The 51,872-nt window shown below is 37.9% G+C and overlaps 1 protein-coding gene across 6 annotated transcripts; it reads left to right on the top strand.

Annotated features, from left to right (window-relative positions):
• Nucleotides 1-244: 244 nt before the first annotated feature.
• Nucleotides 245-48,079, top strand: SLC9B2 (solute carrier family 9 member B2). 6 transcript variants are annotated; one of them, XM_081240599.1, is made up of 13 exons: nt 245-666; nt 9,676-9,698; nt 13,246-13,374; nt 14,035-14,212; nt 19,251-19,421; nt 24,643-24,785; nt 25,623-25,750; nt 26,965-27,140; nt 30,667-30,773; nt 33,322-33,471; nt 41,285-41,393; nt 44,650-44,786; nt 47,720-48,079. In XM_081240599.1, exons 3-13 carry the CDS (start codon nt 13,285-13,287, stop codon nt 47,939-47,941), a joined length of 1,611 nt encoding a protein of 536 aa, XP_081096725.1. In that variant the 5' UTR covers nt 245-666; nt 9,676-9,698; nt 13,246-13,284; the 3' UTR covers nt 47,942-48,079. The 6 variants fall into 6 exon arrangements, with proteins under 6 accessions (XP_081096725.1, XP_081096726.1, XP_081096721.1 ...); XM_081240600.1 differs by having other exon boundaries at nt 9,676-9,759; nt 41,330-41,393; XM_081240595.1 differs by having other exon boundaries at nt 9,676-9,759.
• The last annotated feature ends 3,793 nt before the right edge of the window (nt 48,080-51,872 follow it).

The following is a 51,872-nucleotide window of genomic DNA, read 5'->3' as shown; positions in this document are numbered from 1 at the left end:
GAGAGGTCTTCCCGCCCCACCTGAGAAGACACGTCTAAAAAGCACAACTAAAAAGGTGGAGTGAAAAACCAAAATGTAGAAGGGAACGATAAAGCCAGCAATTTGCTGCCCGGGCCGCACTCCTTGCTTCGCAAGAGGCACTGCTGCGCGTCCTCGCCCAGGAGCTCGTCATCGCTGGCTGAGACGGCGCCAGGGTCGGCGCGCGCTGGGCAACTATCCCGGTAGCTTCCCGGGGAGACAATCTCGTCCGGTCTCCAGGGGCCGACGAGGCCGCCCACCGCGCGGCGCCGCCCCGAGGTCCCGGGAAGTGGACCCGCGGTTCTCCGGGCCCCAATTCAAGCCGCGCGCCCGCCCTCTGAGGCCCCAAACCCGCGGAGAGCGCGTGGGGTGGCCGCTATGGGGTCCCAGCGCGCCCGGGCTCCCTGAGCGGTCCACACAAACCGCACCCGGCCGCCTTCCCGGAACCGCCCACGCCGCGGGCAAGGCGGGGCCGCGGACACCCGGCGGCGCGCCCAACGCCCCGCTATCTGCAATAATTGCAGCCTCCGCCGCCGCCTGGAGCGATGCGCCACCCGGAAACCGGTTCCCCCGGGCTCTACCGCAGGCCTTTGAGCCCCTTTTCGCATCCATGGGGCTGAGCCGGCTGCCTGAGCCCGAGAGCGTTAGGTGAGTAGCCCCTGGAGAGCACTGAGCGTAAATTAAACCGGCGGCCGTGGCGGCAATCCTCTAGTGCCGGGCCAGAGGCTGGGAGCTAGCGCCCAGCGCCTTCTGGTTGTACGCAGAGTGGTGGGTGGGTGTGGATGTGTGTGTGTCTCCTGTCGTTAGTTGTTATTGGAGTAGGTTTTTCTTGTTCGTTTTGTTTTAGTTCTCAAATCCATCATACGTTGCTGCTACTGTGGCCTGGGTTAGCACCCCTCATGTGCAAAGACTCATCACTTCCTCCTGATTGGGGAATATAAATAAGCCCCTGCTCAAAGCGCACGCTGAGTCTGTGGCTTTATTTTACTTACCAGTCATCAGCTTGTTATGTCAGCCTTGTTATCTCACCCTGGATTCTGGTGTGTTTTGTTGCCCAAAAGATCAATAGCAGGAAGACACCACTAACTTTAGCCTTCCATCAAGATATCCAGGACGGGCTTCCCTGGTGGCGCAGTGGTTGAGAATCTGCCTGCCCATGCAGGGGACACGGGTTCGAGCCCTGGTCTGAGAAGATATCACATGCCACATGCCACGGAGCAACTAGGCCCGTGAGCCACAACTACTGAGCCTGCGCGTCTGGAGCCTGTGCTCCACAACAAGAGAGGCCGCAATAGTGAGAGGCCCGCGCACCATGATGAAGAGTGGCCCCGGCTTGCCGCAACTAGAGAAAGCCCTCGCACAGAAACGAAGACCCAACACAGCCAAAAAGTTAATTAATTAATTAATTTTAAAAAAGAAAGAAATCCAGGACACCAGTGGCTAGAGACAGAGCAGGTGCTTTACTTTGCCAGATCTACCTCTGAAAGGCTAAAACCCCCTTTCCCCATTCGTCTATAGTGGGCCCTCCACCTGATATTATTGCTGCTATACAGTATCTCATGAAATTCTGGTTTACTGTTTCTCTCTAAGTCAAGAGTGAAACATTTCAATTCAGCAAATACCTGTACATCTTCTGTGGGCCAAGCAGACCTGGGGACAGGAGTTACAAATAAGAATGGAATACAATTCAGGAGCTCAAAATCCAATGGATCAGAATATACCTAACGATTAATTAGGTAGTGTGATTTACCCTATACTAATGATGTGAGCAAAATGACCGGTTCACATATTCTCTAGCATATTAAGGTCTTTAGAATTACAGTCCTATTGACTAGATTTTTGCCTTTTTAGGGTTTCCATAGAAGGCATGATAGAATAAGTAGGGAAAATCAGTGATGTAGGTCTGAATCCTGGGGCCTACACAGAAAGTTGCTGTGCTGGATATGGAAGTTTGGCACTCACACTCATTCCTACCTGTGACTAGTGTGCCTTCTTGTACAGGAGGAACAGGAAAGCTAAAAACAGTTCCCAGACTCCCTTCCAGTTAGAGTTCTGGGTGTAAATAAGAGTTCTGGATGACTTGCCGGAGATTTCAAAGGCAGAGATAAGGCAGAAGCCTCCCTGCTCCTCCCTGATGATTTTGGCTGTTTTCTGTTAGCATGGAAGGTGCACAAGGTGCCAGTGTCCAGGCTCTAGAACTGTGGGTGTTGGGAGGGACTTACAGCAACCAGACTCAGCATGCCATGTTGAGTCACCAGCCCTCTGGCTGTCAAGAGGCAGCTGAGGGAGGTAGTCAACATACTCTGAGTTCCCTGTCCAGACAGCTTCCAGATCCCAGCTTCTCAGGGTCACAGGTACAGTATGTTCTTGAACTCCTTGGTTCCTGTAGGCCTCCTGATTGTGGCAAAACTAGTATATTCCCTGGTGGCTCGTCTAGTAGTGTTCTAGAAGTCATTCCTAGAGGCCCAGCCAAAACCCTGCACTTGTAGCCCTTTCAACAACCTCTAGCCTTGCAACAATTCACTTAATTCTCTGTATAAAATCTCTTTCTGCTTAAACTATTGGGCATGGTGTCTGTTTTCTGCATTGACTCTGAGTAATATGTTTGCTGCATAGCCTCTAAAAGTCACCTAATCTCTTCAGTTTCTTTAGATGGGAAAAGAAACCATGAGATTAGATCCAGGGCCTGGCAGTGATTTGAATGCCTTCATTTGGGCTCTGCCCTCTCTAGTTGCTACAGACTCCTACATTTGAGTTGGCCTCTGAAGGTACTTGAGTTTGTTACCCATACACTAGATTATCTCTGAAGTCTCTTGCTCTACAAGCATAATGTAAAACATTTCTTCATTTAAAACATTCTCAGAGTATATCACAAGAGATTGTTGACTGTCTGGTTCATGACTAACTGTTCACGGGTCCTGTTGATAATTGGGAAGCCACTGACTCTTGGTTGGCACACAGACCCTAATGATAGAACAGATTTTTCCTCTGGGGAAAAGGAATTTACATCTTTTTCACACAAAGCCTAGGAAACTAGTATGTGGGGAGATGGAGCTCCCTGTATATGCACTTGTGTAACGAGGGAGCATTCTTTGTAGTCTTGGGTCATACAGGCTAAGGAAAGTGAAATGATGATAAGTTCGAAAGAGTTTTGAAGGCCTTATAAAGTTATTAAGTATACCTTGCCAATACAGTAAAAGATCTTTATGTGTTTTTTTTAGGAATCTAGTATTTATGTTTCTGTGGTTCATAAGGAGGGATGAAAGATTTGAGCTTACCAGTGTCCCTTATCTGTGCTCTTCAGTACAGTACATGTATGCTTCTTTCTCAAGGAAAATCTCATGAAAGGAAGATAAAGCACTGAGGGACTTTTTTTTTTTTTTTTTTTTTTTTTTGCCGTATGCGGGCCTCTCACTGTTGTGGCCTCTCCTGTCGCGGAGCACAGGCTCCGGACGCGCAGGCTCAGCGGCCATGGCTCACGGGCCCAGCCGCTCCGCGGCATGTGGGATCTTCCCGGACCGGGACACGAACCCGTGTCCCCTGCATCGGCAGGCGGACTCTCAACCACTGCGCCACTAGGGAAGCCCACACTGAGGGACTTTTTTGGGACTCCTTGATGTACTTAGTACTAGTTTAAGGTTTTCTGTGATGTAGGCATTATCACCATTTTGCGGTTGAAGAAAATTGTCCAGACTGGCTAAGTAACTTGCCCCAAATAGCCCAGTTAGGAGGCAATGACACGAGAAGGATTTACACTCAGGGTTTTCATGTCCTTTTTCCTCTGACCGCTCCACATAGCTTGCATATGATGCTCATTATGATCTCATTGACATGGATGTGCACAAAATTCCCTACCTGCACTTTCCTTTTTACCCCTTACCCTTTAATCATGTGGTTCCTCTGCCTGTAATGGTCTTTATTTTCTTTTCGAGACTAAGTCACCTTTCAAGGCTTGACTCAAGTATCAGCCACGTAAGGCATTATCTCCTCTCCCCTGTTTAACTCTATGCCTGCACTTCTGACATTATAATTAAATTACCTTAAGGTGGCACTAGCTGCTGTAACAGATAATCTCTGAAACCTCAGTAACTTAAAACAGTAGAACCTTATTTCTCATTCATATAAAGTCCAACCAGGTGTTCAGCTGGTGGCCTTCTCCTCAGTGATTCAGGAACACTAACTCTTTTTATATTATGGTTTTGCCATCCCCTAAGACCTTGGAGTCCTTAGTTTCCGGGCAATGGACAGGAAAAGAGAGAGCATAATGTAAAACATGGGAGCTTTCTTACAGCAGTGGAAGTACAACACATCATTTATGCCTATATCCCTTTGCCAGACTCAGGGACTTGCCACACTGACCTGCAAGGGAAGCTGGGAATGTCAACTATCTGTGTGTCTAGGCAGCAGAGGAAACTGGTTTGGTGAACACATAGCAATCTCTGTCCCTTTCTTAAAGAGCAGAGACTGCATCTCAGTCATCTTTCTGTCTCTTGTGTTTACACACCATAGAAACCCAGTAAAAGGCTGATGAACTTCAATGATTGTGAAAAGATGGGGTTGCTTATCTCATGTGCCTTAAATTGAAACTTAACCACACTTTATTATGGTTACCTAGGGAATGATCTGTCATACTCTGACTAGGTCGCAACCTTTGACTATAGGAACTGTGTCAGATTGTTCACATTCAAATCCCTAACACAAGGGCTAGAACATGGTAAGAGCTTAATAGAGGTTTGTTGAATGAATGAGTCCTTAGAGAGAAAAAAGAGGGACAGAGTTAGTCTACATGGAGTTAGGAAATACTAACTGAGATGGTGACATTTGGGTTAGATCTTGAATGACTCGTAGAACTTTACCAAATAGAGAAGTAAAACATGTAATCCCAGGCAGTGATGGTAGTTGTGTTTTGTTGTTCTTGTAGTTTTGTTTCATGAGTAGAAAGTAACAAAACAATCATATGTTTATAAGCCCAACTTTTAAAAATTCAATATTCAAATATTACAACCAAACTTCAGGGATAGGGCAGAAAAAATATATAACCTTACAAGGTATGCAATCTCTAAAGACTAAAAGAATGGTGCTAAAAACCTTGGCACTGATTTTTAGCTGCTCAAATGTTCTTTTCTGGACATTTTTGAGAAATTTCGATACGAAGGCAGTGTTCTATCAATATCTGTTCATCCTCTGTGAAGGTTTTGCCCCATGTCAAGAAGCTAGGGAGACGTGTAAGCCAAAGCTTCCTCATCACTGCTCCTTATCAGAGCTTCTCAAAGACGGCTCTGCATCAGAGTCACCTGTTGTATTGGTTAGGATGCTTTTGGCTATAAGTAACAGGATATTCAGCCAAAATTGCCTTCAAAAATACAAGCCTCTTTTCTCATACGACGAAATATCTAAGGTAAGTAGATCCAAGGTTTGTTCAGTAGCACGTTGATATCAAGGTCCAGGTTGCTTTCCATTAGCTAATCTTGACTTTTTCTTCATGGATAAATGATGGCTGCTAGAATTCCAAGAAACACAGTCCCCATCCACAGCTTCACCCTCCCCTGCTAACACACGCACACACACACACACACAAAGACAAAAGGAGAAGAGGGTTCTCCTCTTGCCTCTCTCTCTTTATATTAGGAAGGAAAATCTTACCCAGTTGTCCGCAGTAGCCTTGCCCGCAAATTTCATTGGCAAGAAATGAATCATGCTCATCCTTAAACCAACAGCTGGCAAAGAGGAATGATGTTACAGAGATTGACTTAGACCAGTCATGATTTATTCCTAGGGCTGGTGAAGGGACCCACTGGCATACCTGAGCAGTGGCTCTTAGGTAGGTAATAAGTCACATTGCCACACTTGGGGAGATTCAGTCTCTGGAGATTCTGATTTTAGTAAGCCTAAAAGTAATATTTTAAACTTTCAATTAAACATATTTGCTTTTGGGTGGGGGGGAGAGATATTTTACAAAGAGAAGCAAGTATTGGGTCCCTTCTTACCTAGGGATAATTTCCTTTTATTCCTATCTTATTGCATAGTGTTTTACTTCATGAGTGATTCAGTCAAATCACTATATTAATTCACCAAATAGAATAGTGGTTGTTTTCTTTTGATAATTTGATTGCATGCAGTTGGAACACTTAATACTTTCCAATAAGGTAGTTCTCATTCAAGGAGACATTCTTAGTCATTTCAGTAATTAATTATTGAGGAAATTTTAAGCCCTACTCTTCACTTAATCTGAATTCCTCACTGATGGAATAGGGCTTCTTTTGGGAAATGAGTATTAGATCAGAGTTGATTAGCAGAATCCAGAAATTGGAAAGTTTCAATATGTTCTACATAGAAATACCGTATGGTATGGAAACCCTACACTTTTAACACATAAATGGATGAACACCAAAGATAGGAGATTTTTATTATAATTGTTATAGAGTACTTAATGAACAATCATGGAGATGCTTTTTCAAATGCATGAATACAGTGCATAGAGTACTCCAGCAATATATGTAAATTCTCAGTACAGTCAACCCATTAAATGTCAGCCCGTCCTACCAAAGACAGAAAATAACAAGAACAACCAGTCTTTATCCATGTAATGATCTTTCAGCAGTAATTCAGTTGATAGCAGTAAGTGTATTTTACTTGCCCAAGAGCCTGTGGACATTTGCAAGTTGATAATTCTTTCATTTCCTCTAGAATATTACAGAAAGCACTTTTAAACACTTAGATTAATAAGATAACCTGAAAAAGAGAAGGCTGATTTAACAAACCTCTTTCTATATATGAAAGCATATTTATGGAAGTTGTTTTCAAAGTGTGCTTCACTTGCCAGGAGGAACAGGGGTGAGTGGACAGGGTTTCTGCAGCTCCACCTTTATCTGTCCCATTTGTTGGATTTCAGGATAAGGTTTCATTTAACAGAAGATTTCTGGCTTAAAAAAATATTTGAAAATTGCTCTAGGAGCTTCTAGGCAGTTCCCCCATCTTCTTTGAAAACCACAAAAACAAAAAAATGACTTAAATTGTGAGAGGTGGAATTAAGTTACCTAAAATCAAATTACCAGAGTCTATGAAAAATATTATTACCAAGGAAAGCTGTGTCATTTTCTTTTCTCTAAAGCTCTAAGAATTGCGTAAATTCTTTTTAAATGTATTTTAAATTGCATTTAAAAATCTTTTTTTTAATTTATTTATTTTATTTATTTATTTTTGGCTGCGTCGGGTCTTCTTTGTTGCACACAGGCTTTCTGTAGTTGTGGTGAGTTACTCTTTGTTGCGGTGTGAGGGCTTCTCATTGCGGTGGCTTCTCTTGTTGCAGAGCATGGACTCTAGGCATGCGGGCTTCAGTAGTTGTGACACACGGGCTTAGATGCTCCACGGCATGTGGGATCTTCCTGGACCAGGGCTCGAACCTGTGTCCCCTGCATTGGCAGATGGATTCTTAACCACGGCATCACCAGGGAAGCCCCTGAAAATCTTCTTATTGTAAAAATACTAACAATAAAGAAACAGAGAGAATAAAAATAAAATTCCAACAACTCCATTTCCCTCCCCAAAGGCAACTAATGTTAACAGACTTTTTCCTCTTTATTTACATATATATACGTACCAGAACTGCTCATATTCTTGATCTATTATTCTTGATCTGCAGTTTTCTCTCAAGTTTAGAGGAAAGACAAAGCAGACTGTTCCTTTGAAGTCCACAGCTCTATGATTTTGGTGGCATATGTGCCTAATACTGTAAAATAAAGCTCAAATTAAATCAAGATAGTTTCTAAGTATGTGTATCAGTCCTGTAGGAAATTCCGTATACTGGGAATGCTAAAGAGAGGCATGATTGGCCAATAGCCTTTGCATTTGTTTTTAGAAAATACTTGACCTACTAACTTATAAGCAAGTGGGCAGTCACAACAGTCTTAACAGCCATGTCCGTGGGCTTATGTCAAGCCTCATTCTTCTATTGAAATCTGTACTTGAGTCAGAGAACTTTGATTAAACTCACATTATTTACTGAATTTATGAAGTCTACCAAATTTCACCATTTGAAAAAAATACATTTTTTTCTAATATGGTTTACAGGTTGGGTATCAGTCTGAATAAAGCAATATCCTGATTGAGAGGCAGGAAAAAAAACTTGAAAAAACTTGGTTCTGTGTATAGGCCCTTTTACTGTTTATTTAAAATGTACCTTGCCTTCCTAGTTCTCAGTATAATTTTCTGATATACAAAAATCTCTCAAACCATCTAAGTTTAACTGGATTTTTTTTTTTTTTTTTTTTTTTTTTTTTCTTTTTGTGGTATGCGGGCCTCTCACTGTTGTGGCCTCTCCCGTTGCGGAGCACAGGCTCCGGACGCGCAGGCCCAGAGGCCATGGCTCACGGGCCCAGCCGCTCCGCGGCATATGGGATCCTCCCAGACCGGGGCACGAACCCGTATCCCCTGCATCGGCAGGCGGACTCTCAACCACTGCGCCACCAGGGAGGCCCTAACTGGATTTTTTTAAATGAAAAGCTTCTTAATTCTTAGAATCTTAAGTCATATTTAAGTGGCAAGTTGTCACCTAGCCAGTTAACTGATAATTCAGAATATGTTAACAATATTTGTCAAGAGAATAGAATAAAAGTTCTTATTTCATTCATTTTGTTACCAATGTTGTGCAACTTAAATGGATTAGTAAGAATTTTTTGTTTGTAATAAACTCTATAACATTGATAACAATGGAAAAAAGTAGAGCTGAACAAAAGATAGAAAATTTTAATATTTATATTTGCTTGTGGAATGTGTTTTCAAACTTATAATTAACTATGGGTATATACAAGTAGAATTTTAAACAAAATATAACAAAAATGTAAAATTATAATGCAGTGACTTGATAGAAAGGACATGAAGTCAAAGATATAGGTTAAAGAACTATACCATTTCACAAAATTTATAGTTTTACTATGGGGCTTGGCTGATATTGGCTGTGTTCACTGAGAAAAGTTATTTAGCTTCTCTAAGTTTTAGTTTTCTTATTTAAATATGAAAGAGATTGGACAAGGTAATTTCTAAAGGCCTTTCCAACTTTTATTATTCCATTAAACTATGAGTGACTTTTAGCTGCTTAGAAGCCATCTAGTTTCTCCATATTTCCTCACTTTTTAACTTTTCCATCTCAGACACCTAGCATCTCACATCGATTCTTAACTCTGTTGAACCTTTACTGGACCCAAAGACTTTTAAAGACTTCCACGAACACAATAAAGAAATTAATTAGGGTCCATTAACTATAGTATATCATTTAACTAGCATTGTTGAAAAACAAAGCATTTCACTTAATTTTATTGGTAACTGACACCTATTTTACTGAATGCAACATTTTTGTTTAACATTCGCTTTAAAGAAAAGCTCTAAAAATTTGCCAACACAGAATGCTAGGTTTGAATATTTATGAACCATCCAGGCAATTTGAAAAGAATTAAAGTGCTCTTGTTAAAGAGTATAGTTTTTGAGTTCACATTTTGATGCATATATAAATAAACAAATTCTAGAGAAAAAAAAAAGAGAAGCTCTAAACTGTACTGTATATTTTAATGCCTTTTAAAACAAAATATTTCCACCTAATTTTTTTCTTTTCATTTTCTTAAAGATGTAGAATCACCTTTCTAAACATCTGTTATTATACAGGGCCTCCTTCAAGACCAATTCAGGTATGAAAATTCTTACTAAGGATTTATTTGGTGGCAAGTGACAGAAACCCAACTCAAACTGGTAAGAAATTTATTGGCTCACCTAACTGAAAAGGAGCTGCTTTCAGCGGTACCAGCAATGTGATTATTAATTTAGAGCTTTCTCTTTCTGTCTTTCCATATTAAGACTCTGCTTGTTCTGTGGTTAGTTACCTCATTCTTTAGAAGGCTTTTCTTGTATGTTACAATGATTGTCAACAGCAAGTCTGGGCTTAGCAACCCCGACAGAAAGAAAACTCTTTCTTAATGGTTCCAGTAAACACCCTAAACCTGACTCTCATTGGCCAGCTGTGGGTCACATGGCATCTGTGGGTCACATGCTCATGCCTGAACTGGTCAAGGTGACCAGGGAAGGAGTTCCCTCGCTGGCCAAGCGTGTCCTCATCTCTGGAGCATTGGTGGAGCATGGGGATTAGAGAGAGAAGGATAAGAGTCTCACATGAGCCATATGTATGGGGAATAGAGGAGGCATGGATTCCACAAAAGAAAATTAGTGTGCTATCACCAAAACAAAAGGGGGAGAATGATGCTTGGCCGGCCAAAACTATAAATATCCCCTATGAAAAAGACATTTATTCCCACATTTTGTAGCATTAGATTGCAATCTTTTCCATGTCTTTCATTGTCAGCTGTCACTCACGCTGCTCTCAATTTGTCTCTATCACAATCTCTTCCTACATTTTAATGTGTAACATCATAAGAGGGTTTGGAAGTCAGATGAGCAAAATCATTAGAATTGTTTTCAAAATAAGAGTTATGCTCTCTGAGAACTTGAGAGCCTCTCTATGAGTAAGGAGTATAAACTTTCTACTTTTTTAATGGACTTCATGATGTTTCTTACAGTCCTTATCCTTAAAAAGCTCATTTTTCCATATTTTCTGATTTCTTTACCTTCTTCTGCCTTCTTAATGGGGGATATACTATTGTAAATTTGTAAATATTGTACATTTCAAGACCCAGTAACTATGAACAATAAATGCTATGAACATGGTTGCTTTAAGTTACATTTTTGTGATTTTTCTAAATTTAAGTTGGGTTTTGAAATGAGACCGGTGGTTTAAGTATTCTTTTGGAAATGGAAACATAGCAGAGTATAAACAAACAGAGCTGACCAGTTGTAAGTTGTTTTACTGGACTTATTAAAATACTGGTATTTCATTTTACCGTTTCTCTCTGCAATACCTCTCTGATCTCAAATAGTACTTTGGTATCCATGGTGGAGACTATGGGAGAATAAGGACATTTTTTTAAACACAAAACTATATGAATTTTCGAAAATAGCATATATTGTGCAACATGCCCAATTTTTATTTTTTATGTTAAAAAGGACTAGAGTAACATTAATAAAATGAATTCTCAAATTCATTTTAGCCAGTAGTGTTACGTCGCCTAATCAAGAAGTTTGCCTTGAAAGAAAGAGGTTAAAATCATGATCAAAGGAAATGAATAGAATTATGTAGTAAATTCTTCAAGACTGGGGAGAACTTGTCCTGCTTTAAGAGGAAAAGCAAAAAGAATCTCAGAGATTTATGATAATTAGGGAGGAGGAGTATGAGTGGCTAATAACCAACACTAGTGAATGCCTACCATATCCATGGTTGGACCTACTCTTGTCTCCATTGTACAGATGGAGAATTACTTACAAACAGCCTAAGAAATTTGGTATATGATGGAGCTGGACTTTAGACCCAGGTTTGTCCAAATCCAGAGCCAATAGACTTTGTCACCTACTATATTAGGGGGTCAGTCTCTACAGAGGGTGAAGGCCAAGTGCCATGGTTTGGGATACAATGTCCAAACTCTCCAGCCTCGTCTCTCATTATCCATAGCCTCCCACCACAGGCTCTAACAGAGTTTTCCCTTGCACCGCACTGGCTTTCATGCCTCGATGCCTTTAAGACAAGGGTTCTCTGAACCCAGCATTTTCCAGTCAAAATGGCATTCTTTTTCATGAGTCTAAAGTTTGAAGTATTTAAATTTTAAAAACTATATATACATTACATAAACACATATACATATGTAATGTATCATTCTATATACTTGTATTTATTTTATATAATATATAATAAAAATCAAACTAAAGGCTTTTTGAGATGCCACCCTGGCCAACAATGTATTCTTCAAGGAAGAAAAATGATGATGGTGGTGGTGGAAAGGATATCATTTTCATTGAAATTTTAAATGCAAGCATCTTGGCATTTTGTTAAACAGAAAATGATGCCTTGAGGCAGGGGTCCTAGCTAATTTATCCCTGTCTTTATGGTTTAGCATAGTGCCTGGCACATATTAGGCACTCAAATGTGTATTGAATTAGATTTTCCCTTCTCTCACATAATTTTCTCTTTGGTTCTGCCAACGCTTATAGTTTGTACCTCTATTATAATACTCATCGTACTTGTTGCATTAGGAATAAGTTTGGTTACTAATAAAAAGAAAACTTGGCTAATAGTGTTTTATACAATTACTCCAAAGCTTGGCAGTCCAAGACTGACGCAGCAACTCATGATGTCGTCAAGGAACCAGCTCCTCCTCCTTTCTTGTCTACTGTCCTTGTATAGGGGTTTTTATTTTCATGGTTAAAAGATGACTGTTGGCCCTCCAGGAGGTATATCTACAATCTAGGAAGGAGAAAGAAACGTGAGAGGGCAAAGAGTAAACAGTGTGATCCTTGAAAGGTCTTGCCTTATTGTTTGGGAGTGAAAGCCCTCCCCAGGGACTCCCACTTATATCTCATTACATAGAACTATGACACATGGCCACCTCTAGCTGCAGAAGTAGCTAAGAATTGGAATATTTGGCTTTTCAGCCCATATAGCATGGGAAGCCAAGGGAGAAGAGATTCAAGTGGGTGTTTAGGAAGGCAACCTACAGGTCTGCCCTGCAGGTTTTTTAGTTACTTCATACAAATGTATTTTTCTTGGTGTATGGTAAGTCTGTAGAGAACAAAGGATGTGCTTTGGTAATCTTTGAATTACCCACAGTGACTACCAAGAGTCTCTCACAGCACTTATCACAGTGGCTAAGACATTGTGGCTGCTCCATCATTGTTGTTATATTTTTTTTTTAGCTTCAATTTTGAAATAAGAACTAGTCAGGAATTAGTGACTCTGGTTTCTCTGAATATGATGGAATCCATAGATTTCTCTTTGGTGACTCATTTCCTCATATCAACATTGGAAAATTACCTGGGGCTTTCCTGCTTCAAGTTGGCCCATTAGAGAGGACAATTTAACAGTAATATTGCTGGGATTATTTGCAGTATAACTCAGAAAACAGGGTGGGAAGGAAATCATATAAAAATATGGTAAACGAGGGCTTTTTCAAGAAAGGTAAAAAGGTAGGTAAGAATTAGGATTATATATTGTAATCAAAGAAAAGATTAACAATTGAAAATTAAGAACAGTCTAATTTAAAATATTTTAGCCACTAAGGGGAAAAATAAGTACAATTCATTCATTTAAATCTCAAATTGCTGTTCTATATCTATACTCTTTCTCCTTCAAAACAGATCCTGTTCTTCCCTCTATCATATTCTTAATTATAAATCATGGAGAATCAAGATAAAACAATTAAGCATGAAGATTCAGAACCATCCACAGAGGTGAATCACACAGCCTCCAGGTGTCAAGTAATACAGGTATGATCAAATGTAGAACATCCCAACCATTTCCTTAAGGAGGGGACTACATCTCCAAATATATGACAGAATTGTGTTCTCTTCATTCTCTATCACTCAATTAACAATTCTCCCCATTCTTAAATCCCCAAACTGGTGTAGTAGGTATGACTGCCAGTTTTCCTAGATAGTCATTAGCAGCTGGCCCTACATGGAGAGCCTGTGAAGTGCTTTGTGTTCCCAGCCTAAGCCCTAGAATGATTCTGGTTTCTTCCCTCTTTATTGCTTAAATTAAAGTAAATGAATGAATGTGAATTTGTTTTTGCCACAGATGATTATCTCTTTCTGAATCACTCTGACATATTTACCAACTATGGCCTTGAATCATATTTTAAATAGGCTAATTTTTAAACCCAGTATTGAAAATCATAATGAAATTTTATGTGACTCAAGCATTTATAATGCTACAAATAGTGACTCAATGGTAAATACTCCTCACATAGTTCATTCTTATTCTGAGCATTCTCCAATTAGCTAGTAATAAAGCTGTGCTTTTCCTCTGTAAAGTGTTAGCCTTGATTCTAGCAACAGAAATTTGATTTGTGATGTGATGGCTCAGTAACTATAAAAATGTACAGCAAATATATAGTTTTAAGGATTTTTTAATTGCTTTAAACACAGGAGGAAACAGTTATGAACCCCAGAGGTACAGATGGAAATGAACCAACAGAAGGAAGTAACCTACTGAATAGCAATGAAAAAATGCAAGAAACACCAACTGAACCAAATCATTTGCAAAGACTAAGACAGACATTTGCTTGCCCTCCACGTGGTTTACTGGATAGAGTAATAACAAATGGTATGTAAATGATAAGGATGAATTCAGAACAAGAGGGTAAAAGATGAAGTTATTATAATGAGAGATTCCTAAGTAATATGGTTTAAAGGACAAAAAGACGTTTACTTCTCTCTCACATAAAAACTACAAGGTGAACAATTCATAACAGTATGTAGCTCTGCTCCATAGTCATTCAGGGTCCCAGGCTGACAGGGCTCCACCATTTTCAACTCAGGGCTACCAAGAGCAGTGTTGTCACCACCATTCCCGCTAGCAGGAAGAGGGAGAGAGCAGAGGTCAAGGGCATTTTCCTTTTCTGTATCTGAGTAATTTCATAGGATTACGTTAGCCCTCCAATGAGAAAAATGACTGAGAAATTACTTATAAACAGAAAAGCACCAAATAAATGTTGGTTGTTATTACTGTTAAGTCATGCCACTAATGTTTGAGCAAACACAGCTCAATTTATACTTCCAAACAAATCCATCATTTTGTAAGTAAAGATCCTGGTTTCCAATTCAACTTATTGCTGCTATTACTTAAAATTGGGGGGTTAAGGAGAGGGAATTTATCTCTGCACTATTTTGATGTGTTAGGGTTGGGATATATTTGTCTTTTAGGAATGGATTTGGTCTTTGGAGGCATCCCAACATTATTCTGATATCAATTTGATGAATAAATGGACGTTCAATTTCAGTAATGTTGTTTTTGTTCAAAAAGGAAGTGTGTGTGTGCATGTATATTGGAGGATGTGTAATACAGTAAGAAAAAGGAGAAGGGGGTTGAAACTTCTCTATAAAGGCAAATTTAAAGACAGTTTCAAAAATTGTGTTGAGGAATGACAGCATCATTAAATATATGGCCTCCCCCAGTAAATATGTTGAAGAATGTAACATGTTTGATCTAGAAGTTATATTTACTGAAAAATCAGGCTCACTTCTTTATACATATAATTCATTTGTGAGCTCTGAAAAACATTTTTATCATTCGCCACTGGGACAATGGAAGCCAAGTATGATACGTTACATTATACTTCAGGCTCTAGATATGTTTTGAATGAAATTAGGTAAGTTTCTAAACCAGCATGAGAAAAAAATCTCAAACTTTACTTAAAACATGTAGAGAAAACCAGGTTCTAGAATATACACTAGTTGAGAAGGCAACAGATAATTTAATACCTTTTCTGTTCTTTTTATTTTTTTTAAACTTTCACCGTTCAAGTTATGGCACACTTCTCGTTAAAACATGTACACTACAGTGGATATGGATTGCATTAAGGAAAGGGGTATAAAACAATGATGTGATTTGGAGACTAGTTTTATAAAATTCTATAATCATTGTCCTTAAAGCTGCCTGAGAAATGGGGACTCACGATACATAAACACCTCTCACTTGTTTTCTTATACTTCCGTTTCTGAGGCTTACAAGACTGCTTTTTTTCCCTGTACTGTTTCCTGTGACCATTCATCATGCAAAGTATTCTTCTTAAGAAGTAAATCTTACATGTGAAAATATTATTTTTCAAAATTGTAGATAAGAAATAAATTATTAATTGAATTAAACATGATTTAGAGAAACCTTATACATGTACACTCACTATGTATTCAGAATTTCATTTTGAGTATGAGAAGGGAAAAGGAAAGTTAGAGGTTTTTTTAAAAAAGTAGTATAAATGTATGGGCACCAAGGGGGGAAAGTGGCAGGGGTGGGGTGGGGGTGGGATGAACTGGGAGATTGGGATTGACATATATACACTAATATGTATAAAATAGATACCTACTGTATAAAAAAATAAATACAATTTTTTTAAAAAAGTAATGTTGAAGTGGAAAACCCTTAATTCTACCTTTCTGAATTAGTATAAAACTAGGTTTATGCTGTGATAAGATACAAGTTAGTAGCTGGCAATTCCTGATTTCCCATTATATTTCAGCCCCTGTTAGAAATTTCAGCCCCTATAGCCAATTGGGAAATACTGAAGACCCCTTTGTTATTTTGTTGTAATACCATCATAAGCCTAGAAAATCTGGAACAATTCTGTAAGGGTTTAAAAAATGGGACATTGGATGTGATCTCTAGCAATATGTAGAGGAGACACAATGAATAATCCTTTCACTTATGCCAGTGAAAACATCTGAAAATAGTTTAAGACTTTTTAAATATACCTTTTATCTGTCAAGAAAACAGGAAGTCATCGGACACCAAAAACAAAGTGTAAGTAGGAGAGAGAAATAAACACTCAAGCTGGCCTTTTCTCCAGAGGCTTCTGCAAAATACCAGTGAACTTGAGATTTATTCTGAGAACCATGAGAGTATAGGAGGCTTTGCTAGAGCTGCCCAGGTTGGGAGAAGTATCATAGGAGAAGTCATTCTCCCTCACCCACACAAAGTTGGAACGCAATGTGATGGTGGATTTGAGGTAAACCTGCCCTGCAGAGGGGCCCAGTAACTAAACCTGTCTGTCTAAACTGTGGTGCTAGCTGGAGGAGGGGAGAGTCTCCACTAAAAATGGGTAACCTCATTCTGATTTGTGCTCCAAATTCACAGAAAAATAACTCAAACTGAAAATATATCTAAAAGTGGTCCCAGTTTGTAAGCGTCTAAACACATGGTAGAAGCAAATTTAGATCCTATCTGGAAAAACTCAGACTCAACCTAAGGCTCCAGAAATTCCCAGAGATACAGTTGCAAGGAAGAGCTCACTGTTGCAAGAAAACAAACAAAAAATCACAAATAAATGCACAAGGAAACATTTCAACATTTTCCATTATCAGAAAATAGAATATAAAACATTTTTGGTATCTATAAAGAAGCTAAAGAGGAAATAGCAAGTATGAGTACAAAACAACTCTTTATAAAAATGAAAAGATTTTAGTAAGAACCAAACTGAAGTTCTAGAGATGAAAAATAAAGTACAGTAATTGAAATTTAAAACAGTGAATAGACAACAGAGTAAGTGGAAAGAAAATTGGTAAACTAGCAAATAGATCTGAAGAGATTATGTACAATGCAATACACAAAGACAAAGATGGGAAATATGAAACTAGGGTTAGCAACGCGGAGAGGAGAGTGTGACTGTTTAATCATAGTTCCAGAAAAAAAAAAAAAGAATAGGAAAAATGGGGGAGATAAAATATTTGAAGAAATTCAGAATTTATAAAAAGCATAAATCCTAAGCAAACCAAAAGGAAGCCATTCCTAAACATATACTGAATTTGCAGAAAGCCAAAGGAAAAGAAAGATCTTAAAACCAACCAAAGAAAAAGGATTCCCTAAAAGAGCTGAAATTAGACTTACAAAACAGTAACAAAAGGCAGAAAACCAAGGAATAATATTTTCAAGAAACTGAAAATAACTCTCAACTTAGAATTGTATACATAGATAAGCTATCTTTTAAGAATGAGAATAAAGATGATTCCAGATAAATAAAACTAAAAATTTGCTACCAGCAGATCTTCATGAGAAATATAGCATGCTCTGCTACAGAGTGTTTCTGTACCATGATTTAGTTTAGATGCGATGGTAAATAGGGAACTGTGTCAGTGTAATATGGAGTTTGCATTTTTGTACATAATTTTTCCTGGCATATTAATATTTAACATCGAGCAATAGCAGATAAGTACAAAGTGAATTGAACCCTCCCCCCAAGAAAGATCAGGTATATACTTTATTACAACTAAAGATAAAGACTTACTAACTTTAAAGATAAAGCCTTTTAAAAAGCTGAGCACCCTGGGTAAGTACCTTCTTTTGAGGCGGTTAGTTGTTCTCTTAGGAACGTCAAAGATTTAAACTTTCCACGACATTAAGCTGTCTAATGAAGCCACATGTGATGAAGAAGCTGCCAACACTTACCTCAGTTAAAAAACAAAACAAAACAAAACATTAACAACAACAAAATATTTTATTGATGGAGAAGGCTGCAGTCTGGATAGGATTTGATGGAACTACTCTCTGTTTAGAGCAAATGCTCTCAAGATTCTGCATCTTGAAATAGTAAGTGTAGTTCCAGTGTTGAAGTCTGCCAAGAAGAGGTTGACTATGGGAGATACAAATATTAGTGGAGATTTAACTGTGCTGGTACTTTTATTAGGATCGTTGTTGTTTCAGTTAGTGCTTTCTTTGGTCACAAGTTTTGAGTTGTGAGTAGTCTGCCCAACTCTCTTTTTTCCATGTGCCTTTCTATTGTCAGTGTACAATTTTGTAGAACACAAGGTTTTCAAACAGGGAAACATATTTCACATTCTAACAGACATGCCTCTCCTAAAGGAAATACTTCAGGCAACAAAGTAATTGTCGAGATGAAAGGTTTGAGATGCCATAATGAATGATGATCAAAAAAAAAGGTAAGTATGTGGGTAATTCTAAACAAATGTCAACAATAGAAAAGAAGCAATAGTTAAACAATAAACAATAATGCTTAATTGAAGGCAGAACTAAAATACTGGAGTGTGATTGTTAAAGTGTTCTCATGTTTCTGAGAAGAGGATATAGATAGTGACTCTTTCTCTTTTTATTAACTAATGAATATTTATGGTAAAATTATAAGGAGGGCTTCCCTGGTGGCGCAGTGGTTGAGAATCCGCCTGCCGATGCAGGGGACACGGGTTCATGTCCCGGTCTGGGAAGATCCCACATGCCGTGGAGCGGCGGGGCCCGTGAGCCATGGCCGCTGAGCCTGCGCGTCCGGAGCCTGTGCTCCGCAACGGGAGAGGCCACAACAGTGAGAGGCCCGCATACCGCAAAAAAAAAAAAAATTATAAGGAAAAATAAGGGAATAGTTAAAAAAAATCCAAGATAGTAGTTTCTTCTGGCAGTGTGAAAGCAGATGGGTGATGGGCTTAGAAAGAGCACACAGGTGGATTCAAAGGCACTGTGGTAATATCCTACTTTTTAAGGTGCTTGGAAATTACCCAGTTTTTTATATTACTGATGTTCTTTAAAACTTACACGTGATTATAAATATTTGTATGTGTCTTCATTTTTTTTAATGTTTAGGTTATATTTACCTGCAGATAACCACTCGTTGATAGAAACTAGTTTTCCTCGTTTATTTCAGTTACCATGGTGGTTCTTCTGTGGGCTGTAGTTTGGTCAATTACCGGCCCTGAATGTCTTCCTGGAGGAAACCTGTTTGGAATTATAATCCTATTCTATTGTGCCATCTTTGGAGGTAAACTTTTGGGGCTCATTAAGTTACCTACATTACCTCCACTGCCTCCCCTTCTGGGTAAGTGCTAAACACATCCTGTTTTCTTCAGAGTAAGTCATATTTAAGTCATACTATGGAAATAATATATAATGGTGTGCCTCTCATGCCCTCTTCCTAAATCCACATTCTTTGACACCATGTTGGTAGCTTAACATCAGCCATGGTGGAAGTATCTTTAAGACAGAACTCAGCAAGTGCTACAAATCAGGGCTTACTATATTGTTAGTCATTCACATCACTGACAAACAAGTGAAGTTCCAACATGCATTTTCATTGGTTCATTTTCATCTTACTCATTAACATAAACAAAATTATCAACCGATATTCATGGTGACACTATACTTGCTCGTCATAATGTGAATGGCTTCTTTGCTAAGCCAGATAGTAGTCAAGCATTTATTTGTAATCTGATTTTGTCAATTCATTGTTGAACTGCAACCATAGTTGGTTATGGATATGGAGTTCAACACTGAAAAACAATGAAAACATTCTATGAGAATCAATTGGCTCTATAGAATTTACAGTGATGACTGTTGCATATTTATAAACTGTATTCTGCACATCCTTTATATCAGTAAAATTTATAATAAATATGTAAATATATAAATATAAATACACACACACTTTTTTGGCCAGCTACTTATTAAGCATTTACCAGCACACCATTGACAGTATTGTATTATCATGCTTATTGAAATAACTTAACCAAAAATATTCTTCCAGAGGCCATGAGAACTGTCCAAACATGAAACACATGAAAATTAGTCTTAACACTGGACATTATATCTTTAATGTTTCTTCAAAGAATTCCATATTACAAAATTTTAATTTACCACTTTCATTATACCACAAAAGGCATTTTGTGTCCATTTCTAACAGATTTATAAGTCACTAAGTTTTATTTAAAAATCACATATCTTCCACACATATATATTTGCACACAATTCCTGAGTAAAAATTTTCCTGTTATTTTATGTTAGTGAGGACAATCAATATTGGCTAACAAAGACCAAAATTACTTGCTTTTGAATTTGTGGTCAGCAGTTGAAGCTAAGTATAAAAAGAAGTAGAGTTATTTACATTTGACCATGTACTATTTCTCAATATACTTTTCAATTTTAGGTAAAAATAAAGTTATTTTGCTTAATTCATATTATTTATCATGAATGCTTTTTGTTCTCTAAAGTTATGAATTGAATTATTGTTAAAATGAGTTGTTTCTAAATATGCCTGTATGCTGTGATAAAGGGTTGGCAATCCACCTCTTTTGTAAATAAGATATTATTGGAACACACCCATGCTCATTCATTCACATATTGTCTGTGGCTGCTTTCACACTACAATGGCAGAGTTGAGAAGTTGTGAAAGAGACCCTGTGGCCCACAAAGGCTAAAATATCTCTTATCTGACCCTTGACAGAAAATGTTTGCTGACTCATGCATCTAAATCAGTGCTTGTCAAACTTCATCATGCAGAAAAATGACCTTGGGACCTTGTTAAAATGCAGATTCTAATTAAACAGATCTGGGGGTGGGACCTGAGATTCTGCATTTTTAATAAGCTAATCATAAGTTTTCAAACATGGTTGTGCATAGGAATCACCTCATGAAGTCTTTTAAAAGCTGATGCCCAGAGATTCTGAATTAATTGATGTGGCATATGTCCTGGGCACCAGAATGTTTAAAAGTTCCCCAAGTGATTCTAATATGCAACCTAAGTTGAAACTGCTGTTCTAGACTTCATGAAAATTACCCTTTATACCTCATCCTTTTTTTTTCCATTCTATGCTTATTATTACAACAAACTAAGTATACCACATTGCCAAGTGGTACAGACTTGGGCTTTGAGATCTCATGAAATCTCCTGGGGTAACTGAAATTATTCTGAAAGATCACATACGTTATATATCTTAGCATCCCGTTTTTGTAGTGTTGCACTTGTGATAGAAAAAAGTTGACCACTTTTTATTGTAGTAGGGCCAGTAACTAAAACCGAAACATTATCTGAACCCATAAAGACCTGTTAAGACAGAATATGTGCGATGATTGCCTGTTCTATATTTTCATAAGCTCATTGAAATAATTGCTAGAGATAGAGGATGAAGGAGAATTTTTTATTCCCAAAGTAAACGTGAAAACAATTGCCCTGGAACACTTTCCTTTGCTCATGGTCTGAGCTGATGCGGCCACCTGATTTTGATTTGGATGTTCCCTTCTTGCCTCTGAGCCCACGTGGTCTTCTCCTTTCATTGTGGGGAGAAGAACACCTTTCCTAATAGAGGGGTATTATTCTTTTTTCTCTTAATTTGTGTTATGGGAATCTTTTTAAATATGCAAAATTTATCAATACATGACCAATCTTATTTCATCTACTCCCAAGTGTTTTTGAAGCACATTATAATTGAAAAAAATTTCCATAATACAAATTAAGAGAAAAAGAAGAATAGTCCTATATCAAAGGAGGTGTTCTTTCCTCCACAACCTACGTGAGAGGGAGAGGCCAGCGTGGGCTCAGAGGCAAGAAGATGCCTGCCAAGTCCATATCAGGTGGCCAGAGCAACCCAGACCATTGGCAAAGGAAACTGGTTCCCAGGGAAATTTTCACATTCATTTGGGGAACAAAAAAAATGCTCCCTTCCCCCCCTAAAACTCCAAAAAAAAAAGCCCTCTTAACATATTTTTGAATTCTTGTTAGATTATTAATCTTTTTGATTCCAGGTAGTTAGATGCTATAATTAATTTAGGACTGGTTTAGATCCACATTTTAAGTTTCAGTAAGGAACTATTGACGTATTAATAAAATATAAGGTTAGTGCAGCATTTTGGGCTTGGTAATTCATCAATATCTATGAAAATGAAATATGCCTGTACCCTAGGGCTTAACTCTTCCACTGGTAGGGATTATCCTGTGGATATACTTACACAAACCTACAAACATGTAAGCTCCATATGGACAAGGACCATGTTGGTCTAGCTGCTATCTGTATTAGCAGGGTATCATAAGGGTCTGGCATGTAGTAGGCACTTAATAAATACTTGATGTATGAACTGTGCTCATTTCAGCACTGTTTGTAATGAAAAATCTTAAAGTCCATTAATTGGTTCCAAAATTATGGTACTTCCAAACAATGAGATACTATTGCAACTATTATAAAATAAGGCAGATATATATATCAATGGGAATATATCCAGGCTATATTTTTAAATGGGGAAATATTATCCAATGGTATATAAACATGCTTTCATTTGTGTCCAGCACATACACACACACACACACACACCAAACACAAAAGCACACACACACAGGCATGCTTAAATAGGTATAGAAACTTTCTGGAAGGGCACAAATAATCCTTAACAATGAAAACCTTTGGGGAATGAAGATCAAAAGTTGCCCTTGGGGGCTTCCCTGGTGGCTCAGTGGTTGAGAGTCCGCTTGCCCATGCAGGGCACATGGGTTCGTGCCCCGGTCCGGGAAGATCCCACATGCTGCAGAGCAGCTGGGCCCATGAGCCATGGCCACTGAGCCTGCGCGTCCGGAACCTGTGCTCTGCAATGGGAGAGGCCACAACAGTGAGAGGTCTGCGTACCGCAAAAAAAAAAAAAAAAAAAAAGTTGCCCTTGGGGTTGGGCATATACTTGTCACTTTACACTTGTCAGTAATTTTTAATTTTACCATAAGCATATATTATTCTTCTCATTATTCTTTTAAAAATAGTTATTGTAGGCTAGTTTATATTTTCACAAATTCTAGAAAGACCATAACTGCAGAATTCAGAATTTAGAGACCTTCTTCCAGATTAAATGGCAGTGATGAAAGATGCCTGGGAGTGATGCTCCTTTACCTAATGGTGTCTGGAGCAAGTCACAAAAAGCCACACAGGTAATTCTTTTCTATTCTCATAGCTTAATTCAAAACATCCCAACACTAGTAAATTTGTCCGGTCATATAACGGGGTGGTGCTTATAAGGACATGGTGAGAAGAGGATAGTGCTGGAGAACGGAGGGTAGAAGCCTCACAGTACCTGCCGGAGAAGTCCTTCCCTTTGCATGGGCATGTGGTATTATCATTGAGGACAGGATTCCCTCACAAACTACTCAGTTTCCTCAGTCACACTCAACTACTTGCAGTTCCTAGAATGTCACACTTCTTTTTCATACCTTGGAAGAAACTGCTTTCTCTTTCAGAACCTTTTCAACTCCCCGGCCTCTTTACCCCTTTTCTCCTTCTTTGCACCCCTCTGACTCACCCCTCCCGTCTCAACTCATACAATGCCTCCTCATGCTTCCATAAAATTCAGATTGTCAATTTGTCTTGCTCCCCTAGAGGCTGAAAGCTTGTTGAGGTGTAGTACCCAGTTTTTGTCCATTATTATATCTCTAGTGCCTATTATAGCATCTAAAATACTGAAGGCATTTGGTGAATGTTGAATGGCTGAATGAAAAAAGAGTCACCAGCTGACATGACAGAGCAATGTCCATTTCATCATAACTCACCTTAAGCCTTTGCAGAGCAGGTTATGTGGGGTTTTTTTTTTTTCTTAAATTATCCTGTTTGAAGGTAAAATGGAATCCATATAGGTATTTATTGACATTTCAGGTAATCTGACATAGCCAATAATGTCAGGAGCTCTTTGCTAGTTGCACACAAAGGGATGACTAAATTGGACATTGTATTTTTTTAATATTTATTTTATTTATTTATTTTTGGCTGCATTGGGTCTTAGTTGTGGCACGCGGGATCTTCATTGTGGTGCGCGGGCTGCAGAGCACGTGAGCTCAGTAGTTGCGGCACGTGGACTTAGTTGCCCTGTGGCATGTGGGATCTTAGTTCTCCAACTAGGGATCGAACCCACATCCCCTGCATTGCGAGGCAGATTCTTAACCACTGCACCACCAGGGAAGTCCCTGGACATTCTATTAAAACATTTTACATTTAGAATTTGATCACACTTTCTATCCAAATACTGCATCCTGTTTCTCCCTTTCAGGTTCAGTTATTTAGGAATTATTAATTACTCTAATCTGTTGTTTTTATCTTCATATTAAAGCCTTGTCTTAGCTCCTCTAATTTATTATATTATTTTAATTAAAAGCTTAACCTAATTTCACCTAACGAATAAGCAAAAAAGGAAGTATTTCCTAAGATTATAGGGTAGTCTCTTCACAGCTAAAGTGCCAAAACCTATCGCCTGTATTTGAAAACTAACTAAAGAGTTGTTTGATTTTTCCATTCTAGGCATGCTGCTTGCTGGGTTTCTCATCAGAAATATCCCTGTCATCAGTGATAACATACAGATCAAGCACAAGTGGTCTTCTGCTTTGAGAAGCATAGCCCTGGCTGTCATATTGGTTCGCGCTGGCCTTGGGCTTGATTCAAATGTATGAAGTACAAATTTCTACTTATTGACTAGGAATTTTGTGGAAGTGGGCATTGTGCATGACATTCTCAAGAAGAGAAGAGAATCTGTTTCATGCAGAACTCTCCCCAGACGATGTTCCCATACTCTTTCTTGGAGAAAGGTGGAGTTACTATGTGGGGACAGCACCAAGAATAAAGCCCCCCCGCCTTTTCTCTGACAGAGATATGGGCCATAGTTATAAATTATGGTCATGAGAGAGAAGACATCATATTTTTGGCATGCAAAGCCCTATATAAGAGTTTAGGGCTAACTGTACTGGCTCAGGAAACTGCCTCCTATATAGAATGAGTCTCAAGTATGAGTTTTTTTAAATGCTTTTTTTCATTAGGAATGAATTTTTGGAATGTTTTGATTTAGAAATGCATGTTTTGGGGGACAGTGGTTTTCACCCAAGCCTCATTTGGGGACCATAAATTATAAATAAAGCTAACACTGAGAGGGTTAAATCAGCTAGCGCGGGGATTATGAGCACAGACTCTGGAAGCAGCCTGCCTGGGTGCAAACCTAGCTCCACAACTCACCAATGGCATGATCATAGGCAAGTCACTTTAACTTGAGCCTTTTTAGATGAGGACATCTACAAAATGGGCATAATATTACCTATATCGTAGGGCTGCTATGAGAAATAAATAAGCTAGCTCTAAACACTTGGAACACTAGATGTTCTAAGTGGAACATTCCTGGAAGATTTGTGATGATCCAGATGTGGGCTGAATATTGAAGCAAAAGCATTTAATGTCATAATCTCTGAATGTCTTTAGAGAATTATTTTAGTATGTCTAGTTTTCTATTGCAGGCCCTGAAGAAGTTGAAGGGTGTTTGTGTAAGATTATCCTTGGGTCCTTGTCTTGTGGAGGCGTGTGCATCTGCTCTTCTTGCCCACTTCCTCATGGGTTTACCATGGCAATGGGGATTTATGCTGGGGTAAGAGTTTTTCCTTATTGTATGAAAATATGCACAGACATTTAGGGTTTTCACTGATTACTTACAAGAGAAAACGTAATAGCATTTTCTTAAGGACATCAAAAAATACAACATCGATATCAGCATAATCTAAATATTATAACTTCAAATTATAGTATATGTGTATAGTGTATGTCTAGCTTTTGCAGTGATTATAATAATTTAAACTATTGAAGAAGTAATGATCTTTTACCTATACGTGATTCCAGACTGGTGAGAGAGATGCCAGATCTCACCTCAGAGTCTGGTATAAAGGATAATAAATATATCAACAGTCATCAACACCCAGAAGTGTTTTCCTCCTTCTTTTGTCACCAGACTGTTTGATTAGATGGTTCTGCTGTCTCTTCCTTCCACCGTCAGTTCTTATTTCTAATGGTTAAAGCCATGAGAATTAACTAAATATGAACGTACTTAGAATTTAGTACTAGTGAGTATGCAACAAGTAAGAAGTTCTTATTTTTCAGGGTTAGGACCCTGGAGCTATACTGCTTGGATTCAAATGCCAGCTCTATGACTTTGCATTATGCAATCTTTGGCCAGTTATTTAATCTCTCTGTGCCTCAGTTTACTCATTTGCAAAACAAAGATAATGATTGTAGCTTTTTCATGGCGTTATTGTGAGGATTAAATTAATATATGTAAAGTGCTTAAAAGGGTATTTGGCATGTAGTAAGCACTATAAAATGCTTTCTGGTGTTACTACTGCTGCCATTATGAGTGTCACTGTCAATGTCATTATGGCCTTTTCCTTCTAATCTGTTGTCTTATTTTACATGCTCAATCTTGGTAAAAGGCCTAACGTCACTGGGTTCCAATCCAAAAAGTCTATGGCCATGTTTTTCAAACCTCATACCATAATGTTTTGTTTTTAAAAAAAGGCAGATTCCTGGGGCCTAAGCCCGTTAGGTCTTCTATACCACCCATAAATATAACTTTTTAGGCAGCCTAAGTAGTTCTAACACAGGTTATCCATGGCCATACTTTGAAAAAAGTGTTCTATAGAACTTGCATATATGTATGTGTTTCTGGGTTGGTGCTTTGCTCCCATCTGAAAGACTTTAGTTGTCCAAAGTGTAACCTCTAAAAGAGTAGAGGTTATTATACTTTCAACAACAACAATAATAATAATGACTAAGATACTGTCATAAATGCCTAAAGCGCTGCCTGCTTAGTTTTGTTTTAGGTGCTGTATCTCCAGCTGTCGTGGTGCCTTCAATGCTCCTTTTGCAGGAAGGAGGCTATGGTGTTGAAAAAGGAGTCCCGACCTTGCTCATGGCTGCTGGCAGCTTCGATGATATTCTGGCCATCACTGGCTTCAACACCTGCCTGGGCATGGCCTTTTCCACAGGTACAGGGATCCGTTCACAACGTGCTATTCTCTTGCACTCTAGAAACATCGATTATGGTGTTACAAGCATGGCATAGTTGCTTGATAATTAATTAAGGCAAATTAAAATGGAAAAAGTCACCTCCCAAGATTTAGTTCCATACTAGGAAGGGACCAGTAGCTTCACCCTCTAGACATAGACTGCTCAAGCAGTTTGGTAAGTGCAGTAAGGGGAGATTCAAAGGACTTAAAGAAGATTTAGAGAAGGACTAAAACAGCTTCTACATGGAGCCTCTGGGAAAGTTTAATCTTGGAGACTTCACACAAGGGATGAGTAGATTTTCAATGAGCACCATGACAGCAGGCCAAGTGGGAGAAACAGCACTGTTCTAAAATAGGAACAGTTTTAACATTTGGTGGGTAATAGCAGCAATGATTTTAATGGGTATCTTTTTCATACTTACCAAGTGTTTGAAATGGATGCATTATGTTTTAAGTAGTAATGAAAAAGAACTTAAGGCATTTTTTTCTCTCCCACTATTATTCAGTACCTTTATTCCCCTTTGGCACAGCATAAATTTAAGTTCATTTTTTAATCCATGTCCAAGAGTTAGAAATAAGATTTGCAATTTCATATTATTGACAAAATGTAATTGTAGGGCTTCCCTGGTGGCGCAGTGGTTGAGAGTCCGCCTGCCGATGCAGGGGACACGGGTTCGTGCCCTGGTCCGGGAAGATCCCACATGCCGCGGAGCGGCTAGGCCCGTGAGCCATGGCCACTGAGCCTGCGCGTCCGGAGCCTGTGCTCCGCAACGGGAGAGGCCACAACCGTGAGAGGCCCGTGTACCGCAAAAAAAAAAAGAAAAGAAAATGTAATTGTAGCTTAAATTTAGCTTCAGATTATTTAGTGGGAACACACCTTCATAGAAAGTCATGTACTTTTAGCCTCTCCACCCTGCTGTAGTTATTGTCCCATTTTGGGGGGTTATATATGATTTCTGCTGAGTACCTAGAACTTCGCCTCTTCCTGTTGCCCCAAAGTTGCCTTACATCCAGTCCCTGCCATATGTCACTGGTTAAATTAATCTTATCAAAAACATGGCTTTCATAAGGTTACCTTCTTGTTCAAGAACCAGTGAGGATTCCCTCTTACCTATTAAGTCAAATCTACACTTTTTTCTCTTTTGGAAACCTTGTTCTGATGCTGAACTGTTTGATAATAAAGTGCTTATTTGCAGATAAAAAAAAAAAAAACCACTGCTCTACTTATCCAGAAGTATGTTTGCACTGTTTTCCTGATATACACCTTTTAAACAATAGCTCTCAGCCTCAGCTGCATACTAGAATTACGTGGGGAGTTTTTTAAAATACTCTTGTAGGCACTGCCTTAGGCCAATTAAATTAGAACTTCTGGGAATGGAAACCATGGCTTTAGAGCAACAGTTTGCATTAGAATCACAGGGGATGAGGAAGAGCAGGGCAGGGAGGGCAACGAGGAGGGTCTGCAGGACTGCCGGCTGTAGACTGCCTGCAGACCCTTCCCAGTCAGCAGTGCTGTATTCCCTCTGCCCCGCCCCACTAAATGTGGTCCTTAGGCCTTTTGGATGGAACTACCTGGAGCTTCTTTTTTTTTTTTTTTTTTTTTTTTTTTGCGGTACCTGGGCCTCTCACTGTTGTGGCCTCTCCCGTTGTGGAGAACAGGCTCCGGACGCACAGGCTCAGCGGCCATGGCTCACGGGCCCAGCTGCTCCATGGCATGTGGGATCTTCCCAGACCGGGGCACGAACCCGTGTCCCCTGCAGTGGCAGGCGGACTCTCAACACGAACCCGTGTCCCCTGCAGCGGCAGGCGGACTCTCAACCACTGCGCCACCAGGGAAGCCCCTGGAGCTTCTTTAAAATGTGGATCCCAAGCCCTGCCAGATTTACTGAATCAGAATTTTCAGAGGTAGGGCCCAAGAAGTCTTTTTTTTTTTAAACAACCTTACTATATCAGAGACTGAAACTAATTGGCTCCTTTCTACACATTTATAGTAAATTATCTACCGTATTAGCTAAGACATAGGCTACTATCACAGCTAGATGCTTTTGACAGTCCCACCATTATCTAACAGAGAGCTATCCTAGCTAAGTAAAATTACTACAGAGGTAAGAGAGATGGTGGAAACCGTAGGGGAGGAAAAGCTATTTCCCCTCTACCCACCTTAGGTTCATTGGCTGGGACCCTGTAAATCAGACTGACCAAAGACAGCTTAACAAGAGAAAAGGTTTACTAGCATGTGCGTGCGTCGTGCTTACACACTGGAGTACGCAGTGGTGAGTAACTCAAGGGGTGGTTAGAATTGGGGCTTATAAAGCATCTTAGCGGAGAACAATAATTTTGTAGAGAAGTGCAAGACAAAGGAAAAGGACTTTGAGCTTTTAGAGGCAACAAATTGTGGAAAGGCAGATATATGAGCAAACTATTTTTAGATAAGGGCTGGTTTCAGCACTTTGTTATGTAGATTTCTCTGGTGCTGTCCCTGGGCTGATTAGGGTTCCACATTGCCTCAGTGGTTAACTTCTGTCATTCCTGATGGAGAGGGGAGAGGGACAGCTTTACAAATTTATGTCCTTCTTTTAAAAGCAAATAGGGAGATGACAGAGAGCTTATCTTGTATATGTTTCTTCTCAATTGCCTTCAGCTCAAAATAATCCTTATGCCAAAGTGGCATACCTTGGGGGTAGCATATGCTGTACCCGAAATTATAATAACAAGAAACCACATAACTGGTTAGTACATATTTTCTTAAAACAGTTTGTGAGGAAGGCTTTATATATTGAGCAATTTTAATATAATTTTCTGCACAATGTGCTAGCAAAGATTTTTTTAAATTAAAGTTTCCTAAATCCTGTTTGCTATGGGGGAAAATATAGTTTACTTACCTCTATATTGTGATATTTCAAAGAAGCTAAGCAACAAATAAAGTCTCTTCCAAGAGCAATTTCAAAAATAATTTATTTTCAGATTTAATCTTAGAAATAACATTTGAGAAGGAGTAAGTCCCCTACATTCATTGTAGTAAGAAAAGATTTTACTTTTATTGCCAAATTCTTAAGTTGCTGTATTCTGTATATATTTGAGCTACTAAAATCAATATGCATTTATTATTAAAAAATCAGGCTCTTAAATGGCAGGTTGAATACTAGATCTGTCTGCTCACCCAGCCTATGCATATAATACAGTAGAACAAATTAGACCTGATTTATGAATTTTATCTTTCATATTTTCTTAGTAAATAATAAATTATGTAAATTTATACTGAAGTAAACATAGAAAAAAGTATACAAATCATAGCTTATGCCTATTTTTAAATTTATCTCCAATAATATGCATACCTTTCTTAATGTAGGCACATTTTATTAGACATTTTAAGAATATGGAAATCAGGAAAGATCTGTACATTTTTCCTTCTATATAATTAGACTCTTTATGTTAATGATTAACGTCTGTGCATTTATGGATTTAGAATTCTGTCTCAATTTTTTCTTTTTATGTTTTTTTTAAGGCTCCACAGTTTTTAATGTCCTCAAAGGAGTTTTGGAGGTGGTAGTTGGTATGGCAACTGGATTGCTTCTTGGATTTTTTATTCAGTATTTTCCAAGCAGTGACCAGGTAAAATAAATAATCTGTGGGTAAGTCGTGCTCTAACATGTCATTGGAGGAGCATTCTAGAACACTCCCCTGAAAGCTGATGTGAATTACGTGATTTAGAAAATGGCCCCCCATTTTAAAACTGCTCATTGCCATATTAGTGCTGTCCCTGAGATTTATGAAGAGGGCTGGATGTATAAGATTTTTAATGCAGTCCTGGAATTTTTTTCTCTAATTTATATTCTGTATACTTCAAACTTCACTGTAAAACAAATAACATCAATTCTAAAATTATACAATATGTCTTTTTATTTATCTTAATTTTAATATTTTTATTTATTTTCATTTTATTATTACTCATAATACTCAACTAAATCAAGATATAAAATGGCTTTGGGGGCTTCCCTGGTGGCGCAGTGGTTGAGAGTCCGCCTGCCGATGCAGGGGACACGGGTTCGTGCCCCGGTCCGGGAAGATCCCACATGCCGCGGAGCGGCTGGGCCCGTGAGCCATGGCTGCTGAGCCTGCGCATCCAGAGCCTGTGCTCTGCAACGGGAGAGGCCACAACAGTGAGAGGCCCGTGTACCACAAAACAAACAAACAAACAAAACAAAAAACAAAAAAACTGATACGAACAATTAACAATGAGTAAATCATAAAAAAATAAGAATAAAATAAATAAATAAATAAATAAATAAAATAAAATGGCTTTGGGGGCCTCTTTTTTTAGTATCAAAATTCCTTAGATTCTTTTTTTCTTTTTTTTAAAGATTTTTTTTATGTGGACCATTTTTTTTAAGTCTTTATTGAATTTGTTACAATATTGCTTCTGTTTTATGTTTTTTGGCCACGAGGCATGTGGGATCTTAGCTGCCCGACCAGGGATTGAACCCACATCCCAGGCATTGGAAGGCAAAGTCTTAAGCACTGGACCTCCAGGGAAGTCCCAAAATACCTTAGATTCTAATACTATCAAATAGACAGACCTTATCATCTCATATCATATAGTTCAACATTTCTCACCAAAGATATCAAAGTCCTTTACTGTACACAGTGATTTCTTAATAAACAAAGGTTTTGTTTGTTTTCTTTTACCCCCCTCGTCTCTTAGATAAACATATAAAAGTCTTTTTTTTTCCTAGAAGAACTGGCATTATTTTGAGATTTCAGAGCATTTTGAATGGAATTAGAAACTTAACTAAAGTAGAACTGTATGTAAGAACATTAATATTAACATTACTTGAATGTATGTTGGTTTGAATTTTTACTGTGCGCAAAAAGCGTCAATTGTAGATTGTAGATTTTATGAATGCATAATAGAAAGTTATAGGATTTTCTAATTAAACAGAAAAGTAAAGAGAAAAATGATAGCTTACATTTTGTTGTTCACCGTGTATAAAATGATATGGTATGTACAATAAAGTGCCACTAGTTCAACATAGCAGCCACTAGCTACATGTGGCCATCGCAGATATAGAACGCTACTGTAGACAATGCAGATACAGAAATTTCTGTCGTCACTGAATGTTCTGTTGGAAAGTGCTGATCTAGTGCACTCCACACAATAACTCATGAAAAGAGTACTGTTAATATGAGCATTTTACTGATGAGGAAATTGAGGCTTAGGGAGAAATGATTTAAACAAAGTCACATAGCTAGAAAGCAGTGGAGCTGGGAATGAACTCAGGTAACCCACCGCCAGAGCCTGCACGCCTCCAAGCCAAGCACTTCTAAAAAGCCTGCCTGCCTTCTAAAGCAATCAAGAAGTTTAAAAGGCCAAACAGGGAAAAGTGAAAGGAAAGAGGTACACATTTCTGAGACTTTAAAAATCAACAACAAGGACCTACTGTGTAGCACAGGGAACTCTGCTCAGTGTTATGTGGCAGCCTGGATGGGAAGAGAGTTTGGGGGAGAATGGATACATGTCTATGTATGGCTGAGTCGCTTTGCTGTGCACCTGTAACTATCACAACATTGTTAATCAGCTATACTCCAATATAAAACAAAAAGTTGAAAAAAAATCAACAACGAAAAACTACTCTGTCTACAGCCTCTTAAAGCTTCTTGGTATTCAAGGATTTAGAAAGAAAAACCAGGAGAGTATCAAATTAAAGAGTGAACAGAGAACCTAAAAATAATAGAGATATCATATCTTTAGCCTTCACAGAATCCCTGTGATGTAACTGCTTTAGGGAATGAGGAAAGAAGACTTGAAGAGTTTAAGTCATATGGCCAACTACATATGTCAGTGGTGTAAAAGCTGAAATTTTATCCCTGGTCTCTCTGTCCCCAAAGCCTATGTGCTTTTTTCTGCTGTTGCATTTAGCCCTGTGAAATTCTGCTTTGATAACTGCAGAGAAGGATAACAGGTATTCCTGGGAGAGGAACCTAACATTTGTACATGTGCTAACTCTAATTTTACTAAGGAAAAGAAAGTAAATGTTATGTCATGCATTTATATGCTCAGACACAGACGTTTTTATTTTCTACTAAGTCCTGAATATGGAAAAACCAATAGTTAGAAATCAGTTATATGAAATAATTGAGCTAACCAACCTCTCTCCTCTAGGACAAGCTCGTGTGGAAGAGAGCATTCCTGGTCTTGGGGCTGTCTGTGCTGGCTGTGTTCAGCAGCATGTATTTTGGTTTCCCTGGGGCAGGAGGACTGTGCACACTGGTCCTGGCTTTCCTTGCAGGCAAGGGATGGGCCAGCGCAAAGGTGAATTCATTTTAAGTTCTTCTGCTCATGATCACTTTCTGATCAGATTAATTTTTTCTTTCCAGATACTTTCTTAACATCAAATTAATGAAATTATTTAATCATAAAAGCTATTTTCTATACATTTGTAAATGTATGTACAAGTTCACACGTGCACATCCTTTTCCCCTTACATACGAATCTAGAACTTAAGGTCTTTACTTAAAACATATTTACTTACTTAAAACATACCATGGTTCTATTTCCATGCTGCCTTCCTTATCCTTTGTAAGGGCTGCAGAGTACTGCATTGTATAGATGTACTATACTCTATTTAATCCGTCTCCTACTAACAGACATTAGATTGTTTCTAGTTTGCTAAGACAAAAAGCGCTTCAATAAAATGCCCTTACATATACTATATTCAGTAAACTCTAAGGCACTATCCAGTCTTATTATTATTTTACATGCTATCAAGAAAGAAAAAGAATGCTGCCAATTAAACTGATATCTTAATTTCAGAAATATTAAAATGAGAAAAAATTTAATAAGTTATAGCATATTATCAAGTTTATCTATAGGATACATTTCTAGAAATAGGATTGCTCTTTGAAAGACTGTGCACACTGATACTTTTGATAATATCAATTTGCTCTTTTAAAAGACTGTACCAATGTACATTCTTACCAACAGTATGTGAGAGAATCTGCTTCTCTGATCTATTTTCAGCCTTCAGATATTGTGCTAATCTGATGGGTGAAAAATGTATCTCATTGCTGATCTGTTGGCATTTCTTTATGAGTGAAACTAATCATCTTTTCATATGTTTACTTGCCAGTGTATTCAAAAGCTTGTGCCTATTTTTCATAAGATTGTTTTGGTTTTCCTTACCAAGTTTCAAGATCATTAAGGTTATCTGTTTTCTTAATATGTATTATGGAAATTAGCTGATTGCCATTTATTTATTTTAATTTTAAAATACATTTTTGTAGATTTGAACTTGACAGGATCATGTGCTATTCTGTTTAATAAAGAAATTAGATGTATGTGACCTAAACTAAATGAAGATGTATCCTTTTGGAAAACCTAAAGACAACTGCTCAAAATAATTAACCTTAATAAGATGCCATGTGGAAACATGTGAAGGTTATAAATCTTGAGATTAGATAAATAATCATATTCATTTATGGGAATCTCTGCAGAGGTATACTAGAGATAGAATTTCCTTGTGGGTAAATAGCATTCAGATAGGAGGCTTCCATTCTCTAACAGTGTGATTATAAAGTTAGGATAAGTATAAGTATGAATCATCTTGCTTTAGAGGAGGGAAGGATTGGAAGGGGCTCCTGGAGGCTTGTGTGAGCAAGGGTACTGAGGGCACAAGAAAGTGTGCTGAGATGGATTGGACTTGGAGGAAAAGGAGAGAGCCCCTTTGAAACCCTGCTCTAGACACTAGATGGGCACCTAGGTTTGTTGCCCTGTCAGAGGCTTGGCTGTAAGGCTTTCAGGTGGTCTAATTTTTTTCTTTTCAGCAGCACCTACATTATTCAGTTCTACTTTCTGATTTCATATAACATCGAACAAGAACAAAGCTAAAAAGTAAACAAACTTCCTCGTATAAATCGGGTACTCCTGTCATCCCTCATCTCTCATAAGCATTTGCTCTCATCAAACATTTGTTTTTCCATGGCTTCCCTTTTCTTGAGGGCTGAGGCAAGGTTGTCCCGTATCGTGGACAGTCTTCTGTCCAATCTCAGCTTGGGACAAAGGGCTGTGCTGCCTGCCTTGCTTCTCTCTGAGGATTCACCACTGTCTGTCTTCCACCCTAATCTGGGCTGCAGACTAATACACCTGCTCCTTGAAGCACTCTGATCTACTCCTTTGCCCCAGGACCAAGAACACAGTTTTCACTCAGTAAAGAGATGCAACTAAAGTTGCATTGTGACCCCTTATCCAACACCTGGGAAGTTTGCCAGCCATTAGCATTCTACAAACTGTCCCTTAACTTCTTTTCTTTGTATATGGTTTGGTTTCTTTTTTGCTGTTGTAAATATTTTTTATTTCAGTTGTCAGTTGCTGGGTTACAAATTACCTCAACATTTAATGACTTAAAACAACAATTTTGTTTTGTTTTAATTTGTCTTACATTTCTGTGGATAGACTTGGCTCAGGCGGGTGATTCTTACTTGGAGTTGTTCATGAGGTTGCAGCCAAATAGTGACTGAGACTGGAATCTGTCCCTTAACTTCTTAATTGTAAACATTTGTCAGTATTAAAAGAAATAAATTACTAAAGAGAATAATTTTTAAATAAAATTAGTTTTGTTTCTGAGTATGAAAGTACTATACGCTCATTTTAAAATATTGGGAAATAAAAAAAGTCAGAAAGCAAAGGAAAGAAAAAATCATTTACAATTCCTCTACCTAAAGCCAACAGCTCTGTAAACTATTTAAATATTTTGGCTTATTTCCATTCATTTATTCAACAGAAAAATTTCAAATACACTTATAGTAAGTTTCTTCAAATTGAATTTTAGTGGAAAATGCTATCTGTTGTCACCTCTTAAAAATTTTCAAAAATTAACAACCAGCTCATATTATCCTGTCATGGGTAAAAGGAGGGAAAGGAACTAATAAATGTTATTGCCACTCTGTAAGGCCTTATACAAGGCACTAAGTGAGTATTCTCACTTATTTTCACAAAAGAAACTTTGAAAAAGTATTACCATTTCCATTTCATAGAGACTGTAAATCAGAAGGACTTAACATGTTCTAAAACACGTCCAAGGTCACAAAATTAAAATGTGGCACTGGGATTTAAGCTCAGGTTTGATTCCAAAGCGACTGGTACTACCCTTATAATACAACTGTAGCATTATTACACAGGACACATTTCTATATTTTGACATCTATTTGAATAACACATATCACATATATTAAAAAAGTTATACTTCTACACTGTGCAATTTAAAATTAAGTTCATAAATGATAGGATTTTAAAAAACAACAAAAAAGAGTCATGTCATTTGGAATAGGGAAATAGTTTTAGCAACAGGGAAATCAAAGGGGAGACTGATCCCTACGACAAGTGGTTACTAGCTGTGGGCATAGAAAGACAAAGAGGGAAAAGGAAACTCTGATGAGTTTCAGTTGCGCTATTCTCCAGAATATAGTGTGGGTTATATAGAAAATATTGTTAAAGCCAAAACAAAGCATCTGTTTGAATGCATTTGTCATAACTTTGCCTGAATTACCTGCAGCCTGGTTGATTACGTAGAAGGTCAATGTAATCCACAACCCAGAGAAAGAACTAGGTACCTTGTTTTCATATTTACCTCTGGTTACTCTCCTGTGTATATCTCTTTATCTACACACACACACACACAAAACACAACACACATACTCACACATACACACACACATAGGGATGCCCCACAATTTTTTTAAACCATTTCCTTATAGTTAAATATTTAGGTGATTTCTAGTCTCTGCTATTTTTAATTATGCTGAAATTCAATTTCTGATCAGTTCCTTAGGCCAGATTTCTAACAGTGAAATTTTGGGGTCAAATAATATGAACATTTTGAGGTTTTTGACATGCATTACCAAACGGCTTTCTAGAGTTGTATCCATTTACTTTTCCACTGTAATATATGAAGTACCTATCTCATTACACCCTCATCAGCTTAGAATAGTGTTTCTCAAACTTGAGAATGCATCAGAACCACCTGGTGGTGTATACACACATCTATACATATGAAGTTAGATTTTTGTGCCTTTTTATATTGCTCATTTTTTACACTCAAATATCATATACTTTCATGTGATCAGATCTATGAATCTCTTATTAGGACCTTTCCTCAATAGTTTTTTTTTTTTCCTTAAAGATGTCTTTCTTGTAAAGTTTTACATACGTCCTCTCATGTATTCTCTACAATAACCTTGAAAGGTAGATAGCAGACCATTTTACAAATGAGGACACCAAGGCTTAGAGATACTAGATAGACTGCCTAAAGTCGCAAAGCCAGTAAGTGGCAGAGTCAGGATGAGAACACACAATTTGAATACATCAAACTGGTTCCCTAAAGAAAGGAAAGCAAAAGAATCTTCATTGAATCAATTATGTGGCAGGCAGTCTCCAGAGCAGCATAACATTATAAAAAGAACATAAAATTTAAGTTATGGGGACTGGGATTCCAATCCTGCTTCAAGCTGTATAATCCCAAAAATGTCACCTACCTTCTTTAATACTCAGTTTTCTCAATTGTAATATGAAGAGACTAATAATAACATCTGAAGAATTGTGGCTGTTATTTGGGGAAATGGAAATGAAACACTTGTAAACTCAATAGTGCTACAGTAATACTGTTGTTGAGTTATACTTTGAAAAGCTAAAATATTTTATAGAGTTCATTTGTGCCTGTAGTTTCTGATGTTATTTCTTGCTTGGTTTTCCATATAATCATTAATCTTTTCATTTGTTTTATTTTATTCAAATGCACTCACCTTTTTTAAGCCTGTCATCTATTTTTTCATCTATTTTCAAATTCAGTGCTTCTAGATGACCTTTATAGTTATGGGATTTTGTTTTCTGTTATATTTTGGATCCTCTGAATCTTGAATTGTTCATCTGTCTGAGAAGTGTCCACTTACATAGATATATAACCCATGATGAAACCTTCATTTCTCTTAACTTTCTCTTTTTGTCCATCCTTGAAAGTGATTTATATTTTTGAAGATTCTTACCATTGATGCATAGAGATGTATAAAGTGGCCTTAACTTTCAATGGACAACACAGTCTTCATTCCCCTTGGCTCATCTGTTATACTTAGCTTATTCTATGGCTCCATTTTCTTTATAAACAAATTCAGTTTGTTTTTGAAGTTATGAAAAAGCCACAAGAAGATACATTGTGACTCTTCTCCCTTTCTTAAATTATATAATATGTAAGCCTATATCTGATGTTCAATTAGTCTAAAACGTTACAGTCAAAATACAAATCATGGCTTTAGTTTACAGTTTAGAAGTAAAAATAATTTGATAGAGAAAACTCTTTAGGACTTCTGCTCTCATTGGAGTTCTGAATACGTGAAATATCTTTGAGGACCTTCCTTAAACAATTAGTCCTGGCAACAAAAGGCTAAGTAACCTAAAGTTAATATAGTTGAATTTTGTTCTTTACAACTGTGGGTACCAAAGTCCTAGTTTTAGCTATGATATACTCTAAAAATTAAATTCAAAAGTAAAATTTAAAGATACGTGCAAGGGTGGCAACTGGACCTGTTGGGGCAGAACTAGTCATTGTCATTAAATGATAAAGGATCTTGGATGTTTTCTAATAGAAACCTCTCATTTTACAGATGAGAAAAATGAGGTGCTATGGGCAAGTGGCTTGCAGTTAGTGGGTGGCAGAATTTGAACCTCATTCATCATCTGATTCCTTATGATGTAGAAACATAACTGTTTTTTCATGATAGAGGAATAGAATTATATAAATAAATCAACGAATCCCCTCACAGATGCTGTCTTTATAAGCTAAGAGGAAATAGAATCTTCACCCTAATGAACATATCAGAAATAATAACTGAAGAAAACAGAGAAACAATGTAATCCTCCTTTGTCAGAGTTCCATACATATATGGAAGTGCATATCCTTAAGAACATGTAATTGTAAGAGTAAAAATGTGGTCCAAAAATACAGATTAAAAACATTTTATTTATTTATGTATTTATTTATTTATTGGCTGTGTTGGGTCTTTGTCGCTGTGTGCAGGCTATTCTCTAGTTGCAGCGAGCTGGGGCTACTCTTCGTTGCGGTGTGAAGGCTTCTCACTGCGGTGGCTTCTCTTGTCGTGGAGCATGGGCTCTAGCCACGTGGGCTTCAGTAGTTGTGGCACACGGGCTCAGTAGTTGTGGCTCATGGGCTCAGTAGTGGTACACGGGCTTAGTTGCTCTGCAGCATGTGGGATCTTCCCGGACCAGAGCTCGAACCCATGTCCCCTGCATTGGCAGGCAGATTCTTAACCCTGTGCCACCAGGGAAGTCCCGCAAAATAAAGATTCTTAATGTTGATTGAAAAAATCTGTTAAATGTAAATTCTTAGGTACTGTACTGGGTACTGCTAAATTGCCCTCCCAAAAAGCGTTGTCAGTTTGCTCTCCTACCAATCATTCAGTTTGCTTACAATCTTACAAATACTTTACATTGTTAAAACTTTTTTAGTGTTTTTTTCAGTGTGATTACCCCCTCCCCCCAAAATATGGTATATCATTTTAATTTGTGTTTCTCTGATTACTGAGTTTTAGTGTCTCAGGGTTTTTGGCCATTTGTGTTTCTTCTTGTACAATTAGTTGTGCATATGCATTGCCCATTTTTCTACTAGGGTCTCTATCTTTTTCTTATGGATTGGACATTGTTCCTTATTCTGTTACACATAGTACAGTTATTTTCTCCTGGTTTGTCACTGTCTTTGTTATGGTTTATTTTGCCACAGACATTTTAGTTTTGCATGGTCAATTGTGTCAGTCTTTTCCTAGGATGTTTGCATTATGTTTTATAAAGTTATGCTTATATCAAATAGGGTCTTCTAAGGAAAGAGAAATCACATAGTAACTGGAATAGGGAAGTTTATTATTAACCATCCTGGGGATCAGTTAAGAAGGGATTGGCTTGTAAGATGTAAAGAGACCCCTAAATAATATAGGAACAACAGCTATAAACTCCTAGGGCTGAGATAAAGCACACCCTTCCACCTCTCCTCCTCACCTCACTACTCCCTCCCCCAGGGCTGAGAATCCAGACCTTGTTAGAGCCTTGGTTCACTGGGTGACACAGAAATCACCGTGGTGCCCTACCTACAAAATTTACTAGAAATCTACTCTCCAAACATAGGAAATCCACCCTCTAGGGTGCATGGGGAGGTATATGGCCCAAGGGAGGTGGCTACGAAACCACCCCAGGTGTAGGCTGGGGAAAGCTGCTGGCACCATGCACTGCAAGAGCCTGGCACTGGAAAAGCCACCTGGACTGCAGGAGCCTTGTGCTGGAAGATCTTGCTGGGAAGAGCCACAGAAACCAGGAAGAGTTCCTTCTCTTGCAATATATTTCAGCACCTTCTACTGACAATATTTAATATGGTACCAGCTGGCAAAGGTGAAATGCTTAAAAGGCCCAGCTCCATTTTCTGCAGAGAAACAAGGAAAGGCAGATATGGAGCCAAAGGACAATAAATTAATAACTGGCAGAGCACTTTGTTATACCTGGATTTTATCTTTGTGCATGATTTGAGATATCCACAAACAGTATTTTTTTATAAAGAAAAAATTGGAAACAACTTAAAGGCCTATTGATAAAGAAGTGATTGAATAAACTATGGTACTTCCATACCACAGATTACTATGCAGCAATTATGAGGTGAATATCTAGATATATGCACTGATATAAGGTCTTTAAATCATATTGTTGAATGAAAATTAACAAAATTTTAAACTATACAATAATGTAATAATAATATAATTAATATAATATTATTCATTATAATACACACACAGATTGTGTATTCAGAAGCAGAAGTCCTAAGATTACTTTGTAAAACTCTTTATAATTAACGTTTACTTGTAAACCAACACTAAAGTACCTCATATATCTTAATTGTGTTAGAAATATCTTTGCGCAATTTTTTGCTCTCTTCTAGCTAACTTCTTATTTATAGATGCTACAGAGGTAAAGCCTATCTCAGGTCAAATTGGCTCAAATTTCAAATTAGTAAAATTCTTAGAACTTCTAAATTCATATAATGAAAGTCTGTGTTTGGGTGTGTGTGTGTTTCTTTTAGGCAGATGTTGAAAAGGTTATAGCAGTTGCCTGGTTCATCTTTCAGCCCCTTCTTTTTGGACTGATTGGAGCAGAGGTATCCATTACAGCTCTCAGACCAGAAACTGTAGGTAAGAATTTTGCTAAAATCAACTCTTCTTATATTCAGTTGAAATATCTTTAGTAGGTATGTGTTCTGTGGTTCCCACTGTCACAAATATATAAAAAAGTAACGAGCTAAGTCTTTTAGAGCAGTTCGTTAGAAAATAATGTTTGTCAATCTAAGACAGTAAATTTTATACCTTTAAATATTGTTCCTTGTAGAGAAAAGTGACACTGCTGACTGCCATCAATAAAATGCAGGCCTTAAAATGTTTTTCCAAGGATAAAAATGTTCATCTAGCCTTACCCTGATCAAGAGCCAGAATTTTAAAGATAACTAGTGAGTTCTATAATATGTACCCATAGAATAAAAATGCTTGTTCATTCATTCTTTTATTCATTCACACATTTGAAAGCCATTATGTTAAAACTCTCTTAATTCATAGCACTTCATTTAAAAATTAATTTACACACATATACTCATTATTTCCTCCTTTCCTTGCATCACAATATTCTTCCGTCCATACTAGGGATCCCATCCCCTGCCACCTCTTTCTGGATCTTACACATAGATTCTTCCCTTTTTCTTATACATCCTCAAATATCCTTGTCACAGTGTTCTTCTCTTCAGAAGTTAAACAGACTTTAATCTCTATCTTAAAATAATATCCTTCCATTCTGATACATGCTATAACATGGATGAACCTGGAAGACATTACACTAAGTAAAATAAGCCAATCATAGAAAGACAACTGCTATGTGGAATCTAAAATATGGCACAAATGAACCTATCTGCAAAACAAAAATAGACTCATACATAGAGAACAGACTTGTGGTTGCCAAGGGGGAGGGAGGGACTGGGACTTTGGGGTTGGCAGATGCAAACTATTGCAAATAGAATAGATAAACAGCAAGGTCCTACTGTATAGCACAGGGAACTATATTCGTTATCCTGTGATAAACCATAATGGAAAAGAATATTAAAAAAAGAATGTCTGTATGTGTATAACTGAGTGACTTTGCTGTATAGCCAAGATTGGCACAGCATTGTAAATCAGCTCTACTTCAATAAAAAAAAAAAAAAGAAATCAACAAAGTAGAAAACAATAGAGAAAATTAACAAGGTCCAAAAAAAAAAAAAAGACAGCTACTGTGTGATTCTACTTATATGAGTCAAATTCATAGAAATAGAGAGTAGAATGATGGTTGCCAGTGGTTTTGGGAGATGGGAGATGGGGATTTGTTGTCTAATAGGTACAGAGTTTCCGTTTTACAAGATGAAAATGTTCTGGATATTTTTTGCACAAAAATGTAAATGTTTAACTTAATGCTTACTGAACTGCACATTTTTAAATGATTAAGGTGGTAATTTTTATGTGTATTTTATCACAATCAAAATTTAAATAAATACACATATATTTATGAAATATATATATGTATATATCATTCCTCCATTTCACTTCCCCCCTCACCTACCACTCTATCTATTGCTCTTTTCAAACTTTTCCAAAAGGGTGTCTATATTCCCCTTTTCCATTTCAGTTCTCATTCCCTTCCTTAGTACATTTCAGTTTAGCTTCTGCCCCATCACACAACTAATCCTGCTCTTACCAAGGTTATATTATTAAATTCACTGAATACTTACCAGTCTTTATTGTACTTGATCTCTCAGCAGCATTTGATACTACTGGCCTCTTTAAAACACTTTCACATTGAAGTCTGAAATTTCATATTTTCCAGTGCCTTTTGAGTCTTTGCAGTATGTATGGCTTAAGTGCTGCTCCTCCTCAAAGTTCTTTCCAAAACCTTCTATGCTTCTCGCTCCTTTATCACTTCCTTGAGCTCATCTACACTCAGTGACTTTGATTATAAACTATGTAATTCCAAAATCCTTATCTCTAAATCTATAAATCCAGTGGCTGATTGGACATCACCACTTGTAAATCCCACAAAACTTAAAACTCAGTGTGTCTAAAACCTCCTCTTCATCTTCTCCCCAAACCTTCAATGTCCCCTCCTGGGAATGGGATCATCTCTTTTGTATCTTGTACTTCAGCAACAAATATTTTCGAAAATCTACCAACCTGGGAAAAATATCCTCCAACAAAAAGCCACAAAACTTCTCGGTAAAAAAAGATATTGCAGATTTACAGTAGAGCCTCCTGCGGTGTCTATCCCTTTTACCCAGCCTTTTGAACTTGACAAAGTTGTGTAGCCTTTTTGAACTTCACTTTTTTCAACTGTAAAATGACAGGAATTACCCCACAGGTTGTAAGGATTAAGTAAAGTAATGCACTTAAAGCTTAGTACAGAACCTGGCACAGAGTAAATACTCAACAAATGTTACTTTAAAAAAAATCACCCTATAACTTAGCAGTCACTTTAGCTGTGCCTTTCTCAGATTCCAGTAGCCTGCAGCGGCCAAGTCACAATCCTTTACTTTGCACTTCAGGATGAACTTACCTTTACCAGCAAAGGATTCTAAATGCTGACTGAATGCAGTAGCTGTATCTGAAAACCGGGTCTAATGGGCTGTCAGTGTGCACACCAGTATGATGAAACAGCCGTAGACTGCCACTGTCTGTTCTGATTGGTCACTGCCCAGCGAGCTCTGTTCTGATTGGCTGATTGCCTCCATAATGGCTCATAAATATTTTGAATATCGCCTCTGGTCTTATACTCTCTGTAAAGAATTCTCAACCACTTTGATGAAAATAATAATTTTTTCCTCTTCTATGCCCTCTTACCAGTATGTTTATACTGTACTTACCTTAGAGTATATTAATAGTTTTTTATGTTTCTGTCTTCCTCTGTCTTTGAAGTTCATAGAGGCAGAGTCTGTACATTATACATTTTTGGATACTAGTACCTAGTCCAGACCCTGCCATGCATAGTTATTGAATAAATCCTTGTTAAATAAATGCATGGAAGAAAGTGTGTTTCTTGCTATAAAGCTTAAAAGAACATTCAAATCTCCTTTGTAGAAATTAAAATATGTTTAATTTCTGATTTCAGTTTAAGGGAATATTCTGGTTTCTCTCAGAGCAAATAAATCTTTTGCATTTTACTAAAAAAAAAAAATCAAGGGGAAATACCTTCTTTTAAACAAGTGATCTGATTGATCCTTAATATTGATGTTTTGATAAATTATGCCTAGCCATTTTTGTCTTTTTAATTTTGTGAATGTTTTTAGACTTCTGTTGAAAGAGTTCTGAATCAGTAACCATGTGATTCAATTTTTCCCCCAGTATTTTATTATGTCTAAAAATTGAGTATTTCTTACAGGCCTTTGTGTTGCCACCCTGGGCACTGCAGTAGTGATACGAATTTTGGCTACATATCTGATGGTGTGTTTTGCTGGTTTTAACTTTAAGGAAAAGATATTTATTTCTTTTGCATGGCTTCCAAAGGCCACAGTCCAGGTAATGATGGATTTTAATTCCTATTTCTATATGATACCTTGAAATTTTTAATAAGAGGGCTTGTTCAAATTTGGTGAAAATAAGTAATTGAAGTTTGATTTATGATAAGATTTTATACTAATTTACTCTTTAAAAGTTTTATTTTGGGTATATTGATTCATTAAATATGACAGCTCATTAAATTTCCTTAGATCACCAGGGTGCAACTCAAAATCCAATAAATCCCTACACTACTAGAAAGCAGTAGTAAGTAGCAGGAGGGAAGAGTTGGAATTTTTGTCAGTCAGAGCTCTCTAAAATAACCCAAAGAGATAGTTATTAACTCTATTCATTTCAATATCTTCTAAGAAGAGAGTGAAACAGAAATAGCATAGCCCATCTTAGTATTTGGAAATACTTCAATGTCTATATGATTGATGATCAGTTATGCTTGACCACAGTCTTTAATAGAGAAAGATTTATTGAGAAATAACTCAGAAAATGCTTTATTTCCTAGATTATTGGTTGATATTAAATTTTCAAACCACCTGAACCTCCTGACAGATGTCTCAATCACATGACCCAAAATTTGTGCACTCTAATAAACAAAGCAGTAACCAATAGGTACTCGAAAGGGTTGACCAGGTATTTGGTAGCATACCTATAATTGCTCATTAAATTAGAACTGTATAGATCATCATTTGTTGCAAATGTAATATATCCCTGATTGTATTGTGTATTCTCCAACTAATTACAACAAATAAGATTGAACTGTTTCATCCTTGATTATCTTGCAATTATTTAAATGTGTAAATTTCTGTTTCATGAAATGAAAATTAGTTGTTCTTAATTTAGGAAGCCTTGAGGGGTGAAGTGTGCGTAACTATATGCCAGATTTTGTGTGGCTATGGGATTGGGGCATTATTCCAGAGAAGTTTTTCTTTCCATCAGACTTTCAAAGGTGTCTGAGGCATAGTGGCTAAGAATGCTGTGAGGTTAATAGAGCACAGTAAGTAGAACAGTTTCTCCCTCACAGTTCTCCAGCCTCCACTCTACTTTCAGTAACTTTAGTAGGTAAACATCAAAATAATCGCTCTAGTAGCTTTAGTATGAAAGATTTGTTTCTAACATCAAAATCTGAAAGACGGCACTTTCCTGCTATGAAAACAAATTTTAAAATTATCTAGGATGTCTTGAGTAATGCATGTTTTCAAAGCAAGTATTGTATACAATTTTTTTCTTCTTTTGCCACTGCACAAGAAACAAGACTTTCTTATATATTTTTTCCATATTAGTGTTCTTTAAACTTTTTGTCTATGACCTACTATAAGAAATATATATATATATGTATATTTTTTTTAATATTTATTTATTTATTTTTTGGCTGTGTCAGGTCTTAGTTGCAGCACATGAGATCTTTCATTGTGGAACGCGGGCTCCTTGTTGCCATGCGTGGGCTTCTCCCTAGTTGTGGCTCGCAGGCTTCTCTCTAGTTGTGGTGCGCGGGCTTAGTTGCCCCGCGGCATGTGGGATCTTAGTTCCCCTACCAGAGATCAAACTGGCGTCCCCTGAGTTGCAAGACGGATTCTTAACCACTAGGCCACCAGGGAAGTCCCAGAAATAGATTTTAAATGACAACTTAGCAAACATACAAACCCCCAAACGTACACACACATACACATATACACAATGACAGAGAGCTGAAACAGAAATATACCTCATAATGTGTGCAGTTCTTGCTGAGAATTCATGAAATGTTGAATTAGTTATGGCACGAGGTGATCTGAAATAGCAAAGAGCCCTCAAACACGAGGACTAAATGAGATAGATTTTTATTTCTCTCTAACCAGCAGTGCAGCATGGGAATTCCAGAGCTGGCAGGGTAACTGCTGTCCTCAGCGTATGCCTTTCATCCATGAGTCCAACTTTCACTGTTTGTCATCCAATGGGAAGGGGGAAAGAATAAGGTACAAGTGTCCATTTCTTTTCAAGGAACAGTTACAAGAAGGGTTTATCACTTCTGCTCACCACTTAATGGCCAGAACTTAGATACATAGCTTCAACTAGTTGCAAAGAAGACTGGAAAAAAAGTCTGTATTTGGACAGCAATGTGACCAGCTAAACTCAGGAGTTCTATTATAGAAGGGAAAAGAGGAATTCAGATATTTGTGGGCAATTAGTAGTCTCTGCCATTGTGTCTCATCCACACTGATATTTTCTCTTGTTTCATTGCTATGTTCTGTGCCAATAAGAGGATAACAAGATTGATTAATGTATTTTCCCCATGTGCACTGATAATATTGCATTTTGTCTCTAAGAGTTTTCATAATACTTCCCAGTAGATAAATTTTAAACAAAACATTTCACCAACTCCTAAGGCAAAGAGTTAATCAAATTCCTAATAAGGTTAACTTCAAGTTTCAAAGGTACCTGCCACTTTCAAGTTTCTTGATGTTTAACAATTAGCTTAGGCTGTACAGCAATATTCTTATGTTTTTTCATGTAAAATTTCATCATCTTCCAGTAAGTATCACTGCATTTTTTCATCTTGTCCTTTCTTAATTCCAAATTCCTAAAGACAAAAGAATGAGATAACCCTTCAGTAACTTTCAACTTTACTCAGGAGGAATTTAGTATATAGAATCTTGTTATAGTTAATTAATATCCTAAGTCTGTATTTGCCTTGTGTTCTGAAATATATTTGCCTGATATTTTTGTAAGTTTACCTTATGCAAATAGGTATATATGAATCATCATTCTTTCCCTGTGCAAGGGCAAGCAGAGCTTTTAAATCATTAAAATCAACTGTAGTACACTTTGAAAGAAGACTAATAGAACTTTGTCAGTTGAGCAAAAGAACAAGAAATTTGTTTTTGCAAATGATAAAATAATTAACCTTTTTTTCTATGTGCTTGTCTTATCATGCTTCCAACCTTACCTTTAAACTTTTACAGGCTGCAATAGGATCTGTGGCTTTGGACACAGCAAGATCACATGGAGAGAAACAGTTAGAAGGATATGGAATGGATGTGTTGACAGTGGCATTTTTGGCCATCCTCATCACAGCCCCAATTGGAAGTCTACTTATTGGTTTGCTAGGCCCCAGACTTCTCCAGAAAGCTGAACATCAAAATAAAGATGAAGAAGATCAAGGAGAGACTTCTATACAGGTTTAGAGGTGAAAAGAGAGAATGCTGAATATAGGCATCAGAAAGCTGCTTTTGGAGGCTACTTTTATCAACTAGCAGAGGCTACTTTTATCCATATGGATATTGACATATGTAATGTTTAAGCTTAAAATGTACTAGAATCGAGTGTGGCTATTTCTTTAAACAGCATTTTAACCATTACCCTTTCCATATGGGGGGGATGGGGGTAATGTTCTACATCTCCAACATGAGCTCTACCTTCTTTTTTTTTTTCCACACACTTATTCATCATTATATCTTAGTTTTTACAGGGACATATACACTTGAATGTACTACCACAATTTAATTTCAGTGTCCTGTTCTGCTAGCCAACAGCTTGCTCTGACTTACTATTACCATCACAGTTTCACGATTCATGGTCACCTAGCCTCTCATGCCTTGAATTGTTTTGGGCTCCTCTTTTCTTTTATTCTTTTTTTTTTTTTCCAGTACGCGGGCCTCTCACTGTTGTGGCCTCTCCTGTTGTGGAGCACAGGCTCCGGATGTGCAGGCTTAGCGGCCATGGCTCACGGGCCCAGCAGCTCCGCAGCATGTGGGATCTTCCCGGACCGGGTCACGAACCCGTGTCCCCTGCATCGGCAGGCAGACTCTCAACCACTGCGCCACCAGGGAAGCCCTCCTCTTTTCTTCTTTTAAAATACCATAACACAATCCCTCATCAATTTCTATCAATCTCTACACCAGCCTCATGGATATCATATTAATCAGGGTAAGGTAAGCTGCTATAATGAGGAAACAAAAAATGAAATACTTAAATAGAGAAATTTATTTCCCTCTTATGAAACCAGCTGACAGGGTTACTCTGCTCATGCAGTCTACTTAGAGACCCATGTCCTGTCTTGAGGCTCTGCCATGCCCTAGCTTAGGACAAAGGTTAAAGGTGTCTGTCCCCTTTCTAATCCTCGGGAAGAAGGAAAAAAGAAAGTCCAAGGCAAGCAATTTATTTTTAAGGAAGGGATGTGGAGTTGGACACATCTCTCCTCTTACATAATGTTAGTGAAGACCACACCCCCACACCCCGCTGTGAGGAGGCTGAGAAAGTGTCTCTCACTAAGCATTCACATTCCTGGGAGATGGGAAGGTCAGATTGGAGAGCCAGAAGTACCATTGTGTTGGGTGTTGCCAACACCTAATAGCATATTCTTGCAGGTTAACAAGGACTATCTAAAGTTAGTAACTTTAACCGAAAGAGTGACTTCTGTGGCAGAAATTTCAGGGATTGCAACATGCTAGTAGAGAAGATGAGAAGAAAGGCTTATCTGCAAAAGTCACATTTTATCCCACTTAATCAACAGAACGTCTCTGCTTTTGTATGTCACCCATTAAGTTCCTCGACTCTAGGTCAACTCCTGCCTAGTTGTTAGAATAATCATGTTTAAATAAACATGTCATTAGACTACCTAAGGGTCTGATTTAATAGCAGACAAACATATGAACAAACTGTAAAAAGGGATATAAGTGCTCTGACAGAAGTGCGAATAGGGTACATATACCCTTCATTTAGTTGTTAGACTAACATCTCATATTGAAATAATCTTATCATTAGACTACTCTTCCAGCCCCTTCCACCATGACATCCATCTTTGTTCAAAAACTAGCTTAATTTTTATTAAGCTAACATACTGCGAAGCCATAGAATCTTCATTTTCATGTCAGCCTGACTCTGGTTACTTTCTGGGACTGTATTCCCTTAGTGTTTGTGTTCTCAATTTGGACTGGATTAATGTATACCAAAGTTCAGATGGATGAACTTCCTTGGCCAGGTGCACCTTGGTGGTAGCACCATAAACTTAATGCTCACCTGGTCCGCTACTTTCACAAGCTCTGAAACTAGATTCATCCAACAGATACTTACTGGAAGCCTTTGGTGACCCAGGCACATCATGAAGACTAATATTGTTTCCATCTTTAAGGAGCTGACAGTCTGATAGAGGAGAGCAACCATTAAACAAGAGATTGCAAAACAGTATGATACGTGCCATGATGCAGGAAGTAGAGGGGTGCCAGGGAGCTCATAGCAGGAGCGCCTTATCAATCCAGGGGGACGTGCAGTTTAGACACAGCCTCCAGAGAAAGGAGGACTAGCGTTAGGACATGGGGGATGATTAGGACCTAGCAAAAGGCATGTGAGACCCAAGGGTGCTGCAGTTAGTGCTGGTTCCCATGTTCACCAGTAGCTCTTCTCCATGTAACAGGCTTTGAATACTTTTTAACTAATACAAAATACAGTTAGTATAAGTAAATGAGATGTTGTTATAAATATTCAAGGCCCCAAAGAAGAATTAGAAATGGAAATTTACAGAATGTAGAAACAGTTGAAGAGCACAGTAAGCCACTGCCATAGCCTATGCCATTTGCAGAGCATGCAGCTACTTCCTACCTCTACCTTACACCCAAATCTCTATGGCTCTCTGTCCAGTATTGGTCTCTGCAGGGCTCACCATGGAGTCTCAGGTTTGTCACCACATTGTAAGTCACAGCTCTTGACTTGGCTGGTGAACTCGGAGTTAACTTGATACAGAGTGTTAAGCCAACCAAACTTACTCCACCCACCCAACCACAGATAGAAACCATTACTCTAACCTCCGGGTGGCTGAAAGAACGGTGTATGTACCCTATACATACTTCTGTCATAGTACTTATAGTCCTTTTTTCAGTTTGTTTATATGTTTGTCTCCTATTAAATTAACCCCTGAGGGGTGGGAACCTTATCTTGGTCATCTCTGAATCCTCAGCAGTTTGCACAGGGCATGGAGCACAGTGGGCGTTTAGTAAATTTTTATTAACTGAGTCAGTGAGGAGATTCTCTTCCAGTGTCAGAAAACTACCTGCCACATAACAGTTTAGATGTTAGTCTGCTTAGTCTATCTTAGTCTGCTTGGGCTACTACAACAAAATACCATAGACTGAGTGGCTTAAACAACAGGTATTTATTTTCTCACAGTTCTGGAGGCTGGAAGTCAAATGTGAAAGTTGCCAGCATGATCAGGCTCTAATGACGGCTCTCTTCGTAGCATGCTAATAACCTCCTTCTCGCTGGGTCCTCACATGGTGGGGTGAAAAAATGGGGATGGAAGAGAGTGTGCAAGCTCTCTGGTGTCTCTTCTTATAAAGTCACTAATCCCACCATGAGGGCTCTACCCTCATGATCTTATCCAATCTAATTACCTCTCAAAGTCCCCATCTCCAAATGCCATCACATTGGGGGGTTATGGCTTCAACTTATGAATTTGGCGGGGGGACACAATTCAGTGCACAGCAAGGGTGTCATACTTCCAAGGACAGTGCTAAACAAACACTATAAATTCATGTTCTTCAAGAGGCCGATTTTTCCTAGGGTTGCTGCCATCAATCTCCCCTTTGAGAAGTGTTTGTTTATTGTCTGTTTGTTTGTCTTCAGGCAGACTGATTAGGCTTCAGCTCTTCAAGTTATTTTCACAGTCCAGTGTTTTTCTCTCTGGTATTAACTCCAAAACATTGATTGGACTTTAATGTTCTCAAAATGTCCTCGGTCTTATGTTTGCAAGTGATCTCATCCATTACATTCTTTAAAAATAGTACTGATTATTTTTGTCTGATTACAAAATAATACATTTTCACTGCAGAAAATTTAGAACACAGAAAAGCACAATAAAGAAAACAAACTAATGTAAACACCCATTTTATTTTGATTCTTTTAAAGTTTACTCTTGCAGTTCTGGGGGATGTCTTATTTTCAGAACGATATATCATCCACCAAATTGGTTGGGTGAAAGGCAACATAAATACATTTGACCTCTGGGAAGGCATATAGATTGAAGAATTTTTGTTGTATATAATGAATCCTAAGCCTTCCAAAAAATAATTTATTCACCTGGTAATATTCAAATATTCATTGTGCAATGAATAAAACAGATAA

Source organism: Mesoplodon bidens (genome assembly GCF_964165515.1).
Source record: "Mesoplodon bidens genome assembly, chromosome: 1".
NCBI classification, from domain to species: domain Eukaryota; kingdom Metazoa; phylum Chordata; class Mammalia; order Artiodactyla; family Ziphiidae; genus Mesoplodon; species Mesoplodon bidens.
Note: the sequence above shows the minus strand (reverse complement) of the source record. Positions and strands in the feature narration are given on the sequence as shown.

Coding starts and splice junctions, on each gene's coding strand:
- SLC9B2 (XM_081240599.1), top strand. CDS start 13,285: ATGGAGAATCAAGATAAAACAATTAAGCATGAAGATTCAGAACCATCC. Junction 41,394..44,649: donor TCTCAGACCAGAAACTGTAG/GTAAGAATTTTG, acceptor TATTTCTTACAG/GCCTTTGTGTTGCCACCCTG. Junction 44,787..47,719: donor TTCCAAAGGCCACAGTCCAG/GTAATGATGGAT, acceptor AAACTTTTACAG/GCTGCAATAGGATCTGTGGC.